At 46.2% G+C, this 56,296-nt stretch overlaps 5 protein-coding genes across 6 annotated transcripts; 2 read left to right on the top strand and 3 right to left on the bottom strand.

The window, feature by feature from the left end:
• Positions 1 to 2,828: 2,828 nt before the first annotated feature.
• On the top strand, positions 2,829 to 13,012 carry dmbx1a (diencephalon/mesencephalon homeobox 1a). 2 transcript variants are annotated; one of them, XM_023815934.2, is made up of 5 exons: positions 2,829 to 3,496; positions 8,753 to 8,918; positions 9,352 to 9,530; positions 10,088 to 10,454; positions 10,906 to 13,012. In XM_023815934.2, the coding sequence occupies exons 2-5, from the start codon at positions 8,765 to 8,767 to the stop codon at positions 11,316 to 11,318; spliced, it is 1,113 nt and encodes a 370-aa protein (XP_023671702.1). In that variant the 5' UTR covers positions 2,829 to 3,496; positions 8,753 to 8,764; the 3' UTR covers positions 11,319 to 13,012. The 2 variants fall into 2 exon arrangements, with proteins under 2 accessions (XP_023671702.1, XP_072560369.1); XM_072704268.1 differs by lacking the exons at positions 2,829 to 3,496; positions 8,753 to 8,918 and adding an exon at positions 8,938 to 9,022.
• Positions 13,013 to 23,388: 10,376 nt separating this feature from the next.
• nsun4 (NOP2/Sun RNA methyltransferase 4) lies at positions 23,389 to 26,551 on the bottom strand. Its single transcript, XM_023815826.2, has 6 exons — positions 26,383 to 26,551; positions 25,306 to 25,652; positions 24,862 to 25,016; positions 24,564 to 24,724; positions 24,239 to 24,363; positions 23,389 to 23,975 (listed from the first exon to the last, which is right to left on the bottom strand). Exons 1-6 carry the CDS (start codon positions 26,521 to 26,523, stop codon positions 23,699 to 23,701), a joined length of 1,206 nt encoding a protein of 401 aa, XP_023671594.2. The 5' UTR covers positions 26,524 to 26,551; the 3' UTR covers positions 23,389 to 23,698.
• Positions 26,552 to 27,242: 691 nt separating this feature from the next.
• uqcrh (ubiquinol-cytochrome c reductase hinge protein) lies at positions 27,243 to 28,822 on the bottom strand. The gene is made up of 4 exons (XM_023815796.2): positions 28,668 to 28,822; positions 28,164 to 28,187; positions 27,818 to 27,979; positions 27,243 to 27,449 (listed from the first exon to the last, which is right to left on the bottom strand). Exons 1-4 carry the CDS (start codon positions 28,710 to 28,712, stop codon positions 27,417 to 27,419), a joined length of 264 nt encoding a protein of 87 aa, XP_023671564.1. The 5' UTR covers positions 28,713 to 28,822; the 3' UTR covers positions 27,243 to 27,416.
• A 2,342-nt stretch (positions 28,823 to 31,164) lies between these two features.
• pif1 (PIF1 5'-to-3' DNA helicase homolog (S. cerevisiae)) lies at positions 31,165 to 37,873 on the bottom strand. Its single transcript, XM_023815795.2, has 13 exons — positions 37,335 to 37,873; positions 36,477 to 37,049; positions 36,238 to 36,367; positions 36,012 to 36,137; positions 35,356 to 35,509; positions 34,949 to 35,063; positions 34,726 to 34,832; positions 33,408 to 33,547; positions 32,987 to 33,093; positions 32,814 to 32,901; positions 32,308 to 32,453; positions 31,820 to 32,011; positions 31,165 to 31,468 (listed from the first exon to the last, which is right to left on the bottom strand). Exons 1-13 carry the CDS (start codon positions 37,551 to 37,553, stop codon positions 31,415 to 31,417), a joined length of 2,151 nt encoding a protein of 716 aa, XP_023671563.2. The 5' UTR covers positions 37,554 to 37,873; the 3' UTR covers positions 31,165 to 31,414.
• Positions 37,874 to 51,179: 13,306 nt separating this feature from the next.
• ptger4c (prostaglandin E receptor 4 (subtype EP4) c) lies at positions 51,180 to 53,739 on the top strand. The gene is made up of 2 exons (XM_023815842.2): positions 51,180 to 52,193; positions 52,324 to 53,739. The coding sequence occupies exons 1-2, from the start codon at positions 51,351 to 51,353 to the stop codon at positions 52,744 to 52,746; spliced, it is 1,266 nt and encodes a 421-aa protein (XP_023671610.1). The 5' UTR covers positions 51,180 to 51,350; the 3' UTR covers positions 52,747 to 53,739.
• Positions 53,740 to 56,296: the final 2,557 nt, after the last annotated feature.

Raw genomic sequence — 56,296 nt, forward strand, 5'->3', positions numbered from 1 at the left:
CACAGCAGCAGAGACACACTAACAGCAACCCCGATTGACACTCGCCTTTAAACCTTTCAGATGCGCTGGACATTATTCCGCCTTAAGTCCCGCAGAAAGCTGCTTTGAGGAAGAGGCGCTGAGATGAATTCCTTCTCGCTTTAATTGCTTAAGAAACGGTTCCCACAAAGAGACACTGGCCAGATTTACCTCCCGTTTAAGTTCTTATTTCCATCGGTTCACAAGTTAATCCCTCTTTCTCTCTCAGACCCAAATACTCGCTGATATATGGGGACGACAAAAGACGGACAGCAGCACTATTTTGGTTGTGAGGAATAACAAACTTCCAATACGAACAAACAGTACAGGAAAAACTTTCGGCAATGATAAAAATATCAAACAGTAAAATAGCTGAAAAGGACAGTAGAGAAATCCATCCACTTACAGTCAGTCTGCTAATGAAAACGTATATATATATATATATATATATATATATATATATATATATATATATATATATATATATATACATTTAAATATGATGTATGCCGTTATAAATACACATACATACATATAAATTCTATTATACTATTTTGTTATTTTACTTATATTGCTGAACGCAATGCGTTTATTTTTTTCTGTAAAAATGGCATTAACATGTACAAAGAACAGTCACGATTGTCAAAAATTGCAGATGCTGAAAAACAGGTTTTTAACGGCATTGATTTTATTTCTCACATTTACAATTTAAATTAAGTTTATTTACATTCTTACATATTTCTTTTATTTGTTAAAAATCTCTCGTACAATAAAATCTTATCAAAGGGCAAGGATATTTAATTTAAATATATCTAAATTTATTTGCATGCAAATATTTATCCGATTAATGTTTTATTACCGCTTTGAGTTTTCGTACCTGCGCTGGTACGCAAATATAAATATATATATTCACGAAATGATTGTACATCGAGGCTCCATGTCGCGATTCGGGCAACCTGTTGGACTTTTATTTACCGTTTTACCGAGGTTTTCTTCGCTTAGTTGACCAACCAGCTGTCAAACTTATGATCCATTTTGCTACTCTATGCCAGTGATTTGTATTTCTGTTTACTTAATATAATAATAATAATAATAATAATAATAATAATAATAATAATAATAATAATAATAAACCGTTCGGTTTACTTTTGTGTATTTTGTTACTGTTAGAAGCAAAGACAAAACTTCATCGCCAACTTATGGTAACATATTAAACGTAAATTACTATAAAAATATTATTACAGCTTGTAGTATCCAAATTATAACATAAAATATTATCGTAAAAGCGCGGGTTTTATATTCCATAGTTGAGGGGTAGGAGTTATTCAGCTCATTATACACTAAAAGCATGTAGTAATAATTTGAGCGATGAAGAGTATTGGAAATTTTATTAATGTGTTTTTATTTATTTACTAGATTGTTTATTTTAGGTCTACACTTGCTGATTTTGCAGGACTGTCGCGAGCCACCGCCACCGTGCACGTTATCTCACCTATGCGCCCTGGCCAAGCTGCCATTGTGATCATTGTGCTCCTTAAACTATATGCGTTTTAGCGGTCAACCCTGAATACTGCAAAACAGTAAATGAGATTTTACTGTGAAAGACGGATACCCTAGAAACACTGTTCATATTATGACAACAAAGTTGCAGCATCCGATCGCCCGGTCCACTGCAGCCTTTCTGCCGGAAGGACATGTGGACGCAGCGTGGGGTGAATACGGCAATATTCTGCCTTGCATCTGATGTTTTGTCTGCAAGAGAAAATCCTCTAGAAGAAAAAAAAATCGCTACCAAAGATATAATTCAGTTTAAGATTTTCACCCTGCCTCTCTTCTAGAAGAATTTCAACAAAATATGCAAGCTTTACATTAAAAGGCTACTTTTCGCTGCCCTTAATTCCAACCTAAACGGTTTTGCTTCGGGAGAAGAAATCTTTTCTGAAAAACCCTTCAAGAAAAGAACGGTATTATTGTTTTAATCCTCTTACCAGCAGTCATTTTAAGACAGGGGTTTTTGGAGGCTGAAATGGCGTCTTGTCTCCCCAATCCTATCCTAAATCCTTCAGGGCCGGGAGAGATTCTAAAGGCACTACCCTGGCATCTATTAACGATCTCTCTAAAGGCCTTCCACCGCGCTTTCTCCTGCGATGGCATGACAAAGCCGAAAAGCAAATAAAACGCACGCATGAGTTATTCAGCTCACTATACACTAAAGACCTGGAACCATGTAACTACCAAATAGCAATATATGTATATACACATTATATACCTGAATTTAACAATGACAAATGTAACCAAATAACTCTGCAAATATCTAAATAAGATTTGTTTACAAAATGATATAATTTACATTTACCTCTTCGTGAAGGATGCAACCGAATAAAAGACAAACGCGATCGCATCGCCCAGAACAAATCTATTAGATTGATGTCCGCCACGTTTTATCATATAAAGCACAGGTACCTGCAAAAAAAGTTGTGACGCCGTTAAGTGTTGGCCGAAAAAAGTTGGTTAGATTACAAATGCTTGTTCCTGAGTTGAAGACTTTAGGGGAACCATGTAATCCCGTCCCAAACAGATCACTTGGAACGTGAGGCTTGGTTTGAATTATGCATCCAACTTCTGCATTTATATAATAACATAACAGAAACCGATGTTACTTGTACATGGTGCGTAATAATTTAAACAGAAAATACCTAATGTTATTCCTCGATTACACAATATTTTAAAATAATATTTTTCTTTAAATTAAAATAAGTTTTGTTAATATCATAATTACATATTCTGTTTATTTTGTTGTATATGTAAAATTTAAGATTTACATTTTAAAACAATGAGTTAGATGATTTACAGCATGGAAACGTGGAAATGCATACATCTTGCAAGTATACATCCCTGGTAAACTGAAAGTCTAACGAAGACTTGAATTAGAACAGTTGCGACACCCAGGAATTGCACAGAATTCTCAAAGTGATGCTTAACGCGCGTGTACGCGGCAGGTGACTTAATTTCGTTCGTAAATGTAAATTTGTATTAGTAGCATCTTCAGGGATGTCGCTGAGATCAGTATTTACAAACAGATGATTTAAGAACTTAAGCAGAGGTATGGAGTAGACGTCTAAGAAGAGAGGAAAATGTCCCCCCTCGTTTGATTGACAGAGCAAAGGACCACTCGAAGGCTAGCATGACCTCACGAAGCGCTCTTTAAAATCCTTCCTCAATCCCAAGGCCGATAGATGGCAGTTTCCTGTCCTCTGCGACGCGCAAAACCACCGGATAGAGAAACGCACAGCATCAGAGTGCAAAGCTTGAGAGACTGCTGCTCTGGATGGACTTGCCAACGTGTAAAAGCAAATGAACATTCAGGAATAATTCAGGAAAATAATCCCACTGGTTTATCACCAGAGCGACGTTCGGCATAAGAAAAGGATACAAACAGCACAGAAGTGAGAGCGGTGAGAAGAGAGAGTTTCAGCAGGTAAGAACTTCTTGGATTACTTCCCCTAATAGATAGCCTAAGCAAAGGTAAAAATAAGATTTCAAATATTAAAGTTTTATAAAATATGCTGTTATAAAGGTATGCAAGAATTCCTCTCACGGATAAATTATATAGCAAGTATTTAGAAAAAAAGGTTGCTTTCGTAATGGGTATTGATTTCGAGTTCACCCTAAAAAATCTTGTCTTATAAAAAAATCAATATAAAACTATTACCCTAATGTTTATTTAAAATGTCTTATAAAGTACGATTATTTTATTAATTCACATGACAGAGAAAAGTTACTAAAATACACTGTATACATTATATCTGTGGTAAGGTACTGGATTTTTTATTCGGCAGAATAATTGGTATTTACCGACATATTATGTATATTTTTATTTAAAAAATGCCGAAGACCTACCCCGGACACCTTAAATAAACAGCGCGCAAATGAAGATTATATGTAACATATTGCTACTTATATATTTTAGCTGGGTAAACAGCACAAATATTTTTATTACTTTTCCGAAATGCTTTTATTACAGGACATAAATCAAGACAACAGATGGTATAAGTGAAGTAATACAGTTATGAATCGGTTCTAAAACTACTTCGGCTTGGTATTCCAATGACCTTCATTAAGGCATTTTTGGTAAATTGCATTTTTAATAAAGTGCAAATTATCTTAAAAATTACAACATTATATAAACAATTTCTTGTAGAAAAATTGTCACAGGTTCGTGATGACATAAGTTTGTCACATTGTCCCTGTTCAGCGTGTTGACTAGATGACACGTAACCCATTTTCTAAGTACTGCTTCCAGCTATTAAAGGAGAGACGGTAGCTACGGCACAATCAAATTATTATCGTAAACACTGAAATATTATTAATTGTTAAATTATTTGTTATGTAACGACAGAGAGCACTGGATTAGGAAACGTAGTACATTAGTTTTATAAAAATGATGGACTGTAACTAATTGTATCAATAAAGACGACAAGCATTTAATTTGATAGCGATGAGGGTGACATTTGCCCCTTTCCCTTGGAAATCACTAATCACGCGCTTGCCTGGCTGCCATTGACACTTCAGAATACAAATACGCGAACAGCAGATATGCCGCCGAGTCGCCCGCGGCCACGGGGCCCCTTAACAATAACATTTTTCCTAATTTAGTCAGATCAAAGACTTGCACTGTAAATCCATGCCAATTTACATAATGACGCTTTAATAATCGAACAGCACGGCTGGCTGCACCCTGGGGCATACAGACAGCGCCCAGAGCAAGTATGGATGGATAAATGGACAACAATGGCGGACACATTACATTCATAATGTGCCCTTTTGTGTTAAATATCAATATGATCTCGTCTTAGTTCCCCTTGTCAATATTATTTGATCATCTCTTCAGACTTCTTAGACTAAATATCCCTGTGAAAGTAGTGAATTGTTACACATGTCTCTTTCCTTTTAACGTTGCCTGTATGTGGTATGTGGTTGGAGTGATTCACGCGCTTCTGGGCTGCGCGCATGAACACACACTCCCACACACTCTCTCACACTTACTCACTCAATCTCTCTCTCTCTCTCTCCCTCACACACACACACACACACACACACCAGTGTAATAGAGTCCACTGTACGTCTGTGTCAGCGCTGATGATAAATGAGGGGCCCCGCAGTCGAAACCTATTTGCGCCTCCATTAGATGGAGACCCCAAATGGGGATCAACATGCATATTTTACAGCAGAGATCCCATACATCTTAGCCACGCGCAGGCCCCGGGCAATGGGATGGGGGGCCGCGAGAAAAAGAGGGAGAACGGATCCCATTCAACTCAAATACTTAGGGAGCAAAGTAAATGTTTAGCAAAGTACCTTCTGTCCAAGCGAATTAAGCTATTCCCCCTTGCGCTATGATCACATTTATCAGACATTGCCGGGACTTAATAGGTTAGAAATGTGCACCGCGGGTGTCATTCAAACGCACTGCTCTCTCGCACAGTCGAATATACACATTTTCAAAAGTGGACTTCTGCGCCGAAAAGATCCCCTGCCTCAAATATTCTTTGGCAGCACATTAAATCCGTGAAAACTATCCATACTGTACAGCTCGAGAAGGAAACGCCAGAGAACATTAAAATACCGGCGCGTCTGGGACCACGCGCCACATACTTTAAATCACGTACATTGATTGGCAAAACATTTCAAATCACGAATGTATTCATGTACATTTAAAAAGGCAAATCTCTGCGCAGCTCAGTGTTTGTAAACATATTAATAACGATAGGTAACGTGTAATTAAAAGGTGAAATAAACGCTGTTAACAACAACAATACACATTCTTGAAATCAAATCAAAATATGAGCGATTGGCATAATTATAACTATTAGTAATATCATAAATAATTTTGATAGTGATAATAAAGAGCAACTCCTCTGCGTCCCACAGTCATGTAAATTAAACACTAAAATATACTTCAATTACTGAGCAGTAGAGGGCCAGAGGAGTCAATCTGTGGACACTAAGAGTTAATTGAAAATATGCGAACGTGCAATTACAGGTTAAAATTCAATTAGCATAATATCAGCGACGTGGTTTTCTTATAAATGAAGCCAAAGCAACCCAGTACCACCTAGTTTGTTTTTGTATGTAGCTATAGTGTTTCAAATGGATTTTATTGGAGTGCCCGTATTTCCAGGAAATGGTTATCATTTTCCCTTGTTCCCTATAATCTTTGCCCGTTGTGTTTAACTCAGGCGATTGCCCTAATTTCTCTAACCTCTACTGACATTTTTGCTGTTAAATTCAGGCACACAAATGCTGGCTATTGTTGAAACGGGAGCGCCCTGCGAAAGCCCTGGGGACTGGGCTGGAAACCCGCTTGACTCCCAAATAAAACATTGAATTAATCAAGATGGACACAATCTAAATGCTTATATGCATCTGCTGCACACACAAGCGCGCAAAAATATTTTAAAAGTATTTCCCACGCTAAATGACATTTAATGACAGTATTACAGGACATCCATTTGCCCGTAACCACATAAAAGTGCCATTTTCTGTAACCCATTTAAGTGACCGTGGGACATTTGTAATTATCTTTCACCTGCAACTGGAAAAATATGCCAATTAATACAAATGAGGTTATTTAAATGTTAAGTTCCTTGTGGGACAAAAGCTGAATTAAATACATATTTTAATATAGAAAATAAAAGACGTTCTACCCTAGGATATGTATAGTATATTAATCCTGTTTGAAGAACCAGAATTACATCGTCAAGTCAGCGCACTTCTCATTATTTTAATAGCGTACGATCGACAAAATGTGCTTTAATTTCTGGCCATTGTAAAAAAAAATTTTTTTTAAAAAATCTTTAAAAAAACCAAGTAAAAATAAAATGAAATTAACATACAATTTAAACAATGATTTAATGTAATTTAACAAAAAAAAATCTTTAAGTAAAAAGGAAACACGCGTGAAACATAAATGTATTCCGTTAAAACCAGAAAATATTTTACAATTTTGCAATTTAAGGCACAATCCCCGGCATTTCTCCCAGGCTGCCGTCCCCAGACACCTGACGGACATTGAAGATTTATACATTTTCCTCCCGGTCTTCTAACAGTCCAAGTGATTGGGGCTCCAAGATATTTCTTCTTGCCAAGAACCGCAATAGTAATGCATATGTAACAATGACCCGCAGCTATACATTTTAACATCTGTATCTTAAACCCATTTCAGATGTACCGCACTCCAGGATACAGACTAGCAGAAGATGCGATTTTCTATAACGATATTTTATTAAATAAAAACATTTTTTCTAAATACTTATTAAAATATCGACGACGTTCGTGTTATTTTTATAACACTACCCGTATAATTTTGTACTCCGAAGTTAAAACTAAAAAATATATTATCGGTTGAAAGAAACATTTTGTTTTAAGTGTAACACACATTTCTACAATGCCCGGTGTATCCTGATGTATTTATTGCCGGACTCGCTGCCCGTAATGGCCCTATTGTAAAACACTTGATTTCTCGCAGGCGTCATGCCAGCATTGATTTCATCTTGGCACCATGTCTTTGGCGATAGCCGCTTTTACGCTGAACTTAATACGATTTTCAAATAGCATTTCATTAATGCATTGATTTTATAAGTAATGTTATCAAGGGGATTTGTGCAACCACAATCAAACGGATATGCAGTGATTAAATTCTCACAAAAAACACCAGTCACACTACATTAACTTAAAGAAAGGTAATTATCCCAATTAGGATCCTGTGTAATTAATGGATTCAGCTAAGCAATAATTGGATGTTAATGGATAACGGTATTGTCTGAGACAAGATTTAACTTCTCCGTCTTATTTCCTTTTTTTTTTTTTTTTAACGAGGGGGCTCTATATTAACTGTAAATGAGACGCGTTGATTTTTCAGGAAATAGCAACGAGTATTATTCTGGCACTCTGGAGTCCGCAAAACTCGCAGAGTTAAATTGGCGACAGTTCCCATTTTAAGCAGAAACGGGCAATATTACACGCAGGTCAGTGACATTACATTCAGAGCCTCGTGCAGAATAAAGGACGGTTCACGGGGGACTGGTTTGCACTGATAAGTGTGGGACAGATTCAGCGAGCTCTGGAAAGAGAAGAGGTCGAATGAACCTTCGGGCTTCCAGTAGGAGGCACTATACAACTAGGGGAATCCTGAACGAATCACATTTAGTACACTGGCATTTAAAAAAGATACGTTTCCCCCAGAGTACACATAACATTATATAAATAAAGGCGTTTAATTATGTACCAGCTACCGACTGGGCACAAGATCTATTTGTTACAAAGAAGATTAACACTGTGAATTGAAGACTGTCTTGGGTCTGGTAAATTGAAACCGCTGTCGGCAAGGATCACTTTCCCCTCCTGCTTAATGACATATAAAGGCGGTTTAACAACAGTAAACATAATTTGTCTAAAAAGCAGTTACGCCGCTCCGATGACAAATTGCTTTCTAATTTCAACATTAACAAAAATGCTTACGTTCGTATTCTATTAATCATCAAACGAGTTGCTTTTGGTGTTGTCAGCACACCTTACAGATCAAACATTAAGCCACATTTAGAAGCTTAAAACTACGCTTAATAAACGCAAGTACGGCGCCCTGCTGTGGACCACGGTTAAAGGAAGGGATATTAAAGGATGACTGTATTTCAAACGCACTTTGTTGCTTTCTAAAGCAGCGTTTTCCCACCAGGTAACGGCCGACATGCAGCACTACGGGGTGAACGGCTATTCTCTGCACGCCATGAACTCTCTGAGCGCAATGTACAACCTCCACCAGCAGGCGGCGCAGCAGGCGCAGCACGCCCCCGACTACCGGCCTTCCGTGCACGCGCTCACCCTGGCGGAGAGACTGGCTGGTAAGAGACATTGCACAGCCCCGGAACGATAGGCCACACTAAGGGACAACAGAATGTCCCTGTCAGGGATGCCAGCACAGAGATGAAGCAGATATTCCTGCATGGTACCTGTACAGACTTTTAGACACGCGCGCTGCTACGTGTACTCATGTTCTAAAAAATAATCCAATACCAAAACAACTCATATTATATACTCTTATAAGAAATGTTATTAATGATTTCCGAATATAAAATATTACAAAATAATACTTTATAAAGCAAAACGTAGTTGTTTAAAGCACGTTTGAATACTCTTTAAGAGCGTATCTTTAGATTCAATCAATATTTTCGCCAGTCACACAGACACAGATAGATTAAATGGGATGACAATTCAGACCCCTTCGTTAAACTGGCCATCGTCTTTTTTTCCATTCCAACGGCTGCACATTTCAAGACATCATCCTGGAAGCTCGCTACGGGTCGCAGCATCGCAAGCAGCGGCGCAGCCGCACGGCCTTCACCGCTCAGCAGCTGGAGGCCCTGGAGAAGACCTTCCAGAAGACGCACTATCCAGACGTGGTGATGCGGGAGCGCCTGGCCATGTGCACCAACCTCCCCGAGGCCAGAGTCCAGGTATGCAGCGATCCAAGAGGGAAGCTTTACGGGATTTTAAACGGATTTAACGTGACAGGCTACGCAAAAAGCGGAACTGAAACCGTATGGGTGATACAGAACTTCTATGTGCAAACATTTCGTCCTCTTACCGATTTTTTTTCGCATTTCAATAAATTCGTTAAACTCAGAATTAACCATTGCATGAACACATCGCTTACAAGACAGATCTCAACCATAAAGCTGCGTGTTATCGAAAACGATACTTGTGCTCAATACTGGTAATTTACGTTTATTGTCATTTTAATGTGATATTAGGCTAAATGTCATTATAACTGCAAATCGGAAAAGATGAACAGTACAATCACTTCATAAGTTTTGGGACTGACAGACAAACAAGGCCATTTCAGAACCTGTTGCTGTTCATTTCCCTTCCATTTGCCCTTTTCCCCTGCCAGAGAAATCCCCTGTCATGCTTCAGTATAACTGAAGACGTGATTTAAAAAGGGGCCCTTTTTTCCTTGAACATTTGTAATGATCAGCCTGAACCTACTTCGAAAGCTTGTCTTTCCCCCAAGGTGTGGTTCAAGAACCGACGTGCCAAGTTCCGCAAAAAGCAGCGCAGCTTGCAGAAGGAGCAGCTGCAGAAGCAGAAGGAGGTCACGGAGGGCGCACTGGAGGAAGTCAAGGGCGAGCCTCCTGCCGCCAGCACGTCCGACGCCCACACGCCTCCCTCCTCCACCTCGTCCCCCTCCGAGGCAGAGGGACCTCCGCACCCCCTGCCGGCAGAGCTTAGCGTGGAGGTTAACGTCACCTCGGCCGAGCAGTCGGGCAGCGAATCGGCCACAGAGGACAACACAGACAAGGAAGAGGAACCCAAGGGGGACAAGGGGCTGCTGCCTGGACACAAGTCGCCGCCCTGCAAAAGGCTCAGCCCCAAAGCAGGTAGGGAAGCCCCCCCATCCACATCACATCACATCACTCAGAATGATCCACAAGAGTGATAATCAATGTTGCCCTTTCATCATAATTGGGGTGTACCCTGTCACATGCGTCATTTATATCCATGCATATACAGTAGATGTATGCGTATTCCAATGTGAAAGTGAAAATCCTCTATTCACAATCACTGTGAATTTGTGTCTCATTATGTCATGAATCTAGAACAACATCACCTGGCTTTTGCAAGCAAAAAAATCAGTAACTAACTAGAAACAACTGACAAATAAATCCATTTTATAATGTTTATGGTGCTGGTAACATGCAGTATGTTGTTCAGGGGAACTAAAGAATAACCATCTGAAAACCTAGAACCCAAGGTCCACCTTACTGCCCATACACCGATTCAAGAATCATCTCCATGTGATCCATACATGTCGTCCTCTCTGCCCCACAGATTCACCGCTTGGCTCTCCGGCCATCCCATGTTCCAGCGGCATAAATGGTGGGATAGCGCAGAACCACTCATACTCCTCCTCCCCGCTCAGCCTCTTCCGTCTGCAGGAGCAGTTTCGCCAGCACATGGCTGCCACCAACAACCTGGTGCATTACTCGTCCTTCGACATGGGCACGCCCTCCTCTGTGCCCTACCTGGGCATGAATGTCAACATGCCGGCGCCTCTGGGCTCGCTGCCCTGCCAGCCGTACTACCAGTCCCTGTCCCATGCTCAGCAGGTCTGGAACAACCCGCTGCTCCAGGCCTCAGGTGGTCTGCCCAGCCTCAACAGCAAGACCACCAGCATCGAGAACCTTCGACTCCGTGCCAAGCAGCACGCCGCGTCTCTGGGCCTAGACACACTGCCCAACTGACCCCACAGGACGGTGGCCAAGCTGGCAGCCAGACCGACCCCCCCCCCCCAGCCTCATACCCAAATACTCAAGCCTATCAGCTGGATCCAGGACACTGTCCCAGTCTCGCAACTGGATCCAGGACACTGTCCCAGTCTCGCAACTGGAACCAGGACACTGTCCCAGTCTCGCAACTGGATCCAGGACACTGTCCCAGTCTCGCAACTCATTGTCTTCAACCTCACCCTTCTGCACTGACTGTACACTCTCTCTATTTCATCTGATAACGCAAACATATTAATGATCACAAAATATTGCTATGAAAGCTGAGAATATTGCCCTCTAAAAAGAATGATTATTATTTCTGCTCTGCAATTAGCTACTTTTCATGAGGCTTTTTCTCACTAAATCTCTGTGTCGTAGCCTACAAGACCAGGCCTCAGTTAGGACCCCCTCCGCTTTGTACATAGCCAGTCCCGTCTGTTCCTCCTTTCCTGGTTAGCGAGTATCAGTTAGTGTTGCCTTCCATGAAGAAGATATATCCCCATTTGAGACATTTCTCCCGTGTTCATAACAAAAAAACGACTCAATTATTTAAATATCAAGGGAATTCAGACCCAAAATACAGTTAGGCTAAGCCAGAGGACACAATTTCTAGTCCTGTTATACTGAAAAACCAGCCTAGCTGCATATCTGTTGAACGCATCATCATAAATCCAAGCCATGTATTTCCTGGTTGTCTAATTAAATGTAACTAATTTATCTGTTTTACAGCCGGGATTAAAACCACTTACATGGAGAATGACTTGGTAATGAGAAAACAATTTCAGTACTAAATATGCGAGCTCTTAATTACATTTTGCCTGGGGTAACAGCAAATTATGCCATTATCATATTAAGCTGTGCATAACTTTGAAGTCACACGTAAATGTCATTTATTGCACAAAAAGAATCTCCTCCATGTTTGGTATCACTTCGTGGAATCGAGTGGAAAAGGACTTAAGGATATAAAAACAAAAATTATTGCAGCAATTATGGTCACAGTCATATAAAACCAAGTAAGTTAATGAAGATTATAAACTTATTATGGCTACACACAGTCCTGAGAACCCTCTGGAAGCTCCATGCACCATCTTTATGGGCTGATGGACAGCTGAATGCCGCACTTCCTCTGGGGACAGGAAGTTCCCTATGAAGCACTTCCTGGAACCAGGTCTTATCCTGCCATGCCTGTTCTGTGTCCGTTTCTCCTTGTCGAGGACCCTGCGTTCATCAACTAAAATTATGTAAATTATTTTATATGTAAATTAAGAAGAAGAATCTTTATCTGTAAATGTTATCCAATAAGGGAAATGTATTGTCATCAGTGGTTGTAGATGGAGAAAACTCATTTGGATGGGTGATCTTGTAGCTGTTCTTAGTAAGATTGTATTGAGTTGGCAACAGTCTGCACCTTACCCTCTGAACTCTATAAATACAACTTTGATGTATCTGTAAGTACTTCTATTGATTTCCATTGTGACTGTGGTCATAGGGAGGAATCGTTATGGTTAACCACAGGGTCGTCACACCAAGTGACAAATTCATAGTGTGATGGGGTGGAAATTTATTTGAGCTCAAAAGGTTTTCCTAACTTAACAAAGTAGGTTTTCAGAGTAAAATGTTGTAAAAGAAAAGTACTCAATAAAGCATAATTTGAAGGTCTTTGGACACAAGTTTGTTTTTGTCTGTTGTCAGTCATGTTTTTGTTCAGTAAGGCAATCATTTCAAAACAAAAGAATATATACACTTTTGTACCCACAAGTGATACACAAAGAGAGGTGACCCACAGCACCACAAAAGAAAAACATTTCCATCCACTGGTCCACACAAATAACCACACTCTGTACACCAGTAAAAACAGACACTCCTTTCGGGCAACCATCCGCCTTTCACATGGGAGTACCGTCTAGCCTCAGTGAGAGCCTGGCTGCAGGCCAGACCTGTTTGACTGGGCCGAGAAACAGCGGAGCTCCAGTCATGATGGGTGAAGGCACTATGCAGACATGCGGAGCTGTCAGGCCCCAGCTGCCATGACAGCTTTCACCAGGTTCATTCAATGTGCTGAATGAGGCATGAGACATGAATCGTGTGCAAGTACATTCGGAATAGGACACTTCACCATACCATGTAATTATAGCGGACTAGCACTAAGGAGTTTATGTAACTTGTGTTTTCTTTCTCATTAATACAGAATAAACAACACACTTTTACTTTGACAAAGATATATTTAGAGAGAAGGACAACAGCGTTTGTCATAACAGTTAAGAGGCAGCGCGGTTAACAGGAAAGCGCGGTCATGAGGGCGGCTGCGCCGCAGTTAACTGCTGCAGGATGCGTTACTGAAGCGGTGGCCGCTTTAGGGGGGTTGACTTTCACTCTCTCCGGTATAATATCGCGTAACTTTCACTGTTTCCGGTAATTGACTGGGTGACTGTTACTGCTTCAGGTGACTGACAGCGTGACTGACACGTTAACTTTTGCTGTTTTACACGAATGGGCAGTTTATTGTTATTGTATCAGGTGTATGACACGTTAACTTTAGCCAGTTTACATCAATTGCCGGTTAACTTTTTCTGGTTCTCATGAATGATCTTCCCATTCTTAACTTACTATGGCGTTAATCCACATTTGACGTCCATTTAAGACAAAATACACCAACTTGGCTCTACCACACGATTAATAAAGTGCCGGACTGGGTTTGTCTGTGTTTTAGGCGAATAATCGTCAATGACGTTTAAGCGCAGTGCCAAAGACTAGCGGTTTTATTTACGTTTTAAATGGAGTTAAGTCACACCGTCCTCCATCACTATCAGTGTCTCGGACACAAATACGGAAAGAGAAATAAACCGTTAAATCAAATAAACCTTTGTGGGAGAGATTGCCCTCTTTAACCAAGATGTCGGTACAAGGTTGTTCCTTTAAGCTCCAGTGCTCATTGATTGTTGATTGAGAACTTATTAAATGTAATGAGTAAAGCAGTGGCAGATAACTTTGGTAATGGCTGCGAGAATGGAACGCAATTCAGTGTTATTAATTACAGCTTTGTGAAACGCTTTTTACTAAGTAGTGTTATTTACAGCCTGGGGGAGAGTTTTTGTGCACGACGTTGGCAAACAGCAGAGTGTTTACGTCCTGCTATCATGGCAAATAAGTGTGGCTTCCATCTTGTGTCCATCCAACTAAACGGAGATGATTCCACCCAAATGTTCAATTTCAGGGGTAATACTCAAGCAACTGAGCCAGAGTGTCCTAACGGCCCCATCGGATTGAAGGTTATGAGAGCTAATGCACAACGCAGCACGGCTCCACCTGCCAGGTGATGGAGGCGCGACTCAGCCGCCACGATCTGCCGGCGGAATCAGGGCAGCCAGCGGGGCGGCGCCGCCGGCCATTCCCACGACTCTTTATACCCATTCCTGCAGCCATTAGCCCCCCCGGTGGAGGTCAAGGAAACAACCTGCAGAAAAGGGGCGAGCAGGGCAGATTAACGGAGGGCTGATGTTCGTTTAAAATAAGAAAGCAGAGGCTAAGCGGCAGCGGCGTTGTTCAGTGAGCCGGCTGTGCACCGTGGCAGACGGCACTGGGGGAGGAGGGGCCTAATAATGACCTTAATGTACTGCGGCTTCCCCGCTTGTGTCCTGGATTAGGAGTCACGTCTTCCGGACAAGTGCCGTTCTTTTCCTTCCCTTTACAGGTGTTTCTATTCTCAGACTCCAGGTGAAAGTGACCCCCCCGCACCCCACCCCCATAGGCATCTACTGGATCTGAGCCCCCCCCCCCCCCCCCATGCAGGCGGCCAGCTTGCCACGCAGCCTTATAGCCAAATTGGTTTACATTAAAGAGATAAATGTGCTGCAAATGCGCTTAAGAATGGACAGTGGAAATGCAGACGATGCATGGAGGACTTAGTGTGCGAGTCGGGAGGGGAATAATGAGCGTTTATGCAGCAGAAAGCGGGAGGCGCGGGAGAAAGGATGCTGATGCAGCCTGGCCCTCATCCTCCTCCGTGAGATTTGGGATCTGCGTGCCAGGCCCCATTTCCCTACATTATGTAACTTTATCGCAGGCAGTCAAACTCCTGCTGTACTGTGAAAGGGTTGTTTTGTTTGGCACCTGAAAGGCGTCGGTGTCGCCGGTGAGGTCCTGTCGGCTGGCGGGGCACGCGGTGACGAAAAAGCAAAACTGTCCCCCAGCGCTGAGCAGCCAGGTAGCAGCGGAAGATTTTATTCGGGAGCTCTGATAGAGAGGGACAGCCCCCCCCCGTTGCGGCGAAGCCTAGCCTAACACAGGTTCATATCCGCTAAACTAGATGTGCAGCAGCTGCTTCATGAGAGCTGCTGGGGGAGCAGAGGTGACGTCGAGTGCCTTCCCAGCGACCCCTAAGCAGGGCACATGGCTACCAGGGAAAACCAGGTGAGGGTTAAAGTTATTATTCCTGATCGCATTGATCTTGGAGCCCTACACTAGCAGGCAGAATCTCCTGGAATGACCAGCCGTGATGGATATCCTAGTGCAGGTTCAGGGCCACTGGCCTCGTGCGGAATAATGATCTGTTTACGTATTAATTGCAACAATTAAGTGGATAAATCCAGTGGGGTAATGAACAGCAAAAAGGGAGTCTGAGACCCCCACACCTCCCACGAAGCCCTCTTCCCATTTCAGTCCCACGTAGGAACGTCCCTTTGTTCTGATCCTTCTACACTACCAGTACTTATTGTGTGTGGTGCATAAAACTATAAAAATCAGCGGCGGAAAACCTATTACAGGAATCACGTCGCTCGGAAGGGAAGGGAGGGAGCAAAGACGTGAACGGCAGAGAGTGGGAAGGCAGGATGGGGAGAAGAGCGAGATAATCTTGTGAAATAAAATACATGTAAGGACGTAAGCCGTCCCCGGTGAATAAGCAGCCTATTATGGTGAAGAATGAGAGCCGGGGGCAGTGATTATCCCGTTATTATATCTTAAACAGCGTGGTTTGTCAAAGCGCTCCTAAGCAGCGCTGAAATAAACAGGCTGCTGCTACCCCCCCCCACCCCCCAAACGCTCGCGTTCCGGGGGCAGCTTGTTGACGGCGCAGGAACGCGTCGGGCCGCCCGCGTCTCCGTACGCTCAGCGTTCCTAAGCACTAATTGATTGAGTCGCCACGTCGCAGAACCCGGAAGAGGATGCTCAGAGAGAGAATCTGCCTCGGCATAATCACCGCAGAGCTGCCGCTCGGGGCCCGGGAGACGCTGCAAGTTCCTCACGGATCGCACGGGAAAAACATGATCTAGAGCGGCCTTCCGAGTCCCACACAAAGAGTGCGAGCTCAGCGCTGCGCCTGCGGGCCGCTGGGAGAGGCAGCAGGTTACGTTTGTCCAGCTGGTGCATGAGTGAGTACCTCCCTCCAGCGGGGAGCTGGCCATCCGCACACTCCCAGGACTCCCAGATTATTATTATGCTCCTTGTTATTATTATTGTTATTGTTCCTGTTGTTATAATTGGTAGGTATAATTGCTTAGCTGATGCGTTTTTACTCATGCATAGAGCTGGATTTTTTGCAAATAAAAAGATTTAGCAATTCAGTACATAGTGCAGGGTGGACGGTCCTCACATTAGTGCTCAGTCTCCCTAACTCTGACCTGCAGGTTGCCCACATTTACGTATGAACTGCAGCTGGGATCTGAAGGAGTGCCATCAGGCTCCAGCTGTGTGCATGGAGTTCCCGAACCTTCCCTAATAAGCCTTTTTTTCTTGGGCTCTGTCTCCAGGGCAGGTGCAGACCTCCCAGGCTAAAAGACCTCTATGTTGTTGTGGGCCAGGGCTGGGCAGCTGTAGGACACCCTATCCCCCCTGACGCCGAGCCCCCACTAATGAGCCACAGCGCCGGGGAAGCCGAGACTCCGCCCCCTGCAAAAGCAATTGCCCCTCCACCAAAAGGTCGCAACACACCACTTATCAAGGAGGTGGGAAGTGCCATCAATAACCGGGTCCGGTTCTGACACCCGACTCAGGAAAGTCCGTTTCAGACCATCGCCCGGCTCCCGTGACGCTTTGGCGAAAACAGCAACAGGGTCTTTCTGGCTTAGCGGCGCGCGGGTCCCTCACGATGGGACGACAGCGTAACACGAGAATGCTCGGGGGCCCTGCCAAAACAAACCCCCCCCCCCCTTCCCGCCACACACCTTCGTGGGGACGTGTAACAAAAGACGCGGGATGAGGTGCGGGGAGCTTTGTGCTCTCGTGGGACGGGAAGTACACCTAATTCCAAATTAACTGCTGCGTGGTACATCTGCTGCCTCCCCACGACGTAATAAAACACCGAGCGCTGCCGGCCGTGACCTCATCCCGTTTACACATTTCATTTCTCAGGGGTCAGAAGCAGCAACAAGGCAGGGGTCGGCTCACTAATCCGGGACGCACAGGATGGAAAACCCAGGGCTTTGGGCGTGGCCTACAGCGAAGCCGCAGGAAAGCCGGGAGGGGCTGGCCGCAGAAAGTTCTCCGGTTTTATGGCCAGTGAGGTAGGGTGAAGGTGTAGCAGTGTGGCAGTTCAGATGGCATCACCATCAGTTCAGCGCCACCTGGTGTTCAGAACTGAGCATTCCAAAATGACGCTGACGTACCACATATCGAAATAATGACTTTCACCCCCAGAAACAGTGCATAGCAACCAGAGCAGAGCCTCGTTGAAAGTTTTGGGGTGTAGTAGTGGCCCTTAATGGGACTGGGGGCTCTTTCTGGGTGCAGTGGGGCAAAAGCGCACAATGCAGAGGCGTCACTCTCACACGGCTGTCCGCTTAAACACATTGTCGTAAAATGTCACACCCTCCGCTATATAATCAAAAATGTGAATAAAACTCATTATCCCTTGTTATGCGACAGAAGGCAACACAAAGTAGCAGTGAAGCGACTGTCATAGGGGGCCATTTAAGCCCCGTAATCGGGCCTGACTGCTGGGCACGGCGGGGAAACCCCAAGCCGGACAGCCAGCCCAGGGTGGGATGGTGGTGGCCTCTGCGGGCTCCCCCCCCCCCCGCAGGGATGCCCCGTGGCCGACCAAAGGGAGCCGGCTGTAAAGTTTGTAGTGCGAGAGCGGCATCCTTGCGCCCCTCCCTTATCCGTCCACACAAAAAAAGACCCACTGGCCCTTTAATTTCCCCAGCTGCCCCCCCGGCCCCCCTGCATAGACCCAGAACAAAAATCAGAGCAAACCATTCAATCAGTGCCTTTTTTTCCTCCCCTTTATGGTTCTACTAAAGGTTTTAGCTCTGCGGAGAATGAAAGCTGCCACCGTAGGCAAGCCAAGCCCATTGAGAGAGTGACAGGGGCTGCCAGAATATGATCCTAATCCTGTTTCCAGTATTCTTTTAGTCCACTGGCACTGCGATTCCGCCACGTATTCTCCGAGCTGTCAAGTCGGAAAATCCCCCTAATAGCGCACTGCCCAGATACACATCAAAGGGCCCCTGGAACCCAACAGCAGCTTAGAGGCCAGACCCCCCCACACAGACGCACACTAACAGGCCCGGCTCCCACATCTACTGATAAATTCCTTTTTTTTGCTGCCAAGTGCTGGAATTCAGACCCCCCCTTTCCCTCCTCCACACTGTCCCCCAACTTTAAAATCCCAGCATTATCCATTTAAAAGGTGCTACCCTGTTAATGAAAAACTTCATTAAGGGGCAGATAAAGCCATACGCTACTCTTTTTGTTGCTCCCTCACATAAAAAGAAAGAGGGAGAGGAGAGAAGGAGAGAGGAAGCGAGCGAAAGACAACAGGTATGTGTGATGTGTGCCGAGGCTGACCGGCCTGTTTCACTCTATCTGGCTCTTTTCTAACTTCTAATCCATGGCTATCGTGGCTTGGGGTAATCTCCTTAGAGCAAAAGCGTTCCGTTTCAGGACGCTCGGAACTGCAGCTGAGGGGGCCAGGGATGGTAGGGGGAGGGTCTGGGGGTGTTTTGGGATGTTTCAGTCAGGATCCACACATCCGGGAGACACAGGCGGGCCCCCGCAGGACTGCTGCGGAGCGCTCACACGTCTGCCGATGTGGTGGGGGGCGGTGATGATGGTGAAGGTGTGTCTTTAGTCAGAAGTCACTGCATAAGACATTTGTGACCCCCCCCCATGATCAACCTTAACATAACTTTATGTGAGGGACTCCCTATCGGTCTGTCTGTGACTAGCGTTAGTGGGGAGGAGTAGGGGGTCGGTTGTGAAACCAGGCTCTCCAGTAGGGCATAAGCCTCCCGCCGCACTGTAATTTCACACTGCACCATGGAGAGGGAGAGATTTTCGTGATGCAATCCTCTCCACTCTGATGGCCTAACATGGTGCACAGGCGTATCCTACCTCCACAAATGAGCTGCTGGCTACAGCCACCGTCCCCCCCCCAACCCAAGGAAAAAGTAATAACAGGCAAGGCAGAGGAAAGGGCACCTAGGAATCTAAGTATGAATGCTAGTAGAGGCAGGAGACTAGAAAGGTAAGACCGAGGCATTCAACAGTGCATGCGTACATGTGTCCAGCTGACCTGCAGCAGCAGGGATGATCTTGTGGGACCTTGAGACGCCCAGAGCACACTACACTGTCACATCATATTAATGATCACCTCTTTGAATGGATGAGCCATTTCACTGGCTGCATACAGTGGGAAGGCAACTGCACTGCCAAAGCGCAGTGCTCCTGGACCACACTGTGCACCTGTGCCCAGGTAAAAATCCTTTTTGTATAATTGGCTTATGGTGACAGTTTCAGGTTCCAAACAGCGGGGAGTCATTGGCCAGGAGAGAAAAAAACTACGGTAACAGCTGCCTGCAGGTGGGAGGTTTCTTCAGGAAGGAGGAGGGATACAAGAGGCTCGTAGTCCCAAAAATCAAGGTCGCAGCGGCTCCGCTTATGTAATTCTAATAATTCTGCTCTGCAGGTATTAGAGGCAGGTTCATGGTATTTCGTCAGGCAGCCCCCCACAGCACAGAAATCACAAACACAGGATAGGTTAATAAAGCGTGGCAGAGATAAGACACGGCGTGCACTCAGTGGGGGGTGGACTGCACAGTAAGAGGCCATGCCGCTGGAGCAGGTTCACCCTAGGGTGCATTGCTCACGCAGAGACTGTAGGTGGGAAACACAGCTTTGGTCAAAGCTGGAGCAGGACTCAATAGCGCCGCCCTGGGGGTGCGACGTGACAGCACGTGCCACCAAGATGCCACAGCAGCCACGTTCAGTTGTGTTGCTCTGGAACAGGTGTTAAAAGTCAACAGGGTTTATATTCACTGTAACACCAAGTGAATAACGCTGGGAGAAAATTAAACAGCCTCTGATGCTCGACGTGTGCCCCGCAGTGTAAACACTGACACCACCTGCCAGGGGAGAGGATTTCCTGAGTGTCTGCTAATCAGTGTCACTGGTTATCCTGCTACCCACAGCCTCCCTCACTGCACACTGTGTCACCTCATAGCAACCTGATGGTCAAAAAGCTAGACCCAATTATTAGTACCAATTTCAGGAGAGCGGCCCCCTCTGGAGGTGACAAGCTGCATGGCAAATGAGGGAGAGTGCTGTTGTATGAAGGGACTGCCAGTGAACTCCCAGGGAGCGAGACGGCTGTACCAGGCAGGGTGGTGGGTGGAGGTCCCATTTGTTTCCACCTCTCTGTCACTGACGTGGAACTTCTCCGTCTCTCACAGAGATTGTGGCATGAAGTCCCACTGTACAAACTATCTGAAGCACAGACACACACACACACACCAAGGAATTCATTCAGTGCTGAACTACCAGAGAGGCTTGGGGGGGGGGGGGGGGGGGACTCATCCCTAATGACCTCCCCATCTCTCGAGTGTTAAAAAATGTAAATTTATGTAAAACCCACAGGAAATGTATATTTACAATACGTTGGGGTAATCACAAGATGCGGCCAGAGCAAGCTGACAGAAGCAGTCAGTACAGAAATAGTTTTTATGTGTCATTAATTCCCCTAGCGTTCCTAAATATTCCTTCTATTACCGTGGTAATACAGTAATCACTCACAATCGCACAGAAAATTATCTGCACTCATCTGTAGAATAAAAGGCAGAGGGGAAGACAGCCCATGGTAGCATCTCCGGGGTCCTTAATGTTCACGTGGGGCCCGAGAGCGTGCCGGCGTCTCCCTGGCTGCCCGCTCCGCCTCATATGGGAGGCCGTTTTCTCGCAGCTTAATGACAGCGGGGAGTCGATGGCTCCCAGGAGCGCCAGCGTCTAATGTTCATGCACCTTTTCACGCCACATTGCCCCGGAGGGACACGAGTGCTCCCCCCACCACCCCCTGTCCCGCCATCAGTCACTGGGGAGAGGGAAGGGTGAACCCCCTCCACCTCTCAGGTGACAGGCGCCTCTATGCCGGGGTGGTCAACATAAACCCACAAATGCTGAGGTCACTGGGATGGAGACGTGGGATGTTTAGAAGCTGGAACAAAGGAAAACGGGCAGCCATGCCTGCCAGAGAACAGCACAGACATATACTAAGAGCACAGACATACACTAACAGTAAATACTCTGAATGACAGCACAGACATACACTGACTGTACATACACACACAGACAGTACATACACTAACAGTACAGACATACACTGACAGTACATACACACACAGACGGTACATAAACAAACAGTAGACATACACTGACAGCACAGACATACACAGACAGTACATACCCAGAGAGTACATACACTGACAGCATTGGCATACCCAGACAGTACATACACTGACAGCACAGACAGTACATAGACTGACAGTACATACACAGAGAGACAGTACATATACAAACAGCACAAACAGTACATACACTGACAGCACAGACATACACTGACAGTACATACACAGACATACAAACAGTACATACACTGACAGTACATACACAGACAGTATATACAGACAGTACATACACAGACAGCACAGACATACACTGACAGTACATACACCGACAGTACACAGACATGCAGGTTCAGATACACAGCAGGAGGGCTGCGATGGTGCAGCTTTAACAAGGCTGGACCTATTGACATAAACCCAATAGTTTAGCTTATAGAGACTCTAGTTCTAGCTCTAGCTAACTGTTCACTCCCAGTTAGACCTACAGTGTGAGGTGTAGAGCTGGGTGGGGATCGGTGTGATTTCTTCACAATTGCTTGTGGGATTGGAGAGCTGTCATTTCTTGGACATGCCTGCATTCCCACCTGCCTCTCCCTCCTACATATGCTGCCATAGCGATATCTACCGGAGCTTGCACATTGCACTTCATATTGCACTCATCGAACTGTCTATGAAATCTATCAAGATGTCCAGCACACTCTGCTACATGAGACGTTGCCACTACCAATGACGTCTGTTCATCCAGCCCGCCGTTCTGCCTGTCGTCCTCCATGTATGACCCGCTGCCTGCCTTCTGGTTGCCTGGTGATTGGAAGGAGCTATACAAAGATAAATGTGTTTGTTGTTCTATTGGCCTTTTTATGAATGGGACCTTGCATCTTGCTTGAATTGTAATACAATGGGACATATCTTGTATCAATTACATTCAATTAAATTAATGTGTGTGTGTGTGTGGGGGGGGGGGTTATTTATTCATGGTTACATCTGTGCATAAGGGTAAAAACACGAGCAATTGCCTGGACTATTTAAAAAAACATTTTCATTTTGCTTTTCAATTAGCAGATGTGTCTTATAGAGTAACAGTGTGATCTCGTGTATCATGAGTCTTTGATTTCTCACAAGCTTCACACTTTTTCGTGCCCACAGGTATTGTTAGTGTGAGAGGGATGTGAGATTTCCGAACGTGTCCCGCTCACACTCGGCAGCCACAGGACTACAGCTGTCAACAGCAGAAATGCTACACCACAGTATGGCTGTCTCCTGCTGCCACCTACTGGCAACCATGGGGAAGTGCAGACAACACACATGCTAGACTAAAAAATTACCAGCTCAACAACATAAACGATCCAATTAAAAGAAAGATGCCTAGGATTACTGACCACTGGGTTGTCAGAGGAACATCAGCAAACCAGCTTCAGAATATACAAGCAGCATACGACTGACTAGTAAATTTTAATATTTGATTTATAAACCACAGTGTACATACACACTAAATGGACACAGTTCGGCACACTGGCCCCCGGAGTACCCCTCACCAGCTTATCCGAGAAGCAGCTAACACTAATGGCAGAGTCTCCGCTGTCGCAGCCCAGTCCGACTCTCAGGAGTCCCGCAGCTTCTACGGAATGTGAATAGTGAAGGTAAGGCTGAGTGGAGGTCACGTCAGCCTTGCGGGACAGCCTCTCTCCGAGGGGGCCCCTCCAGGAGTGTCCGCTGGGGAACAGAAGGGTGCTGGATCGCGGCCTAGTGCACCCGCTGCAGCTTGCAGAAGTAGGTGGGGCCAAAGTTGGCTGTGAGGTGCGGTACCACCAGCGCCCCCAAGCGGCGGTCAGGGGCGAAGCAGAAGGTGGTGCTGAAGATGTGTGACAACGGCCCCACGTCCACCACCTGGACGCCAATGTCCAGCTCCTCCTGAGCCACACGCAGTGCCTGCTCCACTACACACTCATTCTGCAGCTGGGACAGGGTGCAGGTGGAGTACACCACCACGCCACCGGGGCGCGCCGCCTCGATCCCGGCCCTGGGGACAGCAGCGGACACATGCCCAGTGAAGAAAGACGCAAGGACAGGCTCATATGACAATGCAGTACCTTGGGGGATGATTTACAGCTCACAAAGATGAAGGGGACTTTCTCTAAAACTCTGATCAACACCTAAAAGATGAAAATGCTAGGAGATGCAGACAGAGAAGGAAATCCCTGGTGGAACTGAAGCTGTGATACCAGAAGACCATAGTTGGGCTGACAGAGCCAGTGAACAGGGCAGTGACAGGCTGCCACTTACACCAGGAGCTGCGTCTGCAGTAAGGGCAGCCTCTGTCTCTCCTTGGTGCGGGACCTCTTGAAGATGTTGTTCTCCTCCTCCAGAACGGAGTGTCGATCAGTGGTACAGGGGACGTCGACAAGAACCTGGAAGACGGTGCTTGGATGAAGCCCATTATCTGACACAGAATAATTTTTCAGAAAACACTGTAAAACAACCTTTAAGTCATTACGGTTTATTTGTTCAGGGAAATAACATCACAATCCAACTGGACATCAGCCACTCATCTCAGTCCATTTCACACAGTAAACACCACCTAAAATTAACACCTAAAGGCAACACTCACTCTATCAAAAGTGCTCCGCCCCATTTCACCCCACGTCCTGCCATCACAGGAAGTGATGTCAACCCTGTTCTCCGACCAGATCTCCCTGGGGATGTAGTCCTGTAGCATTCTGCGCAGGCGCTTCAGGCGGGAGTCTGACAGGTCGTTCACAGTGAGCTTCTCTGCAAACACACGTGCAATCTGCAATATCGCGGTCTGAAAAAAAACATCCTCGAGTCCCAGCTCACAAGAAAATGGTGAACAGTGGGATGCAAGTGAACGAAGAGGCAGACATGTTGGAAAAGGAGGGATGCTTTACTTATAGCGTGTGTCTGGAGGAGAGCCAGGGTCTTCCCTCCAGGGGCTGCACAGAGATCCAGGACGGAATGCCCCTCCTGGACATCCAGAGCCAGGACTGGCAGTATGGACGCAGCATCCAGCAGATAGTATCCCAGAACTCCGCTACTGTCTGGCCTGGAAGGAAATGAACAAGGCAGCGTAACCACACAGCATCACCTAGAGCAGCGGTACGAAACCCGGTCCATGGGGAGCCGGTATGGGTGTTTCAAATGACCTCTCAATCAGCCAACAGCAGTGGGTGCCCAGGGCCGGAGCTGAGAACCGCTGCTTTATTACTGGCTGATTGAGAGGTCATCCAAAAAACTAGCACCATCCCTCCATGGACCATGTCCGCTACCCCTGACCTTGAACACAAGCGCAAGCCAGCTAAACCGCAGGGAGGTAAGGCCTCCTGTGCACTCACCTGGCAGGCCTGAAGCGGGAGGTGTCAGACTTAGGGAACACAAAGCACTGGATGCCAGGGCTGAATTTCAGTACGTCTTCAGCCTGGTCCGCCTCAGCCCTGTCTGATCTGGGCACCGACCCAGGGGTTGAAATGCCACAGAGTACAAAATCCTGGGCTCCCTTCATCTGCAAGTCCGACACCTGCCCCGTTGTCTCAGAGAAGTTGTTGAGGAGCGCCCCATACTTCTGCTCGCACAACATGCTAATCCGTGCGGAGGGCCACAGCGCCCCCAGCTGTTCACCGTAGCTCATGTCGAAGTTCTGTAAGGCTAAACTGGTGGCAGGAAAGCTGGGAAACGTCGCTGCCTGTGCGAAGGAGAGGGGAGGGGATCGGATGGAATGGGGGGAGAGGGGAGTAGATGAGAGGAGGGGTTGGGGAGGGAGGAGATAAGAGAAGAGGAGCCCATATCACCCAGTTTGTCTCATATACGAGTGAAAAATGCATTTTAGACAGCCAGGAGTTTAAACCTGGAGTGCTAATGTTTTAGGTACATGGTCTGGGCCAAAATTAGAATCAGACGTCTGCAGTAGAGAACCAATACATACACTATAAACCAGAGTATTAGTATAAAACAGGTGTGGCCAGTCTTATCCAGAAAGGGCAGCTGTGTATGTGGGTTTTTACTGCAACTCCCTAATTGCATTACTAATTACAGGAATAATTGGCTGAAGAGTCCTCACACCTGGGTCTGAACAACTGACCTACAGGTTATCCCAAAAACCTGCACACACACCGGCCCTTTGCAGATAAGATTGGCCACCCCTGGTATAAAGGTACAGACATCCCATTATGCACTCCAAAATACTTTAATCAATAGGCGGTTCAATAATCCGTTTACGGGAGCCTCACCCATTTCTGTCTCCCTGAAAAATATTTTCCCCGTATTTTCGTACCCCCACTCATTGGCGTCCCATTTTATTTCAGGATGCTAAGCCGCCAAAGAGTCAAATCCTAGAACAGCCCCTGCGTTTCTCTATTAATTCCAGTACATATTTTTGTAAGCAATATTACGAACGCTCAGAAAGGTCGTATTACCCATTTCGTTTTAACCCGATTCCGCCGCGGAATCAGACGACATGACAGGCTGGTCCTTCTCAGCAGGATCTGCGTGCCTCTGAGCGCCGCCATGTTGGTGCGCAGCGCTTCTCGTTCCCCCGTCACCGCCACCTCGGACATAAAGTTCCGCGTGACACCGCTTCTTCGGTCAAGGGCAGCGCAATTAAAACCCACTCTGTCACTTCGGACCTGAATTTCCGAAACATTTATGTGTTTCTGGGGCCTCGCAGTGGAGGAAAGCAGGTAACCTGAATGATGGAATTATAGGTTTCATTTTATACCCTTCTGTACCGGACAAAACATCTCCCATCATACAGTACACACTGTCACACAGCAAAACACATGCAGCTTAGGAGCACCAGTTGACCTAACCATCTTTTTGGACTGCAGAAGGAAACTCATACAGACACAGGGAGAATATATACATAGCAGGAGCTGAGATTCAAACAGCCAACATTTGATGCCCCTAGAATGATGTAGGATTGCTTTATTCTGTGAGTATTCTTTACCATTTAACACACATTTTGCTTCCAGTTTTTACTAGTAGCTACAGACATTTCACATAATACTGGGCATAAATCTTCACTAACAATTTGTTGTATAACTAGATTTTTTTTCAAGTGAAAACCAAGAATTTATGACAAAAACTGGTATAAAAAAAATAAATAAAAAAACAAACAATGGTCACATACACTCATCAGGACGACCAAATCACAATTTGTATCAGATTTCAATAAGATTGTCTAGCCATGCCTACACTAGGCAACATACTCATATGCATTAGGTCATTCCTACCAAACAAAACATTTTCCTTAGTGAAAAAATGACACAAAAAGGCCTTAATACGAACTTGAATTTATTCACAAACACATACAACAGCAGGGGTCTGACAAAACCCCCAAACATATTCCAAAAGAAAACGTGGGGGCTCTTCAGTTATGTCGGTATTATCCTCACAATTTAACACGGATCTGGCAGCCAGGGAAAGAGCTGGAATCAGGGCTCAGGCGGCTTTATTTAAGGGAACCGAAGACCTTCTGTGACACCTGGGGGTGAGAGAGCAGCATTAACACAGAGTCAAGGAGTCTCCTGTGACACCGCTGTCTAGCAGCCTGACAAACAGCCAAAATAAAGCAGGTGTGACTAACACCTGCAGTCTGGCTCCATACTGAGGAGGAGCCACCTGAATTATCCACAATACTGCCACCCTGAATACCACAATCCCTCTCTTGACCAATGAGATGACACTTAGGATAGGACACAGTTCTGTGATTGGCCAAAGGGGATGACTAGGGGATAGAAGCTCGTTTCCAGAGGTTTGCAGACAGACCTGCCCCGGAAGGTGCGCGAACGCAAAAAAAAAAGAAAAAAAGAACTACATTCCCACATGGCAACAGCAGCATTTCTCACTCACACAGTGGTCCCTGGCGTGCAGGAAGTCAAACAGCTCCTCCGTGCAATCCTCTGTCGTGTTGGAGCGCGAGCCCACCCGGGACTCGCACGCCTCCAGGCGCTCCCGTGTATGGACGCAGTGCTCAGTCTGCTCACACTTCTCACGCACCGTCTCCAACGGGTCCTGGGAGGGACAAACAGTGCTGAGGGCATCGAAGTGCCAACGTAATACCAGGGTAAGGAAAGAATTCTCACTATAAATTTGTGTCTCAAGAAAAACAGTCTACTTACGACTGCCACCATTTAATTAAACAGCATGTTATAGTTGTACAAATGTACTAACTTTAAACAACTGCTTTTAAACTTACCACCATCTCCTCTTCCTCCTCTTCCTGCAAAAAGAAACATGAGTTTAAAACGTTTCTTGCCAACTCAGACGCAAAACCATTCCTTAAACACGTTAATAATAGTAATTGATCTTTTTTATCTAAAAGAAATAAAACCGAAAACACAACGGTCTGGACCCCTCAGCCCGGGCTGCTTGGTTATCCAGACTGCAGAATCACAGGGGATCAGTGGGGACGGACCGACCCGGTGTCCACTCTGTCATAAGCAGGTCATTACTGTAGTTAGCGGGTCACAACTAGAGCCGCCACCTTCTCACAGTTTACCTCCTCGGTCGATTAACTCCATACGTTAAAACAAGAAGTCATTGTCATACTTTTGTCATGTCCGCTGTGAAGGCCTAACACACACATTCGTATTCGAGTAAATCGCCGTCTAGCCAAGAAGCTAACTGGCTAATGCATCCTTTCCATTGACGCAAATAGCTAGAAGCTATGCAGGACAGTCACACGGGTCGAGGTTGGCACCTCGTCGGGTTCCCCGTTGGTGATCATCTTCTCCTCGTAGACCATGATGAATATGTCCTTGCGACGGCAACACAAGTCTCCTGCGCCTCGGTATCTGTAGGACGCCTCAGGTCACACACCGGAAATGACGAATTGACCGGATGCTCAAAAACGTAACCGGAAGTGCCATGCATTTGTGTCGGGGGCGAATGTTCCTGCAGGGAATTAAAGGTACCGGTACTGGAAGAATAAGTAGTGTTTGGGCAGGGGTGCCGTTAAGGGGTCGGGGGCCCAATATGGTATGCTTTCATGGGGTCCAAAATTTGTAGTGGCGCCCTGCGGTATGGACATTTTATTATTAGAAAAATATGTTGGCCAGTCTGTGTCATATTTTACATTTTCCTTTCCATGTCCACCTTCAAAAATGAGGCGGATAAATTCAAAGTGAGCGATCACCGTTGCCCCAAGGCCCTCTTTGGGAAAAGCATTTGTATGATGAATGGAATATGTAGGCGCGGACTGGCCATTGGGAACATCCTAAGCTCCCCCCAGTCGGTGGCAAAATATGCCAAGGGGGTCCGCCCCCACCAATCGGCGGAGAAATATATCAAGGAGACCCCCCCCCCTCCCCCGGCCGGCGGTGAAATGTGCCAAGTGCCCCCCCAAACTGACGGCAAATTACCGAATTGTGGCTGCTTAACTTTGATGCAAGTCCGCCCCTAGAATGATGAATTTTCCCTTAAGACTTAAAATGAACTTGTATTTAAATACTTTTTTCATACCATCATGATGTTTAATCTGTTTATCTCCCACTAATAACTTTTGGCATAAATAATTAACCAGCGGTTGTTTTGCCAAATACTGTTTCCTTTATATTTTTGTCTGTAGTCATTAATTTTCAGTATATAAGAATGACCTAATACATATGAGAATATAAAATTACCTGTAATGCATTTTGAGAACATTTATTTCAGTGATATCTTTGTCCAGAGTTTAAAAGCAACATGTAATTCAATACACGAAGCTGACAGGCACAAATTCAAACAAGGCTACCGGCAGCTGGGGGAACGAGATTATCTTTGAGCCGAAATGTAATTAGATCTGGAAGAGTTTAAGTGGATTTACCTTAACATCTGAGACACTGACAGAATAGGTAATACAACAGCTGCTTTGACATGTGGCCATTGTGCTGATTCGGTGTATCGAGTTCAGTAATGTCCTGTTAGTAGGTCGACTTTCTGCTTATCAAATTGCTTTGTCTTTTGGGCAAGTTTCACATTCACAAAGCCAGAGTGACAGCTTCTAAGCCACATTTTACTTCGTTTTGAGGTGATAGATTTTGCAAACTCCTTTGGCAATTAAATAGGAAGAAGGTCGGGGAAACTGATATTTTAGTTAGAATTAGATAATTTAAAGTAGTAAAATTAGAAGTAATGTGTTTTTTCCTTCTGCATTATTTACCTTTTTAAGCATTGTTTCTTTGTGAAGCTGGATTTTGCATTGGTTTGCATGCATCTTAGTTCTTTGTAAATTTTTAAAGACAAATAAAGATTGAGGGGAAAAGTATTTTCTGCCTACACCAGTAACGGCATGAACTGCGGCCACCGTGAGTAGCAGCCCGCATATTCAACACTTATTAGAAATCGGACGCAAAGTGATTTTAAATAGTGAACCACAAGGTGGCAGCCGAACACCGAAGCAGTGTCCCGTTTCAATTCGTACCTATTGGAACCCGATACAAAAGTAGTGCAAATAAATAATAAAAAAATAAATTAAAAAAAAACTGGTGAAATATTTGAATATTAACTACCATCAAGTGGTTAAAATGGGCTGAAAATGTTTAATGTACTAATTTTATATGATGGAAAAGATATTACACATAATTCTGGAAAGTTTGGTAGTTCCTCATTACCATCCATTTGCAAACAATAAAACGGCAACCATCGTATGTGGCCCCCACTGTGATACGGACTGGAGAGGAGGCTTAATCTACAGAGGGCTAATCTGTCACCCGGGTTCGCATGCAGACCAACCCGACGCTTCTGCACAAGCTGACAGTGATGAACGTCCTAAGGCAGTACCGACTCTGAATATGCTAAATCGCCACTTACCCGACCTCACAAGCGACACAATCTGATCAGCAGAAGTCACTGTCATTCATCTCAGATATTAGCAGTAACCTCTCCCTGGAATAAACTGTCTGTTTTGCCGTCCCCCCCCGAAACAAGACGTGCATCTGCAGCAATCCCGCTTATTAATGTCTCATAAAAACCAGGCCATATCTTTCAGTTGGCTTACTCATACACTGGCATCTGCTCAAACAGAACCTGCTACCCTCTACGAGCGGATTTTGCTGGGGATACTTTTGTAGAGCATTGCCGGAACGACGCCTTGCTCTGCATCCCAGAAGCCAGACGAGAAGATAAAGCACCGCTGCCCAGGGGCAAAGGAACTTCAGTGAGGCATCCTCATGAAGAACACACGCCTGTGTACAGATACACATACAGATTCAACAAAATAAAATGAAAAACATTTTATTTAAAAAATAAATTACATTAATTTAACTGTTTGAGACTTCTGAATGGGGATTTCAAATAGCCTTAAATCACGTAGCAGCAAGGTAACAGAAACCATCTGTGTGGGTGCTAGACAAGACCAGTTAATGAAGCAGTTACTAAGGCAACAGGACTCGGAGTGATTTACAGCCGAAGCAGAAACTCCAGTCTGAAGCTGGCAGAGAGCACAGGGCGCCTGAGGGAGCCGGACCTTCACACCAGCTGGTTCTCTTTGTTGTTTCTCTCCACAAACTCGTCCATGGAGCCCTTGAACAGAGAAGCAAGCAGATATGGTCCCACCTGTTGTGTCAGCATCTTATAATGGGCCCCAGTACAAGACTGTCCTGGGAGCCGCCTCCTCACATCGGTGCACGCAAACACCGCGGACCCTCGGCTATTACAATGTTACAGATGTACCATGTATTTTTGCAAAATATCCTTAAGAAACAGAATATAAACCTTTATAGCCTTGTGATAAAAAGTAAATAAATAAAAATAAAAATTGGACACTGAGCGAGAATCACTCTAGGAGGAGGGCAGGATGCCATGAGCAGGGGTGGGGCAGAGGGGGTGGGGCAGAGGGGGAGGGGCAGAGGGGGAGGGGCCACTGCCACCCACTTGCTGTAGCAGCTGCTCCTTCCTCAGGCGGCGGTAGAACAGCAGGACGTCGGGATCGGCCCGCACCACCCGCGGATCGAAGTCCATCACACGGAGACCCTGCAGGTTGCTGGCACGGGACAGCGCCACGTAGGCCTGGCCGCTCTCAAACACCCGTGCCAGGGAGATCTCCACACAGTCCAGGGTCATGCCCTGCGTGAGGGCACGGGTACATGGAGAGGGAGGGAGAGAGGGAGGGAGAGAGGGAGGGAGAGAGGGAGGGAGAGAGGGAGGGAGAGAGATGTCAAAGCTGATGACAGTCATACTACTACAAACAGATAAGAAATTGTTTTTTTTGGAACCTCTGTGTGTAATCATGCCTTTGCATCCGTGGGTTGGTCTGGCTTCCCACATGCCTCCAAATCACACCCTAACTCAAAATGTTCCAAAGGGCGCCCCCTGGTGGCTAAAACCCAGGAATACAGCAGATAGCTGGGCAGAGGGCTCACCTGGCTCTTGTGGATGGAGATAGCCCAGGCTAGTTTGAGCGGCAGCTGCTGGCGACTGAGGTACAGGCCACCAGTGGTCTTGAAGACCCAGCGCTCCGGCTTCATGGCCTCAGTCACACCACACAGGAAGCGGACAACAGGCAGGCCTGGTAGGGGAGGGGCCATGGGGACAGTGGGCGTGGTCACCATCATGTCATGCGGAAATGCTGCCTCATACTGGGTTAACAACTGTAATTAAAAGTGCATTTTCCTGCAGAACTCAGCCTTAAAGGGAAATTTAACAGGAGATGTTATTTTATGGCATTAATTTAAACTGAAAGTGTTTAGATTCAGCTGGAATAGCAAATTAATCAAGAGATGACAACCATCACAACTGAAGCAAACAAAATATTTCAAAAGAGAAAGAGTGAGTTTTAAATGAAAATGTATTATTGCCTGGGGGGGGGGTCATTAAATTTAATAAGACCTTAAGCACCCACTTGCAACCTGTACACAGACAGACATACCTTTACTTCCTGGCTGGAAGGAGATGATGACACCCCTGGCCCCGTTGACCAGGCCTCTCTGCACATCTAGATTCTTAGTCAGCATAACCTTAGCAACAGGCATGGGGGCGTAAGTGAACGAATCATTTAGTTTAACAATAACAGTAATGCTCTTGTGGGGGGGCGGATTTCACCTGGGCTCCCACTCTGAGCCGCAGCACCTGCCCCACGGGACTCTGGGAGTCGATGGTCTGGACGAGCTGGGGATCGCTGTCCACAGCCTGGAAAATGTGCACCGGCCCTGGGGGCAGGAGGACAGCTGTGAGCGGGTGACCAACCCCCCACCAACACGTTTCACATAATCAAATAGTCAGTGGAGCAGCAGCTTAAAAGTGAAATCTGCAGAAACAGCCCAGCATGCGACAGGAAAGGAAACAGACACTGACAATGAACTGGACTGGTGTAGAAAATTCCAGGGTGTTCAGTCTTTTAATCACCATTAAAACGGGGGGGGGGGGGGGCAGTATACACACACACACACACACACACACACACGTGTACACACACGCACGAGCAAGCACATGCAAGGGCGGGCACACACACGCACACACACACCTGGAAGCTGCTGCAGCTTATTCTCATTGGTTAGCTCCACATCATCTTTGTGTGTGCACAGCCTTGTTGCTAGGATACCATCCCTCTCGATGCTGTGATAGGCACTCTTCATTAGTGCTGCAGTGACTTCCTCTGTTACCCTGTTGGCATTGGGGGGTGGGGGGGGAAGGAGTATCCTGAAGCCAGTGTGGGCAATACACACTACATATTTAGGGAAGGCTAAAGCTTCAGTTGAAGTCTGAATACTTTTCCTTATATATTATCTGGAACTGGTTTATGTGCGTTATGTCAGTTTTCAATTAAACACACTCTGATGCCATGTCATGATTGCAAATTAAATTCAAAATAAATAGATTGAGTAATTATATACATTAAAACAAAACAACTAGGTTACATGTATATCGTAGTAAATAAAGTAAAACATTTTCGCTAAATCAGAACATATGCGCCGCTGCCTTCACGCATGGCGAGTGGTAAAATGCACAGCCGCCCAATTAAGACGTGGTGACGTCGTGCCAAAAGTAGCCATTTAAGCTCGGTAAAGGCTAATAAAAGGTAAGAAAGGCTGAGAAAGAGGCATTAAAAAGACATGAGTGGAACGTGGGAACCAGCCGAGGTATCGACAGGAGAGGAGACTCGTTCCAAAAACGGGGGGCACCTCTGTTATTTGGAACTGGCCTGGTTTTAAATCATCCGACATGGAGCAAACATTTGACTGTACAGACATCCCAGCCCTTCGGTAAGATCCGGAAGTCTCTCGCATGTCGGCAGCGGCTCCCTGACGCTCGCTCTCCTTCTCCAGAGATACTAGATAAGCTTGAGGCTCTTTGCGCGCTCTCGCTTTTGCGGGCGTCATAGAGCCGCCGTTACCATGCGGGAGACACCCGAAACTTCCAGGAGAGCTGGGACGTCTGCGCCGTACGTTTCAACACTTGCTTGCCTTGATGCTTTCATTTGCGCGTTTTTGTGTTCGCTGATAGTGTGGTTCACAGCTACCGTGTGACCACAAGTCGTCTTCTTTCGGCACAGCACAACTGCTCATTTAGTTTTTGTTGTAGCACATAAAAGCTAACATCAAGATCTTCAGGCAGGCTTGTTGCAAAATAAATGCTGCTGATACTCTGTCATGTCTTCCAACTGAAAATGATTATTTTTATGTACATAAATTAGGAAAATAGTAATACCGTGATATACTTTCACCATCCAAAAAGTGAAAAATATAATTTTAGGTCATAGTGCCCACCCCTAGTGGGGAGTAATCTTGACTGCTGAAGAGATAATTCTGTGATCCAAGGCAATAACCACAGACTGACCCTACCTGCCCAATCTCACCGCCTGCAGGATAGAGATGAATCGCTTGTCAGTCTGCCTACGGACGTCTGTCAGCTCCATGTTCAGGTGTATACACTTCCTCCAGCTGCGGGCCTGATGGAGAACAGGACAGTGCCGCACTCAGAGACCGCCAGGGCTGCGGGGTGCTTCTGCAGAGTCACGCAGACGGCGCTGTGAATCCGGCTGTGGCCACTTCCCGGCAAACATACTTGGAAGCAGAAGTTGGGTTTGCTCGAGCCCTTGGTCACCGGCGGAAGCTGAAGAAAGTCTCCACACACCACCAGCTGAATACCCCCGAAAGGCTGCGTGGACCTTCGAATGGACCTGCAGCACAAACAGGGACATGCGACTAAGGATGCAAAGGGGCAGTCATTTTCTGCGAGTTCTCCAGAAATTTTCCATTCCATGGGAAGTTAAGATGGGGAATTTTGGAAAGATTCCAAGTCAGAAACGTTCCATGGGAATTACCAAGAATATATGGGAATTGAAAAATTCTGGTAATTCCCTGTTAATCTTACACGTGACAAGCCAAACTGCAAGCATGCGCAAAAAAATGCGACCATCCAGCCTGTCATCCAGCCATCACTGTAAGGAGCAGGGAACCGGGGTGCTATACCTAGCGATGGCCTCAAGTTTATCAAAGAACTGGGCCTCCACCATGGAGATCTCGTCGATGATGAGGTGTCGGCAGCTGGTCCACTGCTGCAGGACACCAGGGCGCCGGGCCAGCTCCAGACATCGCTCCAGCGGGGCGGAACCACACCCAATGCCTGGGTGGATAAACACAAAGTTGGGAGGCAACAGAAACCATCTATTTAAACAGAGACTTTAATAACACTCCACCACCCCCTGTGCTCCAGCAGCTTACAAACAGGATATTTTTATCTCCATCCATCGATAAAACTTCCTAAAGCAATCAGCAGTCCTGGTTTCCGGTTAATGCACCTGCAGCGCCATTTAGAGTCATAAGAAATGGATGGAGATTAACTGATGAGACGGCACTGATCCACATTAAAATATACATTAAAACAGAGGGTAAAAGCTTGCAGACTCCACACTCCAGCAAAGCACTTAGCACACTACCCAGAATGCCCAGCCTGAGGACGGCTATAATTAACCCTAAATAAAACCATGCTTCATGAAAAGCATTTAAACGGTGTTTTAAGTCCTAAGCACATATCTCAGAGCTGACAGGCGAGTTTCCAGGCTTTCCGCTTTGAGGGAGATCAGTAATGTGGGCCTCAGGCCACCTCCAGCAAATGCCCCCCTTACCGGCAAAGTTGTGCAGGGTGGTGCCACCAATATGGCAGGCAGCAACACCCGTGCTTGCTGTGGCATAGGTGCTTTTGGGTGGCAGGGATCCCACAATCCTCTTAAGCAGGAAGGACTTGCCCGTGCCTGAGAAGAGAGGCCATGTCAGTCTGAACAGCAGGGCTCAAGCTTCTGAACCGCTTGGAAAGGCAGAATGGAGGTTTGGGGCTAAGGCAGACTCCATTACCAGCACTGCCGGTGAAAAAGACGTTTTTCCCACTCAAAACAGCTCTGAGGACCTGCGATTGCTCTTTTGACAATTTCCTCCCAATGGGAAGATGGAGGGTGGGCTTTTTGGCTGGGTGAAGTGCTTTAACCTATATTCAAATAAATAAACACTTTAATGTATGCATACATAATTTCAACATCCTAAAATTAACAAACATTAATGTCACTGCATTCACAGCGGGCTGGTGGCACACTAACCGGACTGCACTCGTTGTAATCCGGACTGTCTCTCTTCACCTGCCGCCCTGCGCTCCTGTTTCCATGCCTCTCGGCTGGTCCTCTGGGAGGCGGCGGTGCATTTACTTTGCCTCGGAGCTCATTTGCTTGCTGTATATCCTTTTGCTGCAGGGGGCTGATGGTCTCAAAGCTGCGTGGGATCCCAGACAGCAGCTTGGCACGGTCTCCTACTGGCGTCTTGCCTTGCCAAGCTTGGTGCTTGATGCTCAAGGTCTTGAGAAACACACGCAGGCGGTCCGGGGGGCAGTCGGAGATTAGCACCTGGGTGTTCTCAGGGACTACCCTGATGGTACTCTTGCCGTCCCGGGCGAAACGCGTGAAAAGCTGCATCTCACGGAGCGTGAAGGTCTGCGGCACCTTGCCGTCGTGGACGCGCAGGACGATCTCCTGAAACTCATTGCGGCCCAAGGTGACGTGAGCGCGCCGCAGGAGCTGGCGTTTAAGGGCCTGACCCGATGCATTTAAGCGTTCCACTGCGACAGTGCACTGCAGCTCGGCACCATCCTCTTCGGACAACATGCTGAGACCGGCGGTCTGAATGAAAAAGAGATAACAGGCAGGCTATTTAAATAACGGGATCTGAGATTAATAAAATTACTGCTTTATGCATAATACGTTCTGTATGTCTCTCCAGTATTAACATCAGAAGCGACTGGATCAGTCATCCTAACTACATGTGTAAAAAGACCATTGGACTTAAAAGGCATTAGGCATCTAGTCCATTCCAGAGACGAATGTTTAATCGCATGAGATAGAGCCAGTGTGAGTAGTGCAAAGGCATTAAATACTGTTTCACTTCACAAGTCCTCATCTCCTTACCTTTTCAATTGTGAAAACACAGTCGCCCAGAAAATCTGAAAGGCAGCGTTCAAATATGCCGGTGAATAGCTTCCAGCCAATGGTTACAAAGGCAGGCTCTCCACCAATCGGGCTTAGGGCATTTAAAACGATAGCCAATACGTGTGACGTTGCGTCACTTCCGTGAATGTAGCTCCTCCCCCAAAGTCCCAGGGGAGGCCGGAATGTTTTCGCAGCCATCAGTACTTACACGTGGGCCATGGAAGCCAGATCCAGTTTTGGGTGACTGCTGTATGCATTGTATGAATGTCTTAATGTGTCACGCCAGGCGTTTTCTCTGGCTGTAATCTGGCGGACAGTTTTATTGCTTATTGAACCGCGTACAACTTTTTTTCCCATTTAAGAATAAGGATAAGAATTATCCACCCGTCACTGATCTTCCAACCACATTCACCCTTGATGCCTTCACGTCGTAGGGCACAAACAGACACAACTATACGTTAATTTAGAGATACACTTAAGTGCTTAACTTTGGACTGCTGAAGAAAAACCTAAAATCCGGAAGAAACGCCCCAGCTGGAATTACAGTGTAATCCACGTAATTTGTTCGCCGACCGTAACGGTTGTGGAGATGAAAAGTTACAGACTATTGGATCTTAAAAGCAACGATTTGTTTCCCATTTGGCAAACTGACTCATTAAAGCGAGTTCGAACGTCTCAGCTACTGATGCCTTTTCGCGGTTGAATGATCCACCGAAGCATCCAATACTCCAGGCAACTCCATCGCAGGAAATTACTGCAGAAATATTTTTATTACGCGCTGCTATATTCGTAGCATGTAAATTAGTTTCTTTCTGAGAAATTTGCAGGGTGTTGATTTACGTTTTATATAAGCGCAAATTGCAAATCATTTTAGTTTAATTAGTGTCAGGATTTAAAGGGTGCGATGTATTTTCTTTCTATAGGAAAAAATTAAACAGCACTTCATATGTATTAAATGCTTTTTTATCATTTAAATTGACCTTCTCCATGTGATAGCAGTAGAGATGAATCTATGAATTTAGTCTGAAATACAGGTTGAAGGTACGTTTTAAAGGTTGATGCTGGCTTTGAATGAACACTTCACATACACTCACCTAAAGGATTATTAGGAACACCTATTCAATTTCTCATTAATGCAATTATCTAATCAACCAATCACATGGCAGTTGCTTCAATGCATTTAGGGGTGTGGTCCTGGTCAAGACAATCTCCTGAACTCCAAACTGAATGTCAGAATGGGAAAGAAAGGTGATTTAAGCAATTTTGAGCGTGGCATGGTTGTTGGTGCCAGACGGGCCGGTCTGAGTATTTCACAATCTGCTCAGTTACTGGGATTTTCACGCACATCCATTTACAAAGAATGGTGTGCAAAGGGAAAAACATCCAGTATGCGGCAGTCCTGTGGGCGAAAATGCCTTGTTGATGCTAGAGGTCAGAGGAGAATGCGCCGACTGATTCAAGCTGATAGAAGAGCAACTTTGACTGAAATAACCACTCGTTACAACCGAGGTACGCAGCAAAACATTTGTGAAGCCACAACACGCACAACCTTGAGGCGGATGGGCTACAACAGCAGAAGACCCCACCGGGTACCACTCATCTCCACTACAAATAGGAAAAAGAGGCTACAATTTGCACGAGCTCACCAAAATTGGACAGTTGAAGACTGGAAAAATGTAGCCTGGTCTGATGAGTCTCGATTTCTGTTGAGACATTCAAATGGTAGAGTCAGAATTTGGCGTAAACAGAATGAGAACATGGATCCATCATGCCTTGTTACCACTGTGCAGGCTGGTGGTGGTGGTGTAATGGTGTGGGGGATGTTTTCTTGGCACACTTTAGGCCCCTTAGTGCCAATTGGGCATCGTTTAAATGCCACGGCCTACCTGAGCATTGTTTCTGACCATGTCCATCCCTTTATGACCACCATGTACCCATCCTCTGATGGCTACTTCCAGCAGGATAATGCACCATGTCACAAAGCTCGAATCATTTCAAATTGGTTTCTTGAACATGACAATGAGTTCACTGTACTAAAATGGCCCCCACAGTCACCAGATCTCAACCCAATAGAGCTTTGGGATGTGGTGGAACGGGAGCTTCGTGCCCTGGATGTGCATCCCACAAATCTCCATCAACTGCAAGATGCTATCCTATCAATATGGGCCAACATTTCTAAAGAATGCTTTTAGCACCTTGTTGAATCAATGCCACGTAGAATTAAGGCAGTTCTGAAGGCGAAAGGGGGTCAAACACCGTATTAGTATGGTGTTCCTAATAATCCTTTAGGTGAGTGTATACCAGGGTTTTTAAATAGCCTTATTTTAAACGATACTCTGACAAATGTTACCAATTACCTTCAACATTGTTTTAAAAATAGCCTTGATTCTATGGAAATTTATATGGTGACATACAAGTGAAATAGTTCAGAGTTCTTACTAATTCAATGCGTCGGTAGTTACTTTACCTTCTATTTTAACAGTAGTAAGCAAATGATTCATGGCCTCATTAGCAAACTGACTGGCAGCCCACAGATGGCTGGTTTGATTACAGTTGGGGACAGAGGGGGTGTCATTCGAAAGGGGGGCTCTAACCTTTGCCCGACCGATACCTACTACCTCTGAGCCTGTTCACAGGCTTGCCCAGCGCCTACCAGCTGCATGTGTATAAACCAGCAGGAGGGTAGATCATATTACAGGTCGCCAATGTTCTCTTTCCACATGGAGGATTTAAAAAATGAAAGGACCCCATGGCCAGAAGCTCCACATAAACAGTGATCTCAGCTGGTATTGCTTGTAGTTTAATATGCTGCAATTTGACTTCATTTGGTTAAGCAAAAATGTTTCCATAATTACAACACAGAGTCTGCAAATGTTACATTAGACACTCTGTGCTAAACTGCTTCTGGTTCTTTTTTCCCCCTGTAAAATTCCAGAAAACCCATGAAATGTTTAATCGTAATCCCCACTGGCCATCCGGAGAATGTGAGTGCACTTCATTTGAGTGCCTGGCCAAATTATCTCATTAACAACTTCATTGAATGGCTGCGATTTCAGACAGCGGCTGTCAGTGTCTTCGCCCCAGTAACCCTGTCACTGTATAGGAGAAGCTTGGATGTCAGTGATGGACTTTTCATACTTTTCTAAGGCTGCGTCTCATTCTCTTATTCCCCTATTTTCAAGCCTTATTGTTATTTACCAGGAGAAATTCAGCTTTGATGCCATCCCATTGGGTCAAAGCAGGTCATGGTTGAAGACACATGGTCTGGGGGCCCGAGGCACAGTGTCATCCATCGCTCTTATCAAAGGCTTTGCCAAGGGTTAGCGGTGCTTGAAGCTACCACAGGGGCTAAAGGTCACATACAACCCCCTGTTGACCTTGCAACTGGCCCGCTAGTTCCCGCTGACCCGAATGCACTTTATATGCACTGAACTAAACAAACTGTTTAATTAGGCGTGCATCCAGCTCAGCCTGGGACCCAGCCAGGTCTGCATGTTGTGTAAATCTTCTGTCTGGGTGCCTCTACAAGGTCTTCACTGTATCCAGGATATCTAGTGGTTTCATGGTTGCCCTCATACCTCTAGCTGCTCTGTGGTTTTCAAGTGCAGGTTGCGGGAGAGTCACCCCTGACAGCCAGCTGCTCTTTCTAGGCAAAGTAAATACTCAAATACCAGCATGACTCACCCACTGCGTCACATTTAAACTGTAATTATCAAAGTTCTGCCAATTAACGGACCCAGGGAAATATCACCACTGGGAATTCAAACCTCATCCGTGTGAGTCATTGTTCTGCAAGGCGCCTGGCAATATAAAACAACAGTGGATGAAACAGGCGAAAGTGAATGTAACCGAAGGAATCGTCTGAAGGTAGCGAGAGACAACCACGGCCAGCAGGTTGACCACAGGTCTGGGGCTGACGGCGTCCCAGAGACCAACAGTGGCATAAGGTGACACTGATGCGATAATACTAAACAAACCTGGGAAAAAGAATTACAGGGCTGCTAGCTCTTTATTATTCAACATAAGCGCATGAAAGTTCTGAGAAACCACCCTATTTAAACAAGGGAATACGTCCAGTATGGATGACGACAAGCAGATGATTGGTGATTATTCACAAGAATATGGATCTGCAGGATTATCAGGCCTGTCCAGACTTAACCACAATGTGAGCTGGTCACAGGAGGCACGTCTGACTTCTCTACATGACCAGTTTCAAAGTGACCATGACCATGCTGCAGATGCAACTGGACTCTCAAAGTGACCATGACCGTGCTGCAGATGCAGCTGGACTCTCAAAGTGACCATGACCGTGCTGCAGATGCAGCTGGACTCTCAAAGTGACCATGACCGTGCTGCAGATGCAGCTGGACTTTCATGCATCAATGTGGACTGATTGTCCTTCGAATTTCCATCTTTTCAGCAGAATCAGCCCACACTTAGGTAATTTAACAACAGCATAAAATGAGCACCATGCAAATTAACACTCTTTAGCACTGAAGGTGAAATATCATTTTACATTTATGCAGAGGAAGTTTAATAAAAATAAAGGAATCTGACCAGAGATGGGTAATAAATTTCATTAAAGAATAATGTTCACTCATAAATCCATGCATACACCCACTGGGAAACATCAGCACTTAAAATTTTATGTGGCCTTATTGTTACTCTGCCGTAGAATAAGAGTTTTCTCTCTGTGGAGTTTCACTTCTTGAATCTCTGTCGTGTGGTTAACGAGCGTTAAGGCTGTTTAAGGCAGTGGCTGGATCTGGTTTGAATGAATGATGTCACTAATAATACAGAATGCTGTTTTCAAAAAACTGAAGCACAGAACTGAAAGGATCCCCTGGGCCTGAGGACGGTGAGACGGGCTGCAGAGCCACCTGTGACAGCACTGCGCTCCCTGTGGGCACAAGACATCCAGTGGAATCGCAGCCAGCTGGCTTTCATTAACACAGGACAGGCAATCAATCGCCATGGAAAACGGAAGCACATCCCAGGCTTGTGGGTCCCTTCTGTTTCACCACAGTTAAGGCCAGACTTCACGGTTACATCAAGTGTGAAGATTCACTAAACGGTGAGCAGTGACGTCACACAAGATGTAAGACGGGTGGGGGGGGATGAGGCAGCATACATCACGGTCAGGTTGCGCCAATACGCTCTCACCACTTACCCTGATGAAGCCATATCAGGCAGCTTCGTAGTGTCATGAGCAAACGCATCATTCCCTCTTTGTTCTACCAACTATGAAGAAAGAATTACTCAGACTGGGATCACAAGAATCACAAACTTCGTAAAAGTGTACAACTGAGGTGTTTCACATGTAATGAATTTTCTTTGTTCAAAGAAGAGTTCAAAGAAGAAAAACATTAATAAAAAAGAGGTCTTTCTTCAAGAACTGCAACCAGAGGGAATCTGACAGCAAAAGGGTTTGTTAGAACCGCTTCCAGCCCGGCAGCCAGTGGGCTCTCTGCTCCGGCTGCGGGTGGAGATGGGGTGTGAGCCGGCAAAAGCCGCCTCAGGAAGGACATGCGGAGAAAAGGAGCATCTGTCTCTCTAGCAGCAGCGCATTCAGCTCCACGTGACACCAACGCAGTATGTGTCGCAGTAAAATATGCCAATTATATGCAGACGCTCACCCCAATAGCCCGTGTCAGGGAGATCAGCATGACTGGTGTGTGAGGACAAGGCTATTGGTGCTCCAGTGTTTAATAGGTCCCTCATGAAAGAGCTGGCATGTCATTAAGGTGACGGAATCACCCGCTAATGCTGCCCTGAGGTGGGGGGGGGGGGGGGGGGGGACTCACCGTAATTAAAGCACAATACGGACACTTTCACTGAGGCTTCCTCCTCCCCATAGATCACAGAAACTATTCCTTCGCCATTTGGCGGCCGTTTGGTTTTTGGCTTCAGACTGGTTTGAGTTTTGTTTGGTCCTACGTCCAGCTCCTTTGCCAGGAGGACAGTCGTTTCTCCACCATGCTCACTTCAGCACAGAAGCTGTCATTGGTCCACTAACAGTCACATGACAAGGCGCGGGGGTCTGCCAGATCTGAGTAGGAGAAATGAGAGCTAAACAGCCACAGACCTGAACACATGGGTTGTGAATAACGGACAGATGCAAAAGTAGCTTGTGGTACCTGCTCTTAACTGCTTCCCTCCATCATCTGGCATCATTACGCCATTAGGTGTTCTTACCTCCCATCTCCGGGGGGCGCTGTGGTCTACCTTGTCCTCTGCTACCCCCTTGTCTTCCATCTCTGCTTGGTGAAAGTGGTGCATTTCACTTTGGCGTGGCCAGCAAGCCACTATAGGGCGTGTTTATTTCCCCAGAGTGCCACCGGTGCCGCGCGCAGCGATGCCGTTTGTCTGGAAGCAGATCGTATTTCTGCAGCGCTGCACTGAGCCGCACGAAACGCCACGTATTGACGCAGATTTCTCTAAATGAAACGGCTGAGGGCATTTCTTCCTGCCACATATTTTTCCTGGGTGAAGCCCAGCTGCATCGAACATTTTGCTTGTTCATTTAATGGCTCCTGGAAGGGCTGTGCAGATAAAGACTGAAAAAGGGGAATTCAGTATCTTTAAAGCTCAAGCAGAAGTTCACATGAAATAGTTTGGGCAAAACGAGCAAACAAGTGGCTGCTGATTGGCAGCATTCTTGCTCGGTACTCTCACTCTTTGTGCTCACGGGTCAGATGAGACACATTAAACACGACGTGCAGCACCTCACCACAGCCTGATCGATTTGTTCCTTAGGAAGTGTGAATTGTGAATTCCTGCCATGAACTTATTCTTAGGTAATGTGAAGAAAAGCAGCCCCTGCCTTCATGCTGATTAGATTTCTGCATTAAATAGCTGAAATTCTAACCCAGGCCCTTCTATACCATCACTTTTAAAATGAGTAGTCAAACCAAATTATTCTGCTCTCAGGGGATACAATTGCAGCCTTTCGCATTCCTTGTGGAAAGAATTAATTTTGAGGTTTGTCTGATCCACATTTCCACCAAAATTAGATGAAAATGAAAGCATACAAAGCTGAAACTGGATATTCCGTGATGCTGAGGATCTTCTGAAGTTTGCTCATTCACATCTGGTCCCTCAACAAATAAGAGGTCACCACATGCTCCATCACACACATTTTGAAATTTTTGAGATGTTCTAGGAATTCATCTCTTCACTGGTCTCACAAATTTATAGCTGTATATATGAAGGCAGAGGCACGTGTATATACACACGCATGCACGCACGCACACACAGACACACACATACGCACAGTCCTCTACTCTAGACCAGACCTTTTCATTTCACTGGCAGAACTATGGGTCTCATTAGCGCCAAGTGAAGACAGGCAGCTAATGAGCTTTGAGAAACATGCCAACTGCCAGGCTGGGTCCTGATGCAGTTTGAGCGCTGCATGTTACAGGCACACAGTAAGAAGGTTGTGCTTCACTCTATGTTACCGGCACAGAGTAAGACAGCCGTGCTTCACTCCACACATTACGGGCAAACAGTAAGACGGCTGTGCTTCACTCCACACATTACAGGCATACAGTAAGACGGCCGTACTTCACTCCGCACTCTACAGGAACACAGTAAGACGCCCGTGTTTCATTCCACACATTTCAGGCATAGAGTTAGATGGCCGTGCTTCACTCCACACATTACAGGCACACAGTAAGATGGCCGTGCTTCACTCCACACTTTACAGGCACACAGTAAGGCGGCCGTGTTTCACTCCACACATTACAGGCACACAGTAAGACGGCCGTGTTTCACTCCACACATTACAGGCATACAGTAAGACGGCCGTGCTTCACTCCACACACTACAAACGCACAGTAAGACGGCCGTGCTTCACTCCATACATTACAGGCACACAGAAAGACGGCCGTGGTTCACCCTGGACCCTGATCCAGTAGCCTGGGTATGTGAGCCACACCCTGGACCCTGATCCAGTAGCCTGGGTATGAAAGTCACACCCCGGACCCTGTTTAGCTGTGGCTGAACTGATGGCTGTCCAAGGCCCCGTACCTATCAGGGCCTGCAGGTTTTCTGTGAAGCTCAGACTTTCTTTATTAAAGCTGTGCTTCATGTGTGAAATGAAAGCGGCCTGAAGCACTCTGAGTCATGAAGGCAGGCCCACCCCCACCCCCACCCACACCCCCCCAGGACCCTGGGGAAACAGTATCTCATCACCCTTCAGGCACCCAACCCGTCCACTTCGGCAAACGCGTGTCTCTGGGTGTCCCCTGTCACGGCATCACCTCTCCCAGTCTGCTGTTCCTCCTTCTTACATCTGCCTCATAATTTACGCGCCCCCCCCCCACCCCCAACCCTGTGGTGGCCATCTGAGCTGCACTGGCCACACCGCTCGGGGTTGGTGTCTCATAGGTTTCGTCTATGCAAACTGTACATTTTGTCCTCCCTCTGTGAGTTTAATGTCGCGCAGACGGCGATATGCGTGGCTTACGGCATTGCCGACTGACCGCTGAAATCCGCCCATCTGCTGACGTTCAATCCCCCCTGCTGCTGATTCACCGTTGGGTCTCCATGAAATGAACGTTTTGTTTTGCATTTTTTGTGCGTCTGATCTGTGCCCGTGGAGGGGCTCATTAGCTGCCTGTTTATGTCTGGTGCTGATTAAGATAACAGCTGCACATTGGGTCTGTCCCCCCTCTGGATACAGACTGGTTCAGGTCCTCCTCCCTGCATGTTAGCGGTCATAAGCGTATCCTGAGCCCCATCTAATATTCCCAATATTGCCTTATACAGAGCTGAGTAGCGACTGGATGGGTCATATGACCTGACTGTGACATAAGCCAGTTGGAAGCCATACGGAGAACAGGCGCCTCGCCTTTATACCAGCACAGCACATGTTGCACTCGCATTCACACAGAATGCGTCCCCAGTGATCAGTTGTGTGCTGAAGAAATATGGGGACCCAGGAATGCTAAAGCAGACGAGCTATTTCCCATCAGATCTGCTTTACCATTGGAACTTCCAGATGCTATGCTGCCTGCACATGCTTCACTCAACATGGCGGAAAAAACAATATTAATTTTTGCACAGAAAAAAGAAGTGTGTTACCCTTGAGGACCTTTGTGGAGTAAAACATGGCCATCTTACTGTGTGCCTGTAGAGTGGAGTGAAGCACGGCCGTCTTTCTGTGTGCCTGTAATGTGTTGAGTGAAGCACGGCCGTCTTACTGTGTGTTTGTAGTGTGTGGAGTGAAGCACGCTAGTTTACCCTAGACTGAAGGGACCTGGGCTGCTCTGGCTTAATGCCCAGATACAGGAATACTACGCTGTGTTAAATTAAATCATATACAGGCAGCTTATGATTGTAATTAAACATGAGTCATAATCTGTCTCTGTTACTTATTGGGGGGGGGGGGGGGTATTCTGCAATAGACTGGCGCTTAAAAACATGCCGCAAGCCAGAGTCACTAGGATAAGAGGCCAGTCTGCTGAGTGCAGTGGTCCACAGCTCAACAATTTACATCTCAGTTAATAATTAATGATAATTAACCGCATTTAGACACCTTACACACTAACCTTAACGCAACCCTCACCTTACCATGAGCCGCAGAGCGACAGGACAGCCACTCAGAGCCGTAACCTTAACGCAACCCTCACCTTAGTATGAGCCGCAGAGCGACAGGACGGCCACTCAGAGCCGCGGCCCCTGAAATGAAAGCTACAGAATATATTCCCTGCTGGAGATTTTGGACTGCAGTCTCCCTGCTTAATGGACTTCCAGCCTTCAGCTCGCATGACAACCTGCAGGTGACTTCAGGCTAACACGGCAGCGCGCGTGGTGGTGGGGGGGAGGGGTGTTTCCCTTCAGGTTGGAGGTGTGTGCGTGAGAGCGGCTGACGGGGGGTGTTTCCCCTCAGGTCGGAGGTGTGTGCGGGAGAGCGGCTGACGTCCGAGCGCACGGTGCTGTCGTTGCGGCGGCCGGGTACGTGAGTGCCAGCTGACGGGCGCCGACTTACGCAGGGGCAGTAAGACGCGCCCCTCCTCTGGCAGGAAAGACGCAGGCTTTCCTTACTCCAAATTACATTTCCCGTCTTTATCCGTTTGTGAAACCTGAGTCAGCAGCACAATCATCTCCAATAACAAACGTTATCAGTTAAATGCCTTTCGAGCGCGACACTGATATCAGAGTGACCATTCAGTATCGTTAAACTTCTTTATGTGCTACTTATGTGTCATTAAACTTATCTTTATGTGTCAATGTGATTCCTTTTTCGATTTTTACAGTATTATTATATATAATTATTATACCATTGTGTACTGTACATCTTATTAAATTAAACTGCACACATTAATAACAATAAATAATAATAACAAAAATAACAATAGGGAAAATGTAAGGTGTGATCTGATTAAAATGATCAATTATACCAAATCTACTCAAATGTCCACTTATTCACATAGTTTTTAATCCCGCTTTAAGGACACACTTCGACAATGAAGTCACCCGTCAAAGGTTGAGTACTTTTAGGAAGTAGAAGTTTCCACAGTATACGTTTGATGAATCTGCAGCATTTTGCCGGGGGGCGACACAGCCACAGGAACTCTGCCATGAAGGTCACACATTTTCTGTGTCAGTCTCCTATTTCCATTATTATCTAATTAAGTGCTTTTATTCTCCCTGGAAAAACACAAGAGGCGACGTTGCTTTAGACCACATGCTCACAGGGACCGGCGAAATTGTGAAGGATTAATGAATATGAAATACAACACAGTTTTTTGAAATTGTTGTTTAAAACTAATTAGCTAAAAGTCATTTTTATAGCTTTTGAACAATTTTAATGATATTTTGGTGTCATTTTATTGCGGTTTTTGGTTTATTGGTCAAAATTTAAAGTGTCGTTTTGTCAATTAGAGCTTGGTGTGCTCTGGAATTTTATGAGATTTTTTTGTGTTTAAAACTGTAATTATTTCAGTCGCAAAGCAGTGACTAAATCTGACTTTACTCTCTTCCCCTGGATGGGGGTGAGTCAGCCCACCATCAAACAGCAGAGTGATATCGTCCATGCAGGGCCGCGCGAGTGCAACCTGCAGATTTATGCGTCTGCATGCAGAGGTCCCTCCTGGTCTGACAACAAATCTGTCGTTTGTCCTCCAGGACATCATAAATATTCATGAAGGCCCTACTATTACCGTTATTTGTTTTTGCTGCAACATGCAGAGAGCCATCTCACTCAAATGGGGGGCTGTTAGGAGAGAGAGGAAGATGGAAAGGTGCCCACTGATTAAAAAGCGCAGCCTGCAATCGAAACACGAGGCACAGAACGGCCGCGATAAGCGGCAAGTAACTGGGAGAGATGTGATGTGGAAACAGGGTTTGTATCGATTCTTTCCCTGGATTTCCTCAACACTCTGAAAAGTGTGTGTTGGGGGGGTACTGTCGCATTGTAGCGGCCTCAGGGGAGACCGAGGCAGGTATCCATACAGAGACACACTCTAGCTGCAAAACCCCATCGCAGGGGGAGAAAGAGCAAGACAATAGTAAAGGCCATGGGACAGGCGGAGATGGGAACGCCAAAAAATGCAGACATTGAAAAAGACGCCCGTCTTTCTCTGACATTTCCTCCCAGTGTGTAGAGTGACTGGAAGGATGCCTTTGGGAAGCGGAATACCCTAACCGCTATCATGGTGGATCACCTCCCAGCACATTCCACCATAATTACACAGATATTCCACTATTACCATATTTAAATAGGCAGGTAATGAGCAAACTGTAAACATCGTGACAAATCTTCTACGCCTCACGGTCTTGTCTGTCCTGATGGCAGAAATACACAAAAAAAACCACGTCTGATCCAGCATCCAGGCCGACAGGCCAGCATGAGCAGGGTGACATAAAGGCAGCATGCTTTAGTTACGGATCCAATGAATAAACGCAGCTTAAAATTTATTAACTTGGCTTTAATAAACAACGAGATCATACTACTGTATGCTGTCATTCTGAAGGCAGCCGAGACCCCGAGGCCGTAGTTTAACGTGGGCTGTGGATGCCGCCTACAACTGTGCATCTGAATATTTACCGCTTAGAGCAGGAGACACAGGAAAGAGCGCGTGCCCGCAGGACAAACATCTCAGTCTATGCGGGAGGAGATAAAGTGGACAGACTGCGGGGCCACTGTGCTATCACAGACTGTGTTTAGAAAACGATGGCTTCAGACTCATATCAAACGTCCCCAGACGATACACAGCGTCCATTATTAAAACATTCAATTTCAGCTAATTTAATAAAAAGCATCTTTATAACGCTATTGGGGAGGTCTTGTAATTGTATAGGCCTTCATAATTGGAAATAATGCGATATGACCAAAACGCCTAAGGTTTTTCGATGACTGTTTCAACTGCCTTGAAATTACTCTGTGAGATTTTCATATATTCAGGACTAATTGTTCCAACAACAAACGGAAAAATAATCAAATAAAAGGATTTTTATTCCAATCAAGGAGAAAACGTGCGAGCGCTGGCCAGCTTACATGACGACGCAGGTGTGGGGACTAAAACGCATGAAGGAGAAGCGAGTTTGGCGCTTGTTACTAGGCTTCAGCAACGTGCAGTGACAACGACCGTCGATCAAGGTCTGCGTGGGATCAACAGATGCGAAGCGCGTGCACATCGGCTTTCAAATCCCAAACTAACTGTTCATTTGGAAAAATAAAACATAAAGTCAATAAATAAAAAAAAGAAAATATTACACAAAAAGTAGTCCTGCATATTACGTTTAAATAACTATATCATAAGTACTTTTTGAATTGGATAGTGTACAATCCAGTCAAGTTAATCCTATGTATGAGATTCGGAGTTTTCGGGCCGCGCTCTGCCAGCTGCCGAAGAATGAGTATTGCAGGGGGATCGCCACTGTACATGAACAAGCACCTGCCAACTCACCGCCGCCCTTCCCCTCCGGGGAGCGGCTGTAAGCTTCACTCAGGCGTGCTTTGCTCGGTTCCAGGTCCTGCCCCTGGTGCATCCAGCTTTGCTTCTACCCGAGGAACCCTAAAGCATCGTTTAGTATCTGTGGCATGCAGAAGCAACCCAGGGTTGCTTGTTAAAATCTGTGGATGTGAAGATAGAGATGAGCCCCACGGGCAGGTGGAAACAAACAGGGACACAAAGCAGGTGTAATTAAAACCACACTCTTCTTACAAAAACAAGTAGTAGTTTGCAAATGTATAGTTTCCAGACATGCAGCGTTGAAAGGGCTTCCCTAAACTTTTCAAAACGGACTTATATGTTTAGTTTCTCATTTAGTGTCATACGTGCTTCATGCTTCTAATAGCCCCGTAGATTGTCACCTATCACCGCAGAAAAGACACGGGAACAAGTAACGCGGACAATGAATAACGTGGAACAATATGGCAATAAACAGTGTACACCAATAGTCAGCAGCCTGGGGTACAGTGTGCTTGTATTTTATATGTATATTTTTATGTTTAATTAAAATGCTTGCAGATAGAAACTCTGAACCTTGTAGTATGAGTGCAGGTGTTTCTGTGCCGTCTACCAGAGGGAACTGGGGGGGAAATGGACTGCTTGATGTTGTTACCTACATTTCTGATACGTTTATATTAAGGTAATAATTAAGATGAAGTCGAAGTTTATTCCATGTCTATAAAATCGCTGACAGACGCCCCCACGGTCCTCCCGCACGAGACGGCGTAATGGGGACTATCGTAGGTGTCTGGCGTCAGTATGGAGCATGACATCAGGATCGACAACCTTTATAAACGCACTGCCGGGATCAACATCAAGTAACATGTGAGCTGCAGCGTGCCTGCGCCGCACAGTTCGGCACATCGCCTACTTAGGTGCCTTCACACCGCCTATAGTTTTATTTACGTATTTTTTAGCAAAGTATATTCAGGCAGAACTTAAAAATTGCCAAATGCCTTGTAAGCAGACAGCTGTGTATTAAACAGGCAGTAGTAGGCTATATTATCAGAACACATGTAGGCTACCAACCAACATGAATAACTCCTTCTCAAGCGACGGCACCAATTTCTCCGCTTTTTTCTTCTTCTCGGGCAACAGGAGCGAGTCTCTGCCCCTCCGGCTTAAGTCCGGCGCGGTGGCCACCTCCGCCACAATGTTCGCGGTGGGCGTCCTCGGTAACCTCATCGCCATAGTCGTCCTGTGCATCTCCAAGAAAGAGCAGAAGGAGACCACTTTTTACATGCTGGTGTGCGGGATGGCGGTGACCGACCTCCTGGGCACCTGCTTCACCAGCCCGGTGGTCATCGTCACCTACGTGACCAACAGGTGGCCCGGAGGGGAGCTTCTCTGCCACTTTTTCTCCTTTTCCATGCTTTTCTTCGGATCCGCTGGCATGTCCATCCTGTGCGCCATGGCGGTGGAGCGCTACCTGGCCATAAACCACGCGTACTTCTACTCGCAGTACGTGGACAGGACAATGGCGAGGCTCGCTCTCACAGCCACCTATTTAGCCAACGTCGTGTTGTGCATCATGCCCAGCTTTGGATTCGGCAGGCACGTCAAACATTTCCCCGGCACTTGGTGTTTCTTGGACTGGAGGGCGATGAACCCCCTGGCAGCCGCTTACTCGTTTCTTTACGGCGGGGTCATGCTGGTCCTTATTGCTGTGACTGTGCTCTGCAATTTCGCGGTCTGCATATCCCTGGTGGGAATGAGCCAGAGGACCCGGGTAGTGAGAGCTGAGGTCTGCGAGCAGGACGGCTCCAGGCGCAGGTTTCCAAAGCTGACCTCCGTGACGTCGGCCGCGGAGATCCAGATGTTCTGGCTGCTGATCTTCATGACTGTTGTATTTCTGGTCTGCTCCATTCCCTTAGTGGTAAGTACATCGTGATATAGTTAAATACGCAACTCCTTTTGTGTACGTGTTGTGCAAGGGTTTGGGAAGCAGGAATAGCTGTCGAGCATAATTTCAAAACTGATATACGTAAAATATTTACATTCAACAGGTGCGGATCTTTGTAAACCAACTGCATGGCCCAGCTCGGATATCAGCAGGAGAAAAGCCGGATTTCCACAGCGATCTCCTAGCAATACGATTCGCGTCCTTCAACCCCATCTTGGATCCATGGGTTTACATCTTGTGTAGAAAGAATCTGTTTGTCAAAGGCTGCGAAAGACTGAAGCGGGCGTCTGGGATTGTGCGCGCAGATCGCAGCCGTAATTTAGGATGGACAAGTGGGCAGAACACGCTCCCGTCGTGCGCTGACAGCAATCCCACCAGCTGCGCTTCTCTGCGCACTGGGAACTTCAGACGAGACTCAGGAAATCAGACCATCATCAGGACCAAGTCGTTCACCGATTTTACTGTGCACCAGTCCTGGGATTACGATTCGGCGCGGCCGAGTTTTCATCCCTTTAGCGTGGAGTAGGATGCCAAAGCGAGATTGGACTACGATTCCACTGATCCGACCCAGATCGGCAGAGGATGAAGCCGTTTCACGCCCGGGTTTACAGGAAGCACCCGTGTGTCTCTGGGCGCGCAAAACCCGCCGGAGTGCCGGGCGCGCGCTCGGGACGCACGGTGTGCACTGTCGCGTGCAGCTTCAGCACGGCGGCGTCGCGCACGTCTGAGAAGTGCCTTTATTTAAGCACCGTGCATGGAACGTGAACTGCGCTCTTTGGCGAGTGAGAGAAATTATGCGAGTCCCGCATCGATAATGTGATGTGCTTAGTCGAAGAACTGTAGTTAAATTCATATATATTTCAAATAGTTTTTTTACGCAATCGACGGTGCTTAAATATCTATTTAAACGCGCAAATGAAATGTTTGAGATATATTTTTGTCAAAACAACTAAATGTTTTACAGTAGGATTACTTGCTACCGCTACTGTGTGCAACGCTTTGTTCAAAACGCTTAAAGTGTGTTAATGATTATTAATACACAAGAACAGGGACACACAAGGTAACCCTTCAAATGCTGCTGCAAAATACAGAGACACAGTTATGCTGCTATCTGAAAGTAAGTGGTGCCATGGGGAGCAGATCTCCTGTGAAATTAGCGCTTACTTCGGCTACATGGTGGCGCTTTCTGTACGACCTGGAAAGTTACCCTCGCGGGTGCACGTTTTATTAGTATTCACATGAAATCCGTCCGTGGCGTATCTTTTAAAGGGGAAGAATTGCATTGTGCAGCTTTACCTGAGACTGGCTGTTTTCAGCGGCAGCTTTGCATTGGGGAGAATCACCTTCGGCGCCCGCAGGTGATGTTCCCTTTGTCGGGATAGGCTAAATGTACGTTTTCGTTTTAAACTGCATTTTGTGGCATCTGTCTTGTTTTGCATTTTCAGTAATAAAGTCGTTCATACTAACCAAGAAGGACAAATGTCTCAGTTTACTTCGGACTGGTTTTTAGTGGAGCCTGAGAAGATGCACTTTGTGTTTAGGGGCAGCTCCGCTTCGCCCTGCGTCCTGTCACTGATAGAGGGTGACCGCACTCTAAGTGGAGTTACTTAATCTTGCTTTAGCCTGTTTTTGCCTTGTGCCTGGTCGTGCTTGAATGTAAATATAACTGTGAACTAATACAATGTCACGATTAATGTCGTCTTCTTCATAACGTGACGCATGCGTCTTAAACGTATTTATGTCCATGTATTTTTTCTCGCACTAAAATGTTTCTTTTTCGAGACCTGTATGCTAATGCCACGGAGCCTGTGCCATATTTAGCAATGTCTCTTAAATTATGTTCATGGTTATTTAAATGGTTGACTGTCTAGGCTAACTATGCAGTCTTTTCCTGCTGATTATTTTCTGGATAAAATGAACGAGAGCTTTTCAATCTGAGCACCTTGAGTCTTTTGGGTGGAAATTAGGAGACAGTTGAGAAAACGATGCTCTTCTCAGGGGAAATCATTTCAGTGTTGGTATACGGAAATCAATCAAAAAGTCAATAATATCTTTTTTTACACGCAAAGCGTCCTTGACCCACTGGTCACTACTCACACTGGACTCACGTAGGCTATTGATTATTTCAGTACACAGTACAAGTCCAAATCGCAAATTGGATGGATTGCAGTCCATGACTTAAGGGTTTCAAAGGCGTAACGTTTAACATTTACGCATCAAATACATGGTTTCCGAGGTAAATCGTTCACAAATTGCTCACATTTTGAAATACATTTAAATCACCAACAATTTGAATCCATTTTAATTTACATTGAATAAATCGACATATATAGATTACGTTTATACCGGTTGCCTTCGGTTTTAACGTGTATTATGTAAATGATATATTCGACATTTGATTCAGTACCAGTTATTAATGCTTCCACTCAACAGCTGCCATTTGCAAAAACTCAAATTACCCACGAAGCAAAGCCAACGTGAAAAGATATTTCACACAAGGGAATAGGAGTTCAATTAATGCACCATGTTAACACTGCCGACAGAGGTCGCTACCACACAAATTTAAGAGTCAGAAACACCTGCGTGTCTACGTGTGTTTGTATGTGTCCTAACAGCCGGGAGGGGGGTCTCATCAACGCCAACTTTTAGACGGAAGTCTTTATGATTCATGTAACTCTATCGGAGTTATCATGGGACCCTTCTATCACCGAAATGGGCCATGAACACATGACTTGAATGAGGAAGCGTGTGAAATGGAGACGGCTCCTCTCTGGCCATTACCTTCAGAGTCCCTGCCATCTGAGGGGGATCCAGAGGCTGCAGCTCGGAGGGCCACATTCTGAGTTTCCTGCGGGGGAGGGGGTCGGCACCTCTTTCCACCGTCCACCACATGGCTCACAAACACGCCAGAGATCAGAATCAGAATACTTCATTAATCCCACGCGGTGGTGGCTGAGTGTCACAGTGGTGGCCCTGATGGGGACGATACTGCACTCACAGAAACAGGTCAGCGTGGATACGTAGGGTAACGCACTCCTGTAAACTGCCTGGGGGGGGGGCTTTCCTGGGTCCAGAATGTAGATTCTGTGACCTATGACGGGAGAGGCGGACTGAGGTCGCAAATGTGGGGCTGCTTTATGAAATCCAGCCTACGATGTGCTTCCCCGGACCGGCACCTCGCACATCTGTTCCCAATGCTGTAATTATGCCCTTCTCGGAGCGTCTGGGTAATGTACGTCTGACTGTGAAGTGGCGGAATGTGGCCAGCGAGTCGATGGACGTTACACACTGGAGACAGTCGCGCATTAACAGGAATTAAAAACGCCACAGGGCCCAGGAAGACTGTGGCTTTAAGCCTCTTAAGTAACAGACATTTAGGAATGTAACTGGCCTCTGACTTCAATGAATGAATTAAACATCCAAGGAAAATTGGTGCCCATTAACTGGTACCTGATTGTCCAGGACTATGAGCCCTGGCTGTTTGCTTTGGCTGGCCTGCTCCCCGTTTTCTCCTACTAACTATTTCTCCATCGGCTGCATCTCTCGGTTGTTTGGTATTTTGAGGATCTGTGACACTGTCAAGGAGAGATCTTTCTCCCAGGAAGGAAATGCAAACTGCTTTAGTGAAGCGACTGTAAAACCAGCTGTCGCCCATCTAAGAGTCATTAGCTGGAGTTGATGGTGTTTCATGCTCCTTGCTAACGTGCTGAGTTTGGCTCGATGGCCTCCTACAATAATACACTTTTGGTTTTTGTTATTTACGAGAAAGTGCACTTGAGAGACTGCAGGAGAACATGCAGAAGTTCATGTAATTTTCCTGCTTCTCAGAGCTGTCTTTGGGGCTCCCACACGGCAGCTGTGGACTTTCCGGCTCGGCTTCCTGGCCACTGGCTGGATCTGCTGGTGCCGTTTCAGGCATACCAGCGGAGAGCGAGCGCCCAATCGGGTAGCGACAGCACGGGATGCAGCCGCCAATGACTCAAGCGCTTCTGATTCATGTGGGGTCTCTGATGTAAGTAGCCTCCAGGAAAAGCCTTAACCCAAACCACCCCGCTGTGTCTGATACTGACCAGGTG

The sequence above is a fragment of the Paramormyrops kingsleyae genome, chromosome 21 (genome assembly GCF_048594095.1).
Source record: "Paramormyrops kingsleyae isolate MSU_618 chromosome 21, PKINGS_0.4, whole genome shotgun sequence".
NCBI classification, from domain to species: domain Eukaryota; kingdom Metazoa; phylum Chordata; class Actinopteri; order Osteoglossiformes; family Mormyridae; genus Paramormyrops; species Paramormyrops kingsleyae.

Coding starts and splice junctions, on each gene's coding strand:
- dmbx1a (XM_023815934.2), top strand. CDS start 8,765: ATGCAGCACTACGGGGTGAACGGCTATTCTCTGCACGCCATGAACTCT. Junction 8,919..9,351: donor CCTGGCGGAGAGACTGGCTG/GTAAGAGACATT, acceptor GCACATTTCAAG/ACATCATCCTGGAAGCTCGC. Junction 9,531..10,087: donor TCCCCGAGGCCAGAGTCCAG/GTATGCAGCGAT, acceptor CTTTCCCCCAAG/GTGTGGTTCAAGAACCGACG.
- nsun4 (XM_023815826.2), bottom strand. CDS start 26,523: ATGTCCGAGGTGGCGGTGACGGGGGAACGAGAAGCGCTGCGCACCAAC. Junction 24,725..24,861: donor CCTCCAGACACACGCTATAA/GTAAAGCATCCC, acceptor GTGTGTTTGCAG/AGAAGCTCACTGTGAACGAC. Junction 23,976..24,238: donor CTGCAGACGCAGCTCCTGGT/GTAAGTGGCAGC, acceptor TGCTGTCCCCAG/GGCCGGGATCGAGGCGGCGC.
- uqcrh (XM_023815796.2), bottom strand. CDS start 28,712: ATGGTCTACGAGGAGAAGATGATCACCAACGGGGAACCCGACGAG. Junction 28,188..28,667: donor CCAACGGGGAACCCGACGAG/GTGCCAACCTCG, acceptor TTCTTTTTGCAG/GAAGAGGAGGAAGAGGAGAT. Junction 27,980..28,163: donor AGGAGGAAGAGGAGATGGTG/GTAAGTTTAAAA, acceptor TGTCCCTCCCAG/GACCCGTTGGAGACGGTGCG.
- pif1 (XM_023815795.2), bottom strand. CDS start 37,553: ATGGCTGCGAAAACATTCCGGCCTCCCCTGGGACTTTGGGGGAGGAGC. Junction 37,050..37,334: donor GTGTTTTCACAATTGAAAAG/GTAAGGAGATGA, acceptor TTTTTCATTCAG/ACCGCCGGTCTCAGCATGTT. Junction 31,469..31,819: donor AGGAGCAGCTGCTACAGCAA/GTGGGTGGCAGT, acceptor TCTCTGTTCAAG/GGCTCCATGGACGAGTTTGT.
- ptger4c (XM_023815842.2), top strand. CDS start 51,351: ATGAATAACTCCTTCTCAAGCGACGGCACCAATTTCTCCGCTTTTTTC. Junction 52,194..52,323: donor TCTGCTCCATTCCCTTAGTG/GTAAGTACATCG, acceptor TACATTCAACAG/GTGCGGATCTTTGTAAACCA.